General features: G+C 31.5%; 4 protein-coding genes and 3 long non-coding RNA genes across 10 annotated transcripts; 4 read left to right on the top strand and 3 right to left on the bottom strand.

The window, feature by feature from the left end:
• Positions 1–20,190: 20,190 nt before the first annotated feature.
• LOC100796820 (dof zinc finger protein DOF2.4) lies at positions 20,191–21,778 on the bottom strand. Its single transcript, XM_003532264.5, has 2 exons — positions 21,505–21,778; positions 20,191–21,327 (listed from the first exon to the last, which is right to left on the bottom strand). The coding sequence occupies exons 1-2, from the start codon at positions 21,556–21,558 to the stop codon at positions 20,278–20,280; spliced, it is 1,104 nt and encodes a 367-aa protein (XP_003532312.1). The 5' UTR covers positions 21,559–21,778; the 3' UTR covers positions 20,191–20,277.
• Positions 21,779–25,449: 3,671 nt separating this feature from the next.
• LOC100796286 (uncharacterized) lies at positions 25,450–26,296 on the top strand. Its single transcript, XR_415770.3, has 2 exons — positions 25,450–25,584; positions 25,991–26,296. It is a non-coding gene; the product is annotated as an uncharacterized lncRNA (long non-coding RNA).
• A 6,257-nt stretch (positions 26,297–32,553) lies between these two features.
• Positions 32,554–33,107, top strand: LOC106799680 (uncharacterized). Its single transcript, XR_001389374.3, has 2 exons — positions 32,554–32,665; positions 32,891–33,107. It is a non-coding gene; the product is annotated as an uncharacterized lncRNA (long non-coding RNA).
• A 986-nt stretch (positions 33,108–34,093) lies between these two features.
• LOC100795764 (uncharacterized) lies at positions 34,094–34,789 on the bottom strand. The gene is made up of 2 exons (XR_415769.4): positions 34,657–34,789; positions 34,094–34,320 (listed from the first exon to the last, which is right to left on the bottom strand). It is a non-coding gene; the product is annotated as an uncharacterized lncRNA (long non-coding RNA).
• Positions 34,790–37,172: 2,383 nt separating this feature from the next.
• Positions 37,173–41,750, top strand: ABI3-1 (B3 domain-containing transcription factor ABI3). Of its 3 annotated transcripts, XM_014779519.3 has the most exons (7): positions 37,417–37,554; positions 38,308–40,049; positions 40,282–40,374; positions 40,480–40,580; positions 40,687–40,739; positions 40,854–40,930; positions 41,369–41,750. In XM_014779519.3, the coding sequence occupies exons 2-7, from the start codon at positions 38,346–38,348 to the stop codon at positions 41,549–41,551; spliced, it is 2,211 nt and encodes a 736-aa protein (XP_014635005.1). In that variant the 5' UTR covers positions 37,417–37,554; positions 38,308–38,345; the 3' UTR covers positions 41,552–41,750. The 3 variants fall into 3 exon arrangements, with proteins under 3 accessions (XP_003532309.1, XP_006586272.1, XP_014635005.1); XM_003532261.5 differs by having other exon boundaries at positions 37,173–40,049; positions 40,693–40,739; XM_006586209.4 differs by having other exon boundaries at positions 37,173–40,049.
• A 6,374-nt stretch (positions 41,751–48,124) lies between these two features.
• On the bottom strand, positions 48,125–52,638 carry LOC100794698 (LRR receptor-like serine/threonine-protein kinase RGI2). The gene is made up of 2 exons (XM_003532260.5): positions 49,120–52,638; positions 48,125–48,704 (listed from the first exon to the last, which is right to left on the bottom strand). Exons 1-2 carry the CDS (start codon positions 52,106–52,108, stop codon positions 48,232–48,234), a joined length of 3,462 nt encoding a protein of 1,153 aa, XP_003532308.2. The 5' UTR covers positions 52,109–52,638; the 3' UTR covers positions 48,125–48,231.
• Positions 52,639–55,724: 3,086 nt separating this feature from the next.
• LOC100794171 (uncharacterized) lies at positions 55,725–59,585 on the top strand. 2 transcript variants are annotated; one of them, XM_006586208.4, is made up of 5 exons: positions 55,744–56,131; positions 57,172–57,233; positions 57,371–57,475; positions 59,034–59,186; positions 59,327–59,585. In XM_006586208.4, exons 1-4 carry the CDS (start codon positions 55,903–55,905, stop codon positions 59,169–59,171), a joined length of 534 nt encoding a protein of 177 aa, XP_006586271.1. In that variant the 5' UTR covers positions 55,744–55,902; the 3' UTR covers positions 59,172–59,186; positions 59,327–59,585. The 2 variants fall into 2 exon arrangements, with proteins under 2 accessions (XP_003532307.1, XP_006586271.1); XM_003532259.5 differs by lacking the exon at positions 59,327–59,585 and having other exon boundaries at positions 55,725–56,131; positions 59,034–59,325.
• Positions 59,586–60,501: the final 916 nt, after the last annotated feature.

Genomic DNA, 60,501 nt, shown 5'->3' with positions numbered 1-60,501 from the left:
TTGTTAGAAGCTTTGGTGACTTATAGAAGAAGATAAAGTTAACGAGCAGATTAATATATCAACAACCAGCAGGGGAATATGCTCGAACAGATGGTGGGCAGATAAGTTTGGAGCTACTATGTGCTTATTGCTTAATTTCCTTTTCTTGTCTCTTGCTATAATGGAAACCACTTTGCATTCTCGTAAAAAAAATGCAATTAGGGATTAAATAGAGATTCATTCTTAACAGAATGACCTCGGTGGTACACGACGGGGGTCAGTGTATGAATACTGAAATTTCAAATAATTAGTAAAAGGGCCTCGTGCATGAGCTAATAATGCCAGGAATACCCACAAGTGAATCTCTGATTGGGTTAAGCTCAACCAATTCCATAAATTTTTTTGAGAGGACCAGTTCCATAACTTGTTCAACAAACATCTGCATCACCAAACAAAAATAGAACAAAATCAAAATTAAAATTTACTTCATTCATAATGGCCAAGTTTGTCCCCTCGCACCATGCTGAAAATAGTAGTGATTCATATACAGTAACATGTGGAGAATGAAAAAAGATTATAAATTAATTAATTAATAAATGATAATTTGGCTGGGACACATGTCAACATTGTATGAAGTGATATGTGTAGTGGGTTCGGGAAAGATTCAATTTTTTTTGGAATCTCCTCCTTCTTTCTCTCATCCTTGAGCTTCCAATTCACAAATTGTTTTAAGATCGAGCATCGGAAGACTGTGTTCATCTCCTCCTTCGTCATTCTCATTTTCTCCAATTTCCTTATATACGTGTAATCTGTGAAAAGCTAAAACTTCTCAACGTGGATGACATCAAGCAAGAGTCACTTGCTCTTCAAAAGATGGTTGTAGACAATGGTGGCCATTCTCAGAAAATAACATACAGGATATGTCAATCCAAGATTTCTTGGTGATGGAATCTGGAAACAATATTGTGTCACCAACTGAGGATTTCTCTCGTCATACTCATGAGCCATATGCGAAACTATGTCCAGAATCACTGCATATACCTTATGAGTTTCGTTGTCCAATTTCTCTAGTGATAATGAAAGATCCTGTTATCATTTGCACAGGGCAGGTTTGTACTTAATATCACTTTTTTTAATTGTCTTTATTTATGATAAAAGTTTAGAAGTTATTATGATTTATGACTAACTGATATTTTTAGTTTATTGGTATGCAAAAACAGAAACCAAAGTTGCTCATTTTGAGTTCAATAATGTCGTATAATCCATATAACGGACCTCACCTAATAGAATAAGACTTTTGTGGTTGTTGTAATCAGTAACCAAGAATGATGCTCTGTACAAAACTGCTAGAAGGGCAGTGGAGAACATAGCTCATGGAAAAAAATGATGGGAAATTCAATCACTCTAGGTCAAGGAATAATGTACTCTGAGAACTGAATAAAATGAACTGCAAAGAAAAAAAGAAAGAAAAATTATTCACCTATATTTGAGGGTTATCTGCTATTAACCTTGTATTTTATAATTGTTGAAAAGGAGCCTTCATACAATCATACAAAGTTGTTTAGTTCTTGGCTTTATTCATTTATTGTTATATTATATACTCTGAGTCCTACTTAAAAATGATTTCTTCCCCAATGCCCCCCTCCCCCCCGTTTAGTTTGAGCCCTATGAATTCTGTGTAAACATTGCATTCAAAATTTCGACGGGAAGAATAAATAAATATTAAGTTTGGGTTCTCTGCAGTATTATACAGTTATATACCATTATTAAATTTAAATTTCATGGAGTTGTTACATGCTATATAATGTTGGATTCTTGAGAAAGTAATGCTAGTCAAGGTTTAAACTCATTTATGGCTCTGTAAGACATCAGATGCCTCTTCTGAATTAATAGATCCTGATATCTTAGTGAGCAAACTTTCTTCCAATGATATCGAGGAACTACAATGTGCAGTAGGTGAGCATTTTATCAAACACACTTCTTCACTTCCTTTCTCTCTCTCTGACACACACGCGCGCGCACGCACAAAACCAAATAATATTGTGGAAGACAGTTTAGAATTGTTACTGACGCCCATCAAATTTTGTTTGGTTGATTAGTGGTAGAAATAGGTATATGGAAAGGTTATTGTGTGTAGTTATTAAAAGCCTTAACAACAGGAGGCATTTGCAAACAATATATTGATTATTGTGGTAATACTGTGGTTTAAGGGGTAGTATTGCTAGCTGTTTGGGTGCTGGGAACAGAACTTATGACATTAGTAATTTTTAGATTGGTGGGTTTAGGGAAAATTTACAGGGTCAAGTCAACTAAAGATTTGAGGGGACACCTTTTTGATGATGCAAACCAATGAAATTTGATGAAAATGAAAATTTGAAGCAGAAGAAAATAAACCATGACATCAAAGCTAGAATCATAGGATTTGCATGCAGGATAAGAGTTTGGTTGAAATAAATAATCAATTGGATTGCATTATGCTGCTATTCATTCTCTGGGAAAAAAGTATTACTATGTCTTGAATAGACCTATATTTTATTCTGCCTTAAGTAGGAATAACTGAATAAGTCATAATCCTTTTAGGATTAAGATTCTACTACTATTAAAGGAAATATGGAAACTGGAATTGTAGAATTAAATAAAATATGGCTTACCACATACTAATACTTATTGGTACCAATTTACCATAAAATAATTATGATTGGTTATGGTCTTTGCAATATTACAACCACCCCTCACTCAAATCTAAACCAAAACATTAAGCTGATTTGATCTTAAGGCTCATGCTTTCCTGTGTTCAGTAATCCTTTTAGAACAGGACAAAACTTTGTACTGCGAAATTACTGCTGCTGTAAAGTGTAGTGTTAAAAATAATCCTCATATTTCAAAAGTTCTACTAAAATGGCAAAAAGTAAATGAAGGGTAAAGAAATACAGGGTTATAATACAAAACTTTGGTACTTTGGCTTTCATTTTCTTAGTCCTAGCTTCTCTATATTTTCCTGTGGTTTTAGTACTTCTACAAAGCACAATGTTTTCTTTTCTTTTTTCTTGTGTGTGTACGGGGATTATTTTATTTAAAAACAATTTATCATCTGCTTTTGTTCATAAACAAGATTTAATGCTATAATGTACTATTCTCAAAATTGCTAAGCTTTTCTCCATAGTTCCAAGTATGCATGACACCTACCCCTGGTGGCCTGGTGAACTCGATGGTGGGTTTAATGCAGAGACAGAATCTAGGTTATATAAATTATGAGAGCTAAGTGCACATATATATGTCATGAGCATTAGCAGCATTAAACTCAAGACCCTTTTGTCTATGCAGTTCAATCCTACAAATGAAGGGATCTTAAATTTGTTTTCAAAGAAATTTGGCTTTGCCTTTTGACATCTTTTTAAGTTCAGAACATTGCTTCTTTAGGGATCTCTAAAATAGCCACCCTTGTATTTCCTTATGATTATAGACGTTGATACATTTTACTGCAGGGGAGCTCCGACTTCTCACCAAGAAAAATGGTCAAAATCGAATGCTGATTGCTGAAGCGGGTGCTATCCCCTGCCTTGTTGATCTCCTCTATGCACTTGACACCCAAACAAGTGTGAGGTGAAGTCCCATATCGAGTAGAAGTGAAAAAGTTGAGCATCATATAAGTAAAGAGAATACTCAAACTTGAGTCTTAAGATTTTGGGTTAAAGTGTAGTGTCAAATTCCTTTAAAATTCCCCAACACCAAGAGCATGTAGCTACTGTATGGAAGCTTGTGAAAATGCAGCAGCCACCTTTTTCAGCCTCTCTGGGGTGGATGGGAACAGAATTGCAATTGGTGCATCTGGAGCAATCCCAGTATTAGTTGCTCTATTTTGGGAGGGAAGGTGGATGCGGCAAAAGCACTATTGAATCTGTGTTTATCTCAAGGGAACAAAGGACAGGCAATTACAGCCAGTATTGTGCCTAAGTTGATAGAAATGCTAACAGAACCTGATGGGGATATGAGGGATGAGGCATTCGCAGTAATGGCTGTAGTAGCTGCTGGCCATTCCGATGGACAAGCAACAATTGGATCTATGAATGTTGTATCCACTTTGGTGGAATTAGTCAGTAATGGACCTCCTAGGAACAAAGAGAATGCAACTTCAGTGTTGGTTATCCTATGAAATGGAGACCCTTTTTATTTGTCAATTGTCAGTTCACTAGGTGTGGTCAATCCTCTCTTGGACCTGGCAGGAAATGGTTCAGAAAGGGCCAAGCGAAAAGCTTCACAGCTTTTTGAGTTGATAGGAAACCATTGAGAATATACTTGGAAAGCTGCCAGCTAGATTTTAGGTGCATCTGTTGCCATTTTAATTTACAGCAGATGGCATAGATAGTGATTGTAGATGTGATTTATACAACAGGTTGCTATAGTATAGGATCCCCAATATTTCCTTTTCATGTTTTAGTTTAAAGGAAATTTCAATTTTACTCTGCCAATCAATCATTTTAGTTGAAATGAATCAATTGTGCTGTAAAGCTTGTAGGAAGTGTTAAGGTGGCTGTTAAACACATAGTTGAAATACAGATATTTGTTGTTATCAGAAGAAGAAAATTGTATACTTGGTTGTCATCTCAAACTCCTACTGGCATTTCTTGTTTGCAATGAAATGTCTTCAATAGTTGTTTAGCTAGCCTCATGTTTCAGTCTCACTTGTGATCAAGATTCTTGTCTTTCGGTGGTGAGTCTCAATCACATATCTTGGACCAAAAAAGGCTACAAACTAAAATATTCTTATATTATATATGTTCCCCTTTCTTTGTGGGAGTGGTAAGTTTTTTCATGCAGGTCATCTCAGGAAAGAGACAGGTCTCGATGTCGATTTCCACAAGGATTAGTAAAATCATTGTTGATAATGGCGGCATGGTTACATGATTCATTATTCCTGGTTAGGACTTGGGATACCCGAATAACACTACTCTTTCTTTTCTTGATTTGGCTGATGACATTATTATTCTTACAAAAATGTATTTAAGAAAAAAAAGAAAGAGCCACGATGTCGAAATTTCAAAAAGACAGTTATTGCGTAATGTCAATTAACACTTTCATATTTGCGATGCTTGGGACCGTGAAGGATCCTGCGTACTAAAACGTTATCACAAAAAACAGTTAACCAAGTACGTGAGATTTTTTTAGTAGAACACATGTATCTTAAAAGAAAAAAAAAAATCTTTTTTGAGTCGATAGAATCTATTGTAATGACAAAATTCTTCTTTGGAATATGTAATTCAACTGCATACTAAGGTTTTAAATTTGAGACTTTTGATTAAGTTAAAATAATGTTGTAGTTTGCGGGATTGTTAAAACTAGGTGAAGGGTGAACAAGGGTTGGCATGTTATAAAGGTAATTACGTAGTGTTGCAAAGGTGAATGAGCATCATGCAGAAAAAGACGCATTCCCATTACAGCGACCGAGAATCAGGAAGACAATAACTCGATAGGAACGGGTTCCAACATGATTAGTTTGCCAAATTTGTGGCTGCTATGTGCTATCCGACACTAATTTCATTTCCCACAATGCGTGCGCATGATCTCTCTAACAAAGCAAATTGCGCTACTATCTTCATGCTTTTGGATTATGACCAAAACCCACTTCAAGGAACGCGTGACAGGCACAAGCCTCCTAATAATGTTCTTTTATTGACTGAATCCTCTCATGCAAAATAATAGATAACACTTCCTTTCTGTACAAGTATTTAATTTAAAATACAGATATATATTGTATAAAAAAATAGATATGTGAATTTCATAAAAATATATCACATTTTTTTCATTCAATTTAATTGTTGGCTATCATTTATCATTTACATAATATCACTGTTTTAGATTAAAGCTTACATATCTTTTTGTTCTTTCGCAATAAGTGGCTTAGTTTTAATTCCTTTAGGTAGAGTTTTAAATTGTATTTCTTATCTTTGTAGAAAGTGTATCACTTTAGGTGTGTATATTATCATAGGTTTATTACATATTATGTCACATTGAGATGAAAAATTATTTAATATGAATTTTATGAATGCAATACATAAAAAATTAACAACCAAAAGAGGTGCTTTCTAATCTAACCATATGTCACTTTTTAATTTGGCTATAGAAAAGTAGAAATGAAACAAGAAGTAATTTAATTCATTAACGAAAACAACATAAAAAATAAAAAAAGAGTTTACAGCTTTTTGGATTTGTCCCTCCAGACTAGGCTAAGGGTTGGCGTTGAGCTCAATTTAGTTCTATAGAGGCCACAAGTTAAATGGGTCAGGATTTATTAACAATGGTTGGAATATAGAGTTCGAATTTTAATTGATCTTTATTTAAATGTGAAATAAATCATATTAGAAGTAAAGTATTTATAGTATGTACGCTTAAGGTCCTTAATAAATATTAGTCATCGCTTTTTATGGAGGTTATTTTATACCAATATCATTGTAAAACAAAAAGCCACTATTTGTATATTTTAAATATTTAAAATTAATTTTTTACCAATAAAAAAAAAGAATAATCTTGCATTTTCAAGACCTTAAATTCAAATTCCAGTTTTGCAATTGCTAGACATACCCTATTAATTTTATTAGGAAATAACTTCTTTTCCTTTATTTCTTGATCTCAGTTTAGACCTATACAAACTACAAGTTAAATGACCCACTATTTTTTTATATTTTGAGTATTTAAGATTAATTTTGTATTCATAAAAAAGAAAAAACTTTATTTTAAAGATCTTAAATTCAGATTCAAGTTTTGAAATCGTTAAACATACACTTTTATCACTAAATATACTTTTCTTGTTTTTGCTAATAATTTTACTTAACTATTCTTTTCTTTTTCTTTTTTTTCTTCGCTTCACCAATTCGAATATTCCTCCATCACCCCTTCCTTTTCACTTTTCCTCACTATTATCTTCTTTCTTTACTTATTCTATTGTCTCTTTCTCTTTTCCCCTCAGAAACTTTCTTGTTACCCCAACAACATATACCTCTTGCCTTGTAAAAAAATTTGAGTTGTTTTGTTGTCGATATATGGTCCTCATGCACCATAAGGAAGTCCATATATGCTCAAATTGAAACATGAGTCTCGTGTATGCATGTTTTACCTCATGCTCTATAATCTTGAATATTACAACTAGTGGTGGCGTGTGTAACTACTATATCGAGAAAGAATACCCATAATGGTGGGAGCCATTTGAATAATTTGTTGTGAAAAATAATCTTCCTACTCTGCAATTGGAAAGATATTTTGGAAAATAAAAAAAAATACAAAGAATATATAGAGGATAGTTCAACAATTAGAGCGGGTAAATTTAGCAATCAAACTTCAAGTTTTAAACTCATGTTCTGTTAATTTTACTCCAAACAAGTAAGATATAGTTGAGATAAATTGACAAGTCATACAATAATTTAAATCATTATAAAGAAAATCAGGCTAGGTGGAGTGTGCCAAAATCTAATTTCGATTTTCCAAACCCAATTTATATTTTTTAGTAGGCTGAATGGGTGAACTCGACTCAATTTTATAGTCTTAATGAATTTCTAGACACTTGGCCTAGTTTAAGATAGTATTTTGTCTAGTTTTTTTTATAAAAAAAATTAGATCAACACAAGGTAAAAAAAATCCTTAAGTCTTTTAATTATAAAGCCAAACAAATAGAGCTATTGCAAGAGTTAAGAAAAAGAAATGTCACTTTTTTTTTCCTACTGGCGGCCAAAACAAAGAGATGTCACTTTCAGGAAAGAGAAAAAAACGAAAAAAAATGCCAAATATTACCTTTAAAGTTTAATTTAGAACATAAAAAAAGGTTGAATTTAGAGGCGTATAACATTTTCTCATCTTTGGAGCTGATTGTCCAATAGCTCCCACTATTCTCTCTTCTTCTTTTTTCTCAACTTACTAAGTACGTTTTCTATGAAATAGTGGCCTAACTTTTAATATATATTTACATATACTTTATAATAAGGAAATAAAAGCAAGAAAAATTGAGAAGAATAAAATCTAATAATTTGTTTTTATCAATGTCTGCACTTACGGATAAATTTGATTCTCTTCCACATTTCTTTTCTAGATTATCTTTTTGTTTTCCACGTAAAGGTGTAACGTAAAAAAAAATTGAAAATACGAAAGGTGTAAAGTTCGTTGCATTTTCCGTTTTTTTATAATAGAAACGGTGTAAACTTATTACTTATATATTAACCCAGGCAGTTAGCTAGTAAAGCACCTATTTTCTTCAACTTTGAAAAAAATAACCCTGCTTGCTTCATAAATTTTACGAATTCAATTTAACTTTGATAAGATTTTAATTGAGAGAAGATCATTAAAATTCATTTTCAAAATTAATATATTTAAAAAATTAAGACAATAATTTTAAATTTTATATTATAAAAGAGCAATGAAGATTTGATGATTTTTCTTAATCCCCTTCAACTTTTTTTTTTGATAGGAAAATCCCCTTCAACTTAAGTATAAGGATTTATTACTTTTGAAAGTAATGGATAGATAGTTGTTTTGTTTTAATATATTTTTGCGACGTGTTTCCTTTTTTATCATTAAAAACATTATAATTTATTTAAACAACATTATATTTTTTAAAACTTTTTAATATTTGAATAGTTTTTTAATAATATTATTTTAAAACAAAAAGAAAATTATTTTTATATAATTTTAAAGTTTTATAAAGTTTTTGATAAGTGAGCAAATATTTAAATTAACATTATAATAAACAAAGCAATAAACTTACAAGAACAAAAAATAATGTAATAATTAATTAGTGAGGATACAAATAAAATAAAAAAGTTAGTAGTTTATAAGCTAAAGTACTTTATTATCAAATAAACTAATTTTGATCAAAATAACTTATAACCTAATCAAATTGAATTAAAATCGTCTAGTTCCAAACCAAATAATTAATCTATAATTATCGATAAAAGACAATTATTAATTTTGATATACACATTTTTTATTCTTAAATTACCCTTTAATATATATATGTATATATATATATATATATATATATATATATATATAGCATAAACTTTCAAAATGTAAATAATTGTTATTACTACTTTTTTTTAGCTATTTTTTCTTTCTTACTTTTTATTTTAAAAAATAGAGGCACGAGCACACCATCATTAATACTAATAACGCTCTTCTAAAGTTAATTTGTTTAAATATTTCAACTAATTTTTTTAATGAAGCCTTTAAATCCAATTAATATTCTTGTTATAAAAAAGTAAAAATGTTCGTTTTAAAAATTGACTTATAACCTTTATCCTTTTCTTTAAAAAACTCTATTCATTTAGACGAGCCAATTAAACGGCCCGAGGTTTTCTCAGGTCATTCTATTTGGGTACAACGTTACGTATGCCTAGTTCGTGTTCGATTCGGTAAAACCCACTTCCTACGCTAGCTAGCATGCTCTTTCAAATGGGAACAAAAATCATAAGAATGGGGATTATTTTTTAAGATCATATTTGATTGAAAAACTAGTGTAGTACCCACTATCCATCATACTCCTGCTGATAAATTCTTTTGCAGATCAAAAATAAAATTGGAAGTGGCGCACTACTGACATTTTCTTTAGCACATAAGATATATAATATTTGACAAAATATATTAATAATATTTATTTATTATTAGTGATATTTTTTAAATATTCCTAAAAAATTGTAGCAACGTTATTACTAAATGTTAATCTATGTCCATGCATGCACCAGAATTCTATTTCAACATATGGGGTGATTTCTGTTTTCTGTTTCAACATTTGTTTTTATAAGCAATTATAAAATTTTGTTAATTCAACAATATTCTAATGTTAATCTATGTCCATGCATGCACCAGAATCAATTAAAGGCATATATGAAAGGGTCCACCGAGCGTGGTGGAGTCTCCGCAAACCTATATAATCTGGCAATTGGTAAAGCAATTCCATGGTTCGTTAATTAGTAGTGTTTTGTTAGTCTTTAACCATATGCAAACAACTGCATGCGATTACTTTACAAAGAAAAATAACGCATGTACTATGTACTAGACAATTGGAGTGGGATATGATAGAAATAAAAGAAAGAAAAGTGTATATATGATAAGTCATACAATGTGACAAGAAATTAAGGATATCGAAATAAATAGAAATATGTCAATTAGATATACTGTCCAAGTGTCCATGCATATATCAGTATTTAATTATTTATTTATAAAATGATGTTAATATAACTGTCATACATATTATTTGCGATCTACATCGGGTATACTATCACATTCACAACACACAGCTATCCACACCCTCACGCACGCATTCACCTCCTAGTGTTTTTATAGATTTATCTCACAATAACAATTAACAAAATATTCCGATAAAAATAGTGCTAATTGAAAGTTCAAAATGAATTAATCAACAAAAAGTCTATCTCTTTAGTTATTCCTTGAATTATATATTGAATTTTGTGTTTATTATCACGAGGGTGGATCAACTGATACTTAATTCCTTGAGCTGTTGCATTCATAAATTTTTAAAAGCTTTTCTATCTGTATTTTAAAATTATTTTTGATATATTCTTATATATGTTGATGTTGTATGTATATATAGTTTTGACTCGGGAGTGAATGCATGAATGCAGCGCTGTCTCGGATATTTTATTTACCTTAAACAACAGAAACATATTACATAAATAATTCATCAACAAAAAATTTTATGAATTTATAAATTCAACCATAAAAAAATAATACACAAAACTCTTATATATTAAAAAGTTTATCAAAATAAAGTTAATTCAATTTTTTTTAAAATTATGAAATCTCTCAAAATGAGAATTATGAATCATTAATTACCTTGCACATGTGTCCCAGACATCACTACATGAATGATTGATATATACTTCATTATTGCAGTCTTTTTCTTAATGTACGGAATTGAATGGATAAATATTCCATGGGATAATATTCAGATCGAGTGCTTGCTCACGCAAGCATCCATTTCCATATTCCATGCAAAAGCATGTAAAATCAAACAAAAATTTAAATCCCCCAAATCCACATCAAGCACACTCAACTATTTCCCATTACCAGTCTTAGGTCATCCATATATAATTGAATGACTGACAGAGCCATAACAAAATAATGTTCACTGGCTTATTCTATTGAAAAAAAGAACGAAAATAATTGAGTGCTATGGATTTGTTTGCATGAGGAACACGACAGCGCACTTTGCAAAAGTAGGGTCACACGTATGCATGCAAATTGCCATCTCTTACATGAACCCTATTTTGTTATATGGTTTTAAAGTCGGTCAACACATTAATTTGAATCCATTACGGAACAATTTGATTTGGTTAGATGTATCCAATCTCTCTTTTTTGGACCATAACCATTGTGTCTAACTTGACTAGACGGTTGATTTACATAAAATAATTACGAAATGCTTTTTAAGCTCTTGTTTTGTTGATAATTTTTTTCATCTTTGTTTCTAGTTCTTTTTGTGCTCTTCTCTATCTGGTAACGACGAATTACAACCACGTACCCTTTTTTGACCCTTATAAAAGTGAGTGCGCAGAGTAAGATAATGCAGAATATTATTTTAAAACAACAACCACCTACTGTTCTTATGTTGATCAAGTAATTTGAATCCAAAACCAGTTTTTTATAAGACAACAAATTTATTAATTAGATGATGCTGGAGTACATGAGGTACCTCCGCTTTTTACACTTTTATATATGAAGATAAACTTAGTAAAAGTTGTACGTACCAATACTCATGAAATTCCATAAAAAATAAATTCAAATATATTTCTAATTAAAATTCGATTTCAATCATATGCTTATGCAGAGAATAAATGACTTTATTATGAATTCATTTTAAATAAGTGACGTTCTTACTTTTTCTACACTAATGCACGTGCATTTTGTGTGTTTCATTTGTTTTAAGTAAAGTATGCATACCAAAGTTAACCTAATCATCCATATGTTTGTAGAATGGTCATGAATTATTCACATGATTAATTAGAAAATATTAGCACATTATATTACTTTTAGTGCGTACGTAATGTTTTTTCAGTTTTGAAGAAGGAATATTGAAATGAAGCCGTTAGATCGATGCTTCATTGGATGCCTTATACTATATCCTCGCATAAAAAGGAGAAACGTGACAAAGAATCTCTTTGGTCAATAATTTCTCCCCCTTTTTAGTCTATGCATCTGTTTCTCTATCATACAGTACCTAAGGATCATTCAACAATATTATGCAATTGGACACAGTTGATTATAAAAAAATGTGCTTATTAATTACTAAGAAATATACTCATTACAAAATTGGTTTTGTTTTGAATAATTATAAGATCTAAGTAACTTCTTTTTCTATGTAACATTAATTATCTCAAATATATAAAAGATGACTACGTGGATATGTTTTCTTTATCCTATCTTATAGTTTCTTTTTACACGTTTCATCATTTGGTGTTGGGTTGGTCTAGGAAAGTAATAAGAAGTAGTATAAGGGACCTCATGCATTGATCAATTATGGAAAGAAGCTATAACTAAAAGAAGGTTGTGGCATATGTTATAGTTCCCATTGGATATGTGGGGTCATCTTATCAATTATTTTCTTGGGTGTAAGATAAGTGCATTCAATTAATTAACTAATGATAATAAGGTCCAGGGAATCAAAATTTTCGGTTCATGGTTTATGATTGAGAACATGTGGGGGAACGTGATGACTCTCAGAACAGCTAGGAATCTCAGTGCCTTTCCTTCTTTTGCCACGATCTGTTCATGAAGATCACTACTACACTGATCTTCCATACACACACAAGGAGAGAGAGAGAGAAGAGTAATATTTATAACAAGGACGTTATAAAAGTGAAAGCTGCAATACATATTTAGAGCAAACGAAAGAGAAAGAAGCGCCATATATCTAGATACCCAAACTTGTGCATGTGGGTATCACCTATCAACAAGTTGAGTGAAATATTGCCCACGCAGACACACAAGCATACATAGAGAGAGAGTACAATGATGGATTTATGGATTGGAATTCCGAGCCCTAGAACTCTTTTTTAAAAGAAAATAAATTCTTGATGTTCCTATTATTTTTTTATAACCTTCCTATTAGTATTTTTAATTTATAAATAAAAATATTAAATACATTTTTATATTACTAATTTATTTTAAGTTAACTGATGTTTTAACATTTGAATAGAAAAATTCAAATTGATTGATATTTTCAGTTTCATTGAGATATTAAAATATCTATTTTAATTTTGTTTTCTGATCAATATTATTGTCTTGAAATACTTAATAATATATTTATTAAAATTAAGAAACAAAATAAAAATATTTTAGAAAAGTTGACTTCTAACAATACAATATAAATACTATTGTATCGGAGTACTTATTTTTCTGAATCTGTATAAAATAACCTTAACCATCTATCAAAATGGAATGGAGGGGAGCATTAAATAATTTAATTTACATTCAGCATTTTTCCATTAGATAATAAAAATTATTAAAAAAATTACTAAAATACTGCAAATGTATACTGGCAATTTTCTAATATTCTTTGATTTGGTACTAGATTTCATACTTCATTTCAGTTGGTCCATAGAATTTTCAGTACAATAGAATATTGAAATTTGATAGCTAGAAGAGAATGATACCACGAATTTCAAAGTCAAAAATTTCGGGATCAACTTGTCCAAGTTCTAGTCCCACAAGTCCACACACTCAACAGTGAGGAACTGCACTGGATATATATCACTGTTATAAAAAACAAACAAAAAAATATATATACTTAACATATAAGCTACTACGTTACTGACTCAGGGACCGAACAACCGTGGGTGAGTGAGAGTGAGATTTTTTTTATGTCTTTCCCTGGTTTTGAATGTGCTTTATTCCTTCTTGGTAAGACCCTCCTTGGTCCTATCGAAAGCGAATCCAAACACCCTAACAAAGATTCCTTTCTTTCAGCGTGGCCAATCCCATTTTCAAATTTCATATGCACATAAAGTTCACTACATTTCTTTTACATAAATATACACATACACAGTACTAGACAGTAGTATTATGCTAAGAATATCCTAAGCCCGTTAATTAATTACAATATACATTATGGATGTTTCAAAGAAGTTTCTACGAGATTGATCTGCACCCTGCAGCCACCATTTTTATATTCCATACATTCCATTGTTTTCAAGGATTAATTTATTAATATTAAAAGATAATATTAAAATAATCTAACTTAATATCTTATAGTTGTTCCTACATTTTTGTTATAGCTAGTTATAACAAAAAAAAACCGAAAAAGCAAAGTATAAGCTGGTTTGATGCTTCAGCATACATCAAATAAAGTATAAAATCCAGAAACCAGCCCACCAGGCCACCACCATATATTCTGTATGAGATTTTGCTATATATAGAAAACCAGCATGGGAAGAACTCAGCTCAACAAAAAGCACAAATATTTATATATAATAAAGGCTTTGTTAAATATTATAAAGTAGTTGTTAAATATATATTATATTAATTTGATATTTATATATTATGGTTTGTATACACTCGGGCCTATCTTTGGTAGTTTAGTTATTTCGTAATTGAGTACATTCTTTACCAGCTGTGGATGTTTATACTTATGTAGCTTCAATAAAAATTTGCTTTCAAAAAACAATCATTTGTACATACTTATCACATAATTAGTAGTAGTAAAAAGTGTCACATAATTATTTATACTATAAATTTCCTTCATGAAATATTTTACTATTCAACTTGACTTTAAGCTCAATTAAAGCTATAAGTTTTACACTTATAAATAATTCATATGTGCATCTGATTACTTGTGTAAGGATTTGTTAGTGCTCCCACAGTCCCACTTGTGAATCTTAAACTTGTATTTAAATACATGAGCTAAGTTTAAGCATTTTTTTTCATAAATAAAACTTAATGTGGATACTTTAAGCACTCAATGTAGATTACAGTCATAGTAATAGAAAAAGTTACCTTTATTTTATTATTAAAAATGAATACTTATTTTTATGAGTATATTGAAATCATATATTGTTGACTTATATAGAAAATGTATGTCAATAACAAATATAATTTACTAATGGTTTGATGTTGGATCAGTTAGTTTTTGTTAGTATAATAATGGAAATTAATTATTATTAATTCTGAATGTAATAAATGAAAACTTAATTGTCTAAATTTGGAAGCAGATGAAAAAAGGAAAAGCAGTGAGATCCGCAGAAGAATGAAGAAGAGGTGGTGTTGGATCAGGAACAGGAACAGGTGATGAGAAACATTAAAACAAAACAAAAGAAGAGAGGAGCAGGCTCGCATGCAATATGAATCTATCTATCCTCGTTAAGAATGTCATGTTGAAAGCCACAAATATCCATGCTATGCTATTGCTTTGTTTTGCTTTGCTGCATGGAAGGGCGTGCAAGCAGATCCAGTAACTGCCGCTGAGGTCCCTTCCCTCTCTCTCTCTCTTCTCTCCATGCGGTCCAACTTACAGACTGACAAACAGTCCTTTGTCCTCTTCTTTAAGGAAATATAGTAATTAGGTACTGCATTGTGTTTTTTCTAAGCATGAGATTAGTGTGATATCAAATTTATTAATGATTAATCTTACTTTAAAAATTAATTATTTTTAGTTGGATTTTACTTTTCAATTATAATTTTTATTTACATAATTTGAATTTAAGATTTTGTTTCAGGAGATTAAACCGAATACTACTTAAATTAACAACTTATTAATTAATTTGTTTTTGGGATCTTTGCTTTTAAAATGTTACTATAAATAATTAGTATTAAATAATCAAAAGTAGTTGACTTACCTAATTTAATACTTGATCTTTTAACTAAGATTTGTTTGAAGATATTATTTTATCTCAAAATGTGTCTATTTCTTAAGAGAGAGATTAGTAGTATATTTAATAAGAAATCTTATATATTTCTTAATTAAATAAAAGGAATGATTAAATAAGTCTCTTTTGCTAAAATTATAATGGGATGTGTTAATAACATTTTTTTAATAAATTTTCTAATTATTATTTATTTATTTTTGTTAAAAGATCACAAACATTTTTTACAGGATAATTTTACTCTAGCAGAATTGAATCGTTATGATTAACAATATTTTCTCCTCAAACATGAAATACCTAGAATTTAAACTTAACACCAAGTTAAAAAAGATTAATTTCATATGTCAATTAATTCACTCATTTGATAATATTTTTATTCATATTCAATATTATGAGGATACTTATTACTCCTAAAAATTATCTTTTCTCAATGTTGTACCATTAAATATTCAATTATGATTAGTTTATATACTTTTAAAATATCTACTACCTTCTTCTTTTTATTTGATTTTAATTTAATATTTTAGAAAATTAGTTAACAATTTGTATAAAATCCAAAATTTTAAGTAACTAAGAACATTACTTACATATAATTAATTTTTTGGTTTTCATAAATATTATTAACTGATCTTACAATTTATTTATCTCTCGTATAAGTTAAATTCTCTCATTCATTAAAAAAAACATACACGAAATAATTATTAAGAGTAAAATTAGAAAAAAGAAATATTCATTGATATATAATAATTAATCAGAATAAAACAAAATAAAGCTACAAAAGATGTCAAATAAAAAATAGAGTGTTATGTCTATTGATTGAAAAATCTCTATATTGAATGTGATCAAATGATGAGTTGTTATATAATTAAAAATTATTAAATTTTTAATAAATGATTTAAATTTTATATGCTGGAAAATTTCTAATTGCTTGATAATAAAAATATTTACACTAATGTATCAAAATGAACTCTTATTTTTATTGATTTTATTTAAAGCAACTCTTAAACTCATTTTAAGTGAATAAAATATAATGATTTTACTAAAAAAAGTATTTAACTAATAAAATTATGTGAATGTACTCTTTTTAAAGCAACACAGAAATTTATCAAATAAAAAAATATAATTATTAGATCAGTAATAGTATTCTCTTAAAACTATAATTTTTAATCCTTGTTTTTCGTTAAACCTCATGTACCACGCGTTTAGCGCGTAAGAATCTGCGAATTGGTCAGAATCTCCAGACATTCTATTACCATGTAGCAGCTTGTGTCGCTGAGTTTGTGACTTTGTGGTAATAACAACGCATCAAATTAGAGATTGCTAAAATCTTTGCGCTTTTTGACTCTGCTAATTCGTGGGACAGAGACAGACATTCTTTTACAACGTTATGCTATGTTGCTTACTACTGCTCTATATTTTGGGTTACTACATATATGTGGGAAGTGATGCATTTAGAATTCATTTTCCAAATAACGTTTCACGATTGTATATATTTTTTGTCAACAGGATTGCAGTTGATTATATGTTCCCTCCCAACTTAAACAAAGAAAAAAAATGTACTACTTTGGTCAAATTATGTGTTGCATAATTATATTGTATTATATACGGTCATTTTATTTATAAATATTGATATGAAGTAGTGAGTATGAAATGTTGATTAATATTTATTGGATATAATGAGTGTACACAAAATTAAAATTAATATTTTTTTAATAAAATTTATTACATATCCAAGTATTAATTTGATTTTTTAACCACTTAATTAAAAAATATAAATTATTATATAACTGTTTTTATTATATACGACAATTTGTTTGATCAAATTAGTGGGAATATATTTGGGTTGAACGTATGAAGGGTGAAATTTAACAGTACTCTTACGTTTAACGAAGTTCAACATTTTCCGCACACCTAAAATACCATCAATGGCCATCATAAGCATGGTGATCGATGATGCTGATCTCGAAGATTACTATGATGTTAAGGTTTCAATGTTTGTGGTTCGGGGTGGCCATTTTGTCGTCTTTTGATGCTCTTTCTCCGCGTCTCTGCCACCAAAACCGCAAAATAATTAGGCAAAGTTTACAACTTTACACAGTCCCATTCTCATAATATTAAGTACATTCTAACATATTATCACAAAATCATTTTCTCTCTCTCTCTCTCACCTGACCCAACGTTTGTCGTTGGTGAAATCAATTAGTACCATTTAGAAAAGGACACTCTTGCTCACATGCAAAAATATGATCATTTTTTAATGATAGAACAACTAACAGATTCTCTGTGGAGAGTTGGAAGTCACTAAACTCAAGGAGGATTTGTTTAAGTATAGTATTCAAAATTTTATATATAAATTTTGGAAGCTATGAGATTTGAATTATATATTAATCATGCATGAATTATATATATATAACTGCTGCAATTTCTTGAAGTACTAAATTTGTTCAGTGAAGCTATCTCTAGCTAGCTTTGGCTGCGCAAGATGAAACATCAAAATCATTTTTTCTTTAAAGAAAAAAAACAAAAACTAAAACCCTCGTCTTTGATCAGTGAATCTATTTCTTGGTTTGGCTGCGAAAGATGAGACATCACAATCATATTTTCTATTAAAAAAAAAAGAACTTAGAACAATTTTGTCTGGGTTTTGGAGAATTGGAACTGCCCTAGAATAATTATCCTGTTCATGAGTGGAATAGAAAATTCCAAATTGGAATCACTCATGTCAAACAATATGACAAGCATCACCTTTTGAGTTTTAGGAGGTCGTTAGAGTTTGTCCCAAACTGGGGTCTGTGAATAGTTCTGAAAATAGTTGGTCAAATAATTGCATGAGTATAATTAGCTTTGAAGTAATCTTAAAACCAAGCAACGCCTAATTGAAATTGTTTCTATGGTTGTTGAGCAAAGTAAATATATAGGTTTGCTATTCAAATCTTAGATTTACTATTTTAAATCCTTAGTTCACACTCCAAATATGGTAAAGAAAAGATACATGCAATTTGTCATATGCATGCCATGTACATTGTCAACAAATCCAGTGCTTTACTTTGTGAAGTTCTTGCTTGTCTCACATCAAGTAAAATAAAAAGTCCAATGTAATACTTAATTTATAGATTCTCCCACCTAATAAACTAATATTTTGGATTGGATTCTTTTCATCTTTTCATCTGCTTAAGTCACAATAAATACTGATAGGTACTGATAATCTAAAAGGGGTAATAATGTTACAAATCTCTCATTAACTAGAATAAAAAGTTTAATTATAGTACTTAAACATTACACTTTCCCTGTGTGTTTAGAGAAGCTTAATACTATAGTAGTACTTAAGCATTATATAAACTTTCCTTTCAATGTAGGATTTAAACATTAAGCTCTCCCTTGTGTGTTTAGAGAAGCTTATTTTCTCCTTTTATCTAAGGTTTTAGCTGTTTGAGAAAGTATGCATTGTCCATAGTCCATGAAACAAAATAAAGCTTTCAAATTAAAGTTGCTATAATCTTGGATGATGAGAAAAGCGTTTGAAGAGTAAAAAATTAAACCAAACAAAACGAGAGAGAGAGAAAGGTGGTTTTACACTATGAATAAAATAACTACACTAAGTTGCAAGATAAATCTTTTTAGAGAATTATATTAAAAGGCATAATGGTATTAACATCAAGGAAAAGTTCCTGTAGTCGTTAGAAGAACTTTCTAAAAGGAAAAAAAAAACGGAAAATCTATTTTTTAAAGGAAGACAACCTATGTTTATTAATTCTTCTTTGACCACCACTCTTGCTTTACTATTCATTCGCAAGGAAATTCCAGAATCTCTTAAAGAACAGTACAAATGAGCTCAATTTAATTATGTAACCAAATGATTCATGATTTTGATTAATTAAACTGACTGGCCAAATTTTATTCATATAAAACGCACTGAGATCAATCATTCAGAATTAATCTACCATTTGGGGAATTTTCTATTATCATTGCAGCACATTTTCCTCCAAATCGTTAACTGAATGAAGATGAAACCTTAGTTAAATCAGCACTCTTCATCATTAGAAAAAGGATCATATTTTCCATAGATATATATGTGGCAATCAAGTGACACTGGAAACCAATGATACAGACATCGTTGATAAGCTACTGCAATAATATCCATTCTTTTGAAAACTCATAATTTCACTATAGTAAACCTTCCCATACAAAGCAACCTAAACCTAATAATAAAAGGAAAGAGAAAAAAGAAGAAGAAATAACAACAATATAAAGATTAAACATAGAAGAAGATCTAACATCCCTAGGGTTTTCATATTTGATCTTAAAATGAAACCAAAGTACTTAACCATCCTCGAAGCTTCTTCACGTGGGGTTAATTATAACCAAGTTGGTTGAAACTTTGTGAAAGGAAACAGAAGAACCAAAAGCCAGAAACTTCACAAAGAGATAGCAGAAAATTCTATAGTGCGTTATTACTAGTAGTGGAAGAAGAGCTGAAAGCAGAAAGATCAGTCCAAGCAGAAGTGGCACCACCACCACCACTCCAATATTGCTCATTTGTGCTAGGGTTATTATTGACCCCCAAGAACTGTCTAGGCAAACCAAGTTCCTGATGATGATGATGATGATTGTCTTCCATTTTCACAGAAGCAAGCTGAGACATAACCCCAGAAGTTGAAACCTTAATGGGAGTGCTACCGTAGCCATCACTACCACTAGCACCCTCAAAAGGGTACAACCCATGTGATGAAGTAGCTTCCAAGCCAGACAAGAAGGGAAATTGGTGAGTTTGTGGAACCCTCCATTGTTCCAAACCAGACAACATAGAACAACCACCACCACTCAAACTGCCTCCTATATGGAAATTCAAGTCTCCTATTCCTCCCATTGGACCCGAAATTGCGCCATAGTTCAAGCCATAGCTTAACCCTATTTCTCCTCCACCACCACCAAGGTGGTGGTGGTGGTCACCAAGTTGATGCAATGGAGCCATGAATCTAAGCGACGGTGGCACTCCGGTGCCACCGCCGAGGCCGGCCACCAAGTCAGCAGAGGAGGAGCCACTGGTGGTGGAAGCCGAACCGGCACTCGCGGTTTGGCGATCGGAGTTTGCCGGAGACCTGGTGTTGTTGCCGGAGCTTCCTCTGCTCCTCTTGTTCCTCCGGCAGCCGCCGCCAACAGGGACGTTCCTCAAGGCCCCGCCACGTGTCCAGTACCTTCTGCAGGCCTTGCAGAAGTGGCGGGGCTGAGAGAGGCTGTAGTTGTTGAAGTAGCAAAACTTTGTGTTGGTGGATTCACATCTTGGACACTTTTGTTGAGCTTCCTGCATAGGTATGTTGGCCATCCTTGCCCTATCCGCCATCGAACCGGGCCTGATGGACCCGGCGGTAGTGCTACCACCGAGTCCATGAGGCTGCGATGGCGGAGGCTGTGGTGGTTGTATTGGTTGTGGAAGAATAAGGTGAGAGCTGGCAGCAGTGTTGTTTCCTTGCTGCTGGTGATTTGGTTGCTGCAGTAACATAAAGTTGAAGTAACAAATTAAATCAAATATGTGGTATATTCAGGAGAAGGGTATAAACAAAAGTGTTGGAAGAATATCTATCTTTTGAATTTTGCCTTTTGGACAAAGAAATTAAATGAGAAAGAACCAAATTGAAGAACCCTTCAATTTTTATTTATTTTTTACCTGTTGCTGCCAGTTGGCTGGATCAATATATGCTGGGATGGAAGTATAAACCATGGTTCCTCTTGGAGCTTTCTCTTTAGTAAAGGTTGATGGTTTAATTTTTGGGGAGCTAATAGTGGAGAGAATCACATCAAACAGTTAGAGAGTGTGTGTGTGTGTGGTTGAGCTGAGCTGAGCATAGAAGAGAGAAAGAAAAAGAGAGAAAGCACAAAAGAAAGAAAGAAAGAAAGAAGAGAGGGAAGAAGGGTTTGGAGAGAGGAGGGCAATGAGAAGCAAAAATAAAGGAGGTGCTTTTGAGTATTTATATATAAATTTTTAGTTTCTTGTTCATTTCCCCCGATAGTACTCTTTTTGTTTTATTGCTTTTCAGGATTTTGAGAAGGCGATGTTTCTTAACCCATAAGCTTCTTTTTGATGCCCTGTAAGTACTGTGCTTAGAAAAAAGAGATATTGTATTAGTGCCTCTCTCTCTCTCCTCCTTCTGCATGAAAAAAGCTAAGTATTGAGTCTGATATGTCATGTAACAAATAGAGAGAGAAAGGGAATGTGTGCTGACCAGCCTAGCTATTCATGCTACCAATTTAGTGTAGCTAGAATGGCCAAAGCTAACTTTAATTATGATTTTATTATAAAATATCACATTAGTTTATTTGGTGATTGGTGAATTAATGATAGATTATGGTAAAGAATACTGTGGTTCATAAGTTCATCTTTTTTATATTGGGTTGAAGAAAAAAAAAAAAAAAAAGGTGTCTATTTGTAGTGCTTTAGTGTGTCCCGACCGAGTGAACCTTTTCTTGGTCAGGTCTGTTCCCTTCCCCACTCCTCTCTTTCTTTTTGCATGGAAACATTCATCCTTGCATCTCACGCGCCACAGCATGGGCACGAGTCAAACTCATATGTGGAAGATATATGGCAGAAGTTGGGTTATACATAGTTACTTAGAGGGAAGAGAAGGGAAGGGACCCCCCAAAGTAACTATTTACAAAGTGTTTCTCTAATGGATAATATATAATGATTGATCGAATGTTGTCCAAAGAAAAGAAAACACGTATGGTTAATTTGTTACAAGATTTGGGAAATGAATTGTGCAATATATGGATATGGATTATATGTAATGGAAATGTGTCAGCTCATCATGTTGCAAAAATATGTGACTTTTGCTTAGGTATTAAGGGTCTCTGAAGGGCGTTTGAAGCCCCCTTAGCCCCTGCCTGGGATATTTTCGTGAAACCAAAACCTGGATATATATGGTCACATCATATTCGGCTGCTATATACATGAAATTAAGAAAATAAGAATTGAGATTTTTAGCCATGAAAAATATCTCATTCACTCAATTCAGTGTTAGAAACTCAGTTTGCAAAGCTTGTGCTGCAATTAATTTGGAAAAGAAATATGTTATAATATATATTATTAGAAATTTAATCCTTAGTGAAAATAATTTTATGTTAGATTTTACTTATCTCAGTCAAATTTCAAAGTAGTTAGAATTTATTTCCCCTGAAGAACTAATGGATATATATATGTGGATGGAAGTGTATGATGATAACACAAGTCTCATGTCTTTATTTATTTTTTGAATTAGGGATTTATATGCATTAATATATTAGTGTTGTTATAATTGTTATCTTAATCAGTGATAATTGTAAAATTTGAGTTAATTTGATAATTAATTTTGGTTAAGAATGATTGTAATTTTTTTTACTTTACTATTGTTTTTAATCACTGATAAGTGTCATTTGGTTCTTATAGTTTCACAATTCTTATTTTTTTAGTTCATATAGTTTAAAAATGATTTTTTTAGTTTCTATGTTTATATTTTAATTCTCTTTTAGTCCCTATAGTTTAAAAGTGTTCTTTTTAGTTCTTATAGTTTGTATTTTAATTCTCTTTTAGTCCCTATAGTTTGAAAGTGATATTTTTAATTCTTGTAATTTGTATTTTAATTACATTTTAGTTCTTATTATAAAAAAATATATAAAAATAATTAACTACAAATTAGTTATAAATTATCAACTATTCTTTTATTACAAATTATCTTGCAATAAATTAGTTACGAATTACTTGCTAATATTTTTGTAATTAATTATAATTAATATTATTGATCATATTTTGATGGTAAGGACTAAAAGAAAATTAAAATATAAAGTATATGGACTAAAAAGATCACTTTCAAACTATAGGGATTAAAAAAAATTAAAATACAAATTATAAGAATTACAAAAATTACTTTCAAACTATACGAACTAAAAAAATTAAAATGTAAACTATATGAAGTAAAAAAAACCACTTCTAAACTATAGGAAGTAAAAAAATAAGAATCGTGAAACTATAAGAAACAAATGAATAATTTAACTTAAAATTAATTATGATTTTATCACATATTTAAAAATAATAATAGAATATTGGTTATCTTGTGTTATAAATTATACCAACTAGAATAACATAAAGACTCAAACAAAGAAAAATAATTGGATAGAAAAGACTAGAAGGTCAAATAATTTTATAACTTTCCACTTTTCCAACGTGAAAGGTTGTTTATAACTATTTCCTCCTCCTTTCATGCCTCGATATTTCTTACCGTTTTCTAGATAGGTAATATTTTCTTAAAAGTTTTTTCTTAACAGGTTTTATGTGGATAGTTGTAAGTGGGCAAACCCTTATTTTTGAAAGGCCCATGCGTGTTATACTACACCAGCCTAGACTAAGGGAAATGCTAGGTGCACCCAACAACATTGCTCGAGAAGAAGGTTCTTCCGAAAAAACAAATTGTTCTACCGGAAGAAGGTTATTCCGGATGAACAAATTGTTCTACCGGAAGAATCTTCTTCCGGAAAGCTTTCTGAAAGAAGGTTCTTCCGATAACACAAATTGTTCTTCCGAAAGAAGGTTCTTCCGGTAGAACACAAATTGTTCTTTTGGAAGAAGGTTCTTCCGGAAAGCAAGAATTATTTTTTTAACGCAAGAGCAATTTTGTCCATTCACTTAATTGTTGAGTGCACCAGCTGGGTGCACCTAGCATGTCCCCTAGACTAAGGGGCTTTGTTTAATATTTTGCGATCTTAGTTGTTCAATTGGCTTATGTCTGTTTTTTCAATTTCCCTAAAGTGACCCACCGTTGCTTCCTGCACCCTACAATTTCTACCTGCACCTCCATGATTTTGAATATCCCAAAACTGCCCCTCTCTTTTTATAAGTTCCTCTCCGACTTCTTTCCTGATGCAGCTTCTTCTCTGACACATTCAATTTCCATCTTCACTATCAACTGGTGCAATATTCAAAGGTGATTTTTGTTTTTATCTCACTACTAGGCCACTAGCTTCAGGAATGGTCTTCAAAGGTGATTTCACCGCATGAATAATAGGGATGAACTAAAAAATGGGGCTATGGAAGAGTGGTGCGGTGGTGGCCATCGCAGCGGTTTGCACAAAGGAAATGAGATTAGGGTTAGGTATGCTGTATGCAAATAAGAAGAAAGAGGGACACGGGGTATTTTTGGGATTTTTGGTTTTCTTTAAAATTATATAGGGTGCTGGAAGCGTGGGCCGAAGTGACCTAGCCATAGTTAGTTGCGATACTAAGGTCCAATACGTTCAGTATTAATATATGTTTTAACCACTGATCAACCATTTGAAAATTAAAAAAAAAAAGTATTTTTCACCAATATAAAAACATGAAAAAGTTGTAAATATTCAATGTATTAAATGTTATAATTTTAAGAATTCATTGTATTTAATTTTAAGAGTTATATGTGTCTTTAGAACAGTTAGTCAACACTTAATATTAATTCACGTCAATCTTCTGACATCCATTAAACTGAAATATAACCGCTAGTCAACGATTTAAAAACATTAAAACATTTTAAATATTCGATATATTAAATGTTTTTTGTCTTATATATATATATATATATATATATATATATATATATCTTAGAACAGTAAGTGAACACTTAATATTCACATTAATCTTCTTACAAAGTAAGCACAGGAGGTGAAAATCATTACTAAATGGCTTTTCGGACCAATCAAACTCTCCTTTTGGGCCTGCTATGCATTGTTTTGCTTTTGGGTTCAGGTAAAGAAATATAGTCAATTTTATCTCCAAATTTGCATTCTAATAGAAATAATTAATGTGAAAACTGAAAAGTGATGTTGTTTGTTTTGTTAGAGTTCCGAGTCTAATTTCTAATGTTGATTGGGGAAAAAAGGCTTGAGTTGTTAGATACGATTCGACAAGTTGCTTTAGTTTTTGTCCCATGAATTATAACCTTTTTTTAAAAATAAAAAAATTATGGGCAGATAACAATCCGATCCACAGATCTCACTATTAATTCATTTTGTTGGAGTCAAATTGGTTGGATTAATATATAAAAATCCGAAGAATCATGTGCTAAATTTTTTGGAAAGACATGCAAATTAAGGAACCAATATATATGTATATATAAAGTTTGAAACTTTTGTGGTGATGAATAATAATGCAGGACAAGCGAATGTGGATTTTAATCCTCCGGGACTAATCTGCCTAAGAGGAGCATGCGGAGGTAATACACAGTGCGTTCAAAGATGTGTTAGCAGTGGCCATGGGAAAGGGGGCTCATGCGTAGGATTCATTCCTGGGGTTATCTTGTGCTGCTGTTACAAATGACTTATGATGTCTTGTCGATCCTTTTCAATGTATCAAAATTAAATAAACATACCCTAATTTATCTTTGAATCTTCGACATAGGATTAATTTTGTGTAAAAGGATCGAACTTGATTATCAATGAATGCATTACTTTAATTGAAATAGTCTTTCACATTGTCTCCTGTTTCTTTCAAAATAAAAAAGTTGAAATTAATTCAAGAGTTTGCTTGACCAAGATATGAAGATTGCGATAGTTAATTAGTAAACTAAACACAGTGCATTCACATAATTAGATCCCTTGTTCAAAAGTCACGTTTCAAAGAATAGTCTTGCGAAAATGGTAGTTTTTAATTGTCCAAACTTGAAGTTGTATCAAATATTAAAACAAAATATATTAAAAAGTATATGGAAATTTTATTAATTTGGAGTTGTAATAATTAGTAACAAATAATGATTTTAAAAATTAGATTAGTAGTTGAGTTATTAAAAATAGAAAAATACTAGCAACACTCTTTAATACTCTCTTTCTAATATTATGTTCTGTTAGAATTGATTGATAATCACAAATTTTGATAAATTTATTTAATATAAATCAAGAAAAGAGAAATATTAATTAAGAAATCAAACCTATAAAAATAGGTGATTTTAATGAATTTTAATCAATCATTCACAAAATATTTAAGAGAGTCTCACTAGTATTTCTCAAAAAACTATTAGTTTATATTCTAATTTTTTTTAGAGAAATTTTGATTATTTAATAACTGTGTGAATACGATCAAATTAGCAATGATATATATTTTTATTATAATGAAAATATTAAGGTTTTTATTTTTAATTTTCATGTAAAATATGAATTGTCTTTTAAATTAAATTTTTTTACCAACAAGTCATTGATTCAAGTAGTATTAGATTCATGGAAAATATTAATCACACACATTAAAAATTAAAAACGATAAGTTTTTAAAAATTATTATTTTAAAGTCGTAATGTATGTATTTAATATATTTCAATTATTAAATGATTTATTTATTATCATTTAATATTTTAATAATATAATGTAGCATATTGATCATGTTAATTAACTTGTAAAATCTATATTAATGGTTAGATTTTTATTAAATAAAATTATATCAATGATTATTCTTTTAACACCAAATTGTTAATATATGTGTCTCCCCAAATTAAGTAATTGCACGGTTTGATAGGGGGCATTTTTTAGTTTCTCAGGAATCTTGCGTTAGAGTTTTCTATATTTGGTATCCATTAAAAAAAAAAATTGGCAAATAATAAGATTGTTTTTTAACAAGTTGTTTTTGAAAATTTTCTCATGGAGGATGTGAAAATCTTACTTTTTTAATTTAATTTTTTTACCACAGTAAAATAATTAAATTAATGAAAAAAAATATTATTTAACTCTTTATTTTCTAAAAAACTTATCTAAATATTTTATGGTAAATCAGATATATTTTACTTTTTTTTAGGATTCATGATTCAAAGGTATAAAAAACTTCTCCTCTAACTAATGCCCTTGAGTTCTAGGTTCTGACTTCATTGCTATAATTCTATACCCAAAAATTGTCAATAGATGTTTTTTAAACAGAACTTATTTATTAAATACTTAATATATTTAAATATATTCATTTAATGGATATTTAAATGCATAGAATATATTTAATGCTAAAATCACCTTTTATCTTTTTTTAAAAGAAAATCATGTGACTATATCAGCATTAATATGAATTCATTGAATGTATTTAAGTTTAATTATTAATTTGGTTTCCAAATCAAATTTTTAAAAGATTCAATTTGGTTTAATTTGGTCTTCATATTTTAAAAGGTTTAATTTGTTTATCAAATTTTTAAAAATGATTAATTTGGTCTTCAAATTTTTAAGGTTTTAAAGATCAAATTGAATTATTTCAAATAATTTTGGGATCAAATTAATTCATTTTTAAAAACTTCAATATCAAATTGAAACTTTTAAAAATTTAGGAACCAAATTGATTAATTAAATTTTAATAACTTGAAGAACAAGTTGAATTTTTAAAAAAATAAAGAACAAATTAAACTATTTAGAATAATTCGCACACCAAATTGATAATGAAAACCATATATGTAATGTCAAAATATCATTTCAATACATCAAATGCATAGCATAAATAATCATTAATATGAACTTATTGAATTAATGTATTGTAACGACAAAATATAGTGTGATTTTTTATTTTGATAAAAAAAAAAGATATACTTTTAATTTAATATCTGCTCAATAAGGTATAAACATGTCGTTTCATTTCGTCAACTAATTAAAAAGATATGTTTCCTAATATGTTTCTACAAAAATAATTCTCATAGTAAAAGATACTCGCCAGTAGTCAATATATATATATATATAATGAGTACGATATACGATATACATCTCACAAGAAAGAAAGATCAGAATTCAAAAGTAAAATCTTCTCGAAATGGCTTTTGGTGTCAATCATTCTTTTCTCTTTGGAATTTTATTTGCTGCTTTGGTTCTAACACCAGGTAATTGTTGAAAGAAAGACATTACTTTCATTTCTCTAATTTATTTTCTAATAATAATTTGCATGAGAAAGTGATATTTGTATTAGTTTGAAAGTTTGTGGTGATGAACAATAATGCAGGACAAGCGAATGTGGATGTTGATCCTCCGGGACTAATCTGCCTAAGAGGATCATGCGTAGGTAATACACAGTGCGCTCTACTATGTGTTGGCAATGGCCATGTCAAAGGGGGCTCATGCGTAGGATTGATTCCTGGGCTTATCTTGTGCTGCTGTAACAACTGAGTTATGATGTCATGTCGATCCTTTTCAATGTATGCAAATAAAATAAACATATGTACCCTAATTTAGCTTTGAATCTTTCATGTAGGAAGAATTTTGTGTAAGAGGATGGAACTTGATTATCAATGAATGCAATATTTGAATTGAAATAGTCTTTCACATTGTCTCCTGATATGAAGATTGCGATAGTTAATTACTAAATTAAATACAGTGTATTAACATAATTAAATTCCTTGTTCAAAAGTTACTTTTCAAAGAATAGTCTTGGCAAAATTGTAGTTTATAGTTGTCCGAACTTGAAGTTGTATCAAATATTAAAAAGTATATGGAAATGTTATTAATTTTGAGTTGTAATAATTAGTAGCAAATAATGATTTTAAAAATTAGATTAGTAGTTGAGTTAATAAAAATAGAGGAATGTTGTCAATATTCTCTTTAGCACTTTCTTTTGAATATTTTTTCCTGTTAGAATTTATTAAAAATCACAAATTTTATTCACTTTTCATTTAATATAAATCAAGTATTAAGAAATATTAATTGAGAAATCAAACCTGGATAATTTTTAATTAATTTTAATCAATCATAAAGAAAATATCTGAAGGAGAGTATGACTACTATTCCTAAAAAAATATTGGTTTATATTTTATTTTTTTCTAGAGAAAATTTAATTATTTAATAACCATATCTTAATATGATCAAATTAGCAATCATATATATTTTTATTATAATGAAAATATTAAGGTTTTTACTTTTATTTTTTCTATAAAATATGAATTGTCTTTTAAATTAGATTTTTTTTTATCAACAAGTCATTGATTCAAGTAGTATTAGACTCATGTGAAATATTAATAACACACATTAAAAATTGAAAAGGACAAGTTTTTAAAAAATAATATTTTAAAGTCTTAACGTATGTATTTAATGAATTTCAATTATTAAATAATTTATTATTATCATTTAATATCTTAATAATATAATGTAGCATACTGTTGATGTTAATTAACTTGTAAAATCTATATTAATGGTTGAATTTTTATTTAAAAAATCATGTCAATGATTATTCTTTTAACAGCAAATTGTTAATATATGTGCCTCCCCAAAGTAAGTAGTTGCATGGTTTGATTGGGGGCATTTGGTGTGTTTCTCAGCAATCTTGAGTTAGAGTTTTTTTTTAATATTTTGTATCTATTTTTTTAAAAAAAAAATTGGGAAATAATAAGAATGTTTTTTAACAAGTTTTTCAAGAAAACTTTTTCACATAGGATGTGAAAATCTTACTTTTTTGAATTTAATTTTTCTTTTATTATAGTAAAAATATCATATTATTCTTAATAATATAATAAATGATTAAAATAATGACAAAAATATCATATAACTCTTCAATGTTCAAAAAACTTATCTAAATATTTGATGGTTAACCAAACTGGTCTTACTCTTCAATTTTCAAGAAATTTATTTAAATATTTCATGATTCACAAGTATGAAAGTTCTCCCCTAACAAATGCTCCTTGAGTTCTAGGTTCTAACTTCATTATTGTAATTCTATATCAAAAAATTTGTTAATAGATGTTTTTTTTAATAGAAATTATTTATTAAAATACTTAATATATTCATTTAATGCATATTAAAATACAGAATATATTTAATGCTAAAATCACCTTTTATCTTTTTTAAAAGAAAATATTGTGAATATATAAGCATTAATATGAATTCACTGAATGTATTTAGGTTTAATTATCAATTTAATTTCCAAATTTTTAAAAGATTCAATTTGGTTCTTTAAGTTCTTAAAATGAATCAATTTAATCTTCATATTTTTAAAAGGTTCAATTTGTTTATCATAATTTTAAAAATAATCAATTTGTTCTCCATATTTTTAAGAACTTACAAATGAAATTGAATTATTTAAAATAATTTAGGAACCAAATTAATTCATTTAAAAAATTGAGGATCAAATTGAACCTTTTCAAAATTTAGAAACCAAATTGATTAATTAAAATTTAAGAACTTGCAGATCAAATTGATTTTTTTAAAAAAAAATTAAGGACCAAATTAAACTATTTAAAATAATTGGCTTAATTACAAAAATAGTTCCCTTATTTTTCACAACTTACTAAATTATTTTCCCTATATTTTAATTTACTATTAGAGTCCCTTTTTTTCTTTCAAATTAATTATTTGAGTCTCATAACAAAAATTAGACGTCGGTATTAAAAAAAACGTTAATTATCATATGTTATTATGTAATTGGTCATTAAATTAACTGTGTGGCTATCAACAATAGCCAATTTGAAAAAAAAAAACTCTAAGAGTAAACTAAAAAAGTGGCATAGTTTATTGTACTTTGTTGTGGCCTGTTTGAAATCAAATTATATATAATTTAGAATCATATTAAAATGTCAACTGACATGATTTTAAGTCAATGTCTACATATTTAATTTAATTTTAAATTAATTTGGAGTTAAAGTTCATCTAACTTCAAAATTAATTTTTTAAGTTCAGCAAAAAGATCACTCAATGACAACACAAGCAAGCAAACAAGTTACCTTGTGAGCAAGAGAGTAAGCCATTGCTCTTTCTCTTTTGAAAGCTCCTTCTTGCCTCATTTGTATCTTTGTCTTAACATCTTCCAACGTTTCTCTACTGTCACACCATCCTTCCTACAGATTCCATTAGATACAATACCACACCATAGGTAAATGATGAAACACAAGCTTGTATGGGTGAGTTATAAATTATAATACATCAGCTTGCTTCAAAAGATCAAGTTTACTCCGTCGCTCGTTGAGCAAGTTCTGCAAAGCTTGCCCCTCTATGGACATCCTCACACGACTAGCTCTTACTCTGGCCTGAACTCGAACCAAGGCCTGCATGCACCTCAATGTCACCACTGCCTGCTTCCTCGCCTGTCTCCCCCCGAACAAGTGCTTGAATCCTCACCACTGCCTTCAATGCCCTCAAAGCCCTTCTTGCCTTCGACGCACTGTGTGTAACCTTCGACGCTGCTGGTGACGTCGAGGAGGCGGTGGCCGCCCTCGAGGATGAAGGCGTCAGCGTAGAAGGAGAGCCCGCGGAGAGCGCAACGCTGACAGGGAACAACCGGGGGAGCGCCGCGAGAAGGAGGGAGAGGAGGGTGGAGAGTTGGGAGAGCGAGGCGGAGACGGAGAGGCATTTGGCCTTTGGAGCGAGGAGCGAGACGCGGGCAGAGTCTCTAGAGGGATTGGGGGTTAGGGTTCCTTTGCTGACTGCGCTGTGCATGGACCACTCACACATATATATCTAGGACTTTTATTTTAATTGAGATAACGCCGGTCTTTTATTAAGACTCGTCGTTATTGTTATCATCAACACACATTCTAAGACGGTTTTTTAATAACCGTCGTAGATCCGCTGTCGTAAAATCCCACATTTTTATTAGTGGGATACGAAAACTATTTTTACAATTAAGCTAAAATAGTTTGCACACCAAATTAATAATTAAGCCATATATTTAATGTCAAAATATCATTTCAATACATTAAATGAATAGCTTAAATAGTTATTAATATGAATTTATTGATATATATATATATATATATAATGAGTATGATATACAATATACATCTCACAAGAAAGAAAGATCAGAATTCAAAAGTAAAATCTTCTTGAAATGGCTTTTGGTGTCAATCATCCATTTCTCTTGGGAATTTTATTTGTTGCTACTTTTGTACTAACACCAGGTAATTGTCGGAAGAAAGAGATTACTTTCATTACTCTAATTTATTTTTTAACATATAATTTGCATGAGAAAGTGATATTTGTATTATTATTATTATTTTTGTGGCATTTTTATTTGAAAAAGAAGGCAAATTGACAAAAGCTCATAGATACATGCCGTTTTTATGCTGAAATTTCATATAACAAAAGCAAGAAATTTTGTTAATATATATTTGTTCTCACTGCAGGGCCAGCTACAGGATTTATAGATCCAGGCCTTAATTGCATCGGGCAATGCCCTATACCGTGCGATCAAAAATGCACTCATGACTGCAACGACGGTTGCACTGGCAGGGGGTTTAAGAGTGGATTTTGTATTACACAAGCTTCTCTTAGTCTATGTTGTTGTAAGTGATTGAGTTATGTTTTACCCAGCAGTGGTTATTTTATAAAACTTCAATGAAATGTGTGCTTGAACTAAGATTTTATTTGAAGATGGTAGGAGTTTGCATTATCAACTATCATTGGATCATTAGTAATTTTGAATTAAATAGTCATCTGTGTTTTCTTTACAATACATGTTTAATTTAAAGCTTCACAAATTAGTTTCCAGCATGAGAATCTCCATATTTATATAGTTTAAGTTAAAATAAAAATGTTTAATTAGGTAAAAGAAAAGTTCAAATGAAAACCTGTCGTTTTTGTTTGTTTTTAAATATACCCATAAAAATATGTATATGTGTTACACTTTTTTAAGTGAGAATAGGACAAGAGATTTAATTATTCTGAAGATTTGAAAGTATAAGAGAAAATAAGATGATTATGGATGATGGTAACTTCATTGAATCGTCATGGTCATTAATTTCCCAATGGTTGAACCTTAAATGATGATGGAGATTTTAAGGTTTCTAAAGAGAATATTGAGGCTCACAGAATTAAAAATAAACTCAGTCATCAACGACATGTTGTCCTACACTTTTCACATTTATATAGGTGGCCGAAGGGAAGGGTCTTATCATAGTGAAGTTGAAAGATGGATAAGAAACCTTTTATGGTTGGGCGCATGCCATATTTATTAGGAAAATGGTAATCAGAAGCGATTCAGAGGTTTAAATGTATAACCTCTATCTGCTGTTAATCTCATAATTTCTGGTGTCAATCTTGCGACAATTCTAAAGGAAGCATGGCTAACTCAATATAGGGATGAATTTCAGATGGGTAAATTATTATAAATAATGTCTGATTCTGTCTTTGATTGATAAAAAATTTCTCAAAATCTTCAAAGTCAACATTTTTCTGCCCTAACAGCAAATCATCAAGCAGGTTGACTGGCTGCCCCCACCCTTATTAGATTATAATTTGTGGCCTCATTAATTATATTTACAGAAAGTTTTCGTAACATAAATATCGTAACTGCAAGTAGCGAAACAACGAGTCACATCGCACATGTATTGATAAATCAAGTACAAGAAGTTCTTACTAACTCCAATAGTTTTATTCTATTTTTCACACATGGAGATTACTCATTTCATACAGCAACACAGAAAATATAGAATGATTGGCTTACAAGATCCCCCTTTGACAAAACCCTTTTTATGGCAGATAAAGTCGCACGTTGGATCATCTATGCATCGCTCCTGGCAGCTTAGTAGTGGAGACTCAAAACAAGTTACTACTCCTGCAATATCAGCACAAATTTTAAAAAATTATTCACACGGAGTTCCTTGTCCTTTTTAAAAAGCCATTTTTTTATAAAAACAAAATCAAAATTTTAAGAATTAGAACATAATTAACTAAATTAAAAATTCCAAAGAAAAACTACTTGTTGAGTCATCCTCATCAAAATATTACTCGTTTTTTTTATCTTTTAATTAATAATCTTTTTTTTTTACAGATTTGAATCAATAATCTAAGATCAGACATAAGGGAAAGACACTATCATTTTGATTTTAATTAGATGTATGTTGAAAATTAATATGCTACTTAATTAAGAGATAGAACTTTTTCCCCTTACCTGCAGCGAAAATCATAGCAATGCATATGACGCTCAAAACATAAGGTCGTTGATAAATATGAAAAGCCATTGTAAGGATTTGACCTTATGTTCTCTTTCTATTGTAAGATTGAGGGCTAACTTGAAGTTCATTATATATTATCTTTCTGTTGAGGGAAATAAAATTGAGAAGACATGAAAAGTATATCGTAACCATTTCTGTATTAAATGCAATTAAATTCATGGGCAGTTTTTTACCAAATATTCAATGTATTTCATTAATATATTTCTCTGTGTGTTGAAAATAATCTATATTAATGAAATAACAATCACCACTAATAAATGTGTGTTTTAATAAAAATTTATATTAATGAAATAATAATGAATTACTAATAAATGAACATGGTTTTGTTAAGCCTTAATTGTATTTTTTATCCTTATTTTTTTTTATTTTTGACGAATTTTACCTTCAATAAATTAATTTATTTTTTTTAAGAAATTTGCAAATTTTATCATTTTCCATTTATCCATTAATAAGCATAAAAATTAGGGATATAATTTTCCAAAAAATAAAAAAATTAGAGATAAAATTTGCCAAAAAAATAAAAAAAATGGATCTAAAATTTGCCAAAAAAAAAAAGTTGAGAGTAAAAGGTATGATTATGTTATGAGTAAATTGATGGAGAGTGAAATTAGTAAATTTCTTAAAAATTAAAGATAAAATACATTAAATTAATTTTTTTGGGATAAAATTTGCTAAAAAAATAAAAATTTAAGGTAAAAAGTGCAATTAAACCTTTTATAAATTACAAACTCAAGGATTCTAATTAAATAATATTAAATATATTTTATATAATATATAATTTTATTACTTTCTAGTACGATTATAATTAATAAAAACTCACGAATATAGAAATAATAACTCATGTAAATATTTTGTAAATATGTTCTATGTCCCTAAAAATATGGTTTTGCCTGATTTTAGTTTTTGTAGAAAACATTACTTTTAAATCCTGCATTTTTCAAGTGTTATTTTGTAGTCTTTATCATTAACTTTAGTTAGTTTAGTCTAATACGATGAATAAAATTAAGAATATTAATTAAGATCATTAAGGTAACAAAATAATATTTTAAATTAAGATAATTAAATTATTTTTAATTGTATAATTCAGTTTTTTGGGTAACTCTGACTTTGATATACAAAATATTCGCTAATTCTTTCAGTTAATTTTCTTGCTACAATTAATTATTTGGACCAATTATAGGGTGCATCACTTTTATTCACCATCTGATTTATTTATTATAACGACTCTTATCATGCATCTTCCGTACCAGATTCCTAGCTCCTTCTTCCCAAAACCAATTCCACCAGTCGCTATGAGCCACCACTGACGGCGATTTCCGACAGCGGCACCGCCACCACCCACAACTATCATTCTCCTCATATTACAATTTTCCACCACCAACTGCCGTGAGCCGCCGCCAGAATAGGCAATTTTTGGCGGCGATTTTTGTCTCTCTGAAACCTGAAATTGACAACTTTTGGATTTACATTGGACAAGAAACACAACTATGAACATGAAAGGGTTGACAACAACCAACCACACATAATAACCCAACTTCAAAAGACAATTAAAACCACGTACACATCCAAAAACTAGATGTCATTATGTTAATCGACATAAAAATCTAACAAGAAAGAAAAGGTAAACTTTTAAGAATTAATTAATTGAAATTAAAAAAAAAACTAGAATCAAAAACTATTTAAGCATGTCCAAATTCAAAAGCTGAAATTTCTCACCTTCCAATAATCAATAGAAGAAAAAAAGAAAAAAAAATGAAGATCACTTCTAATTTACATTGGCAACAACCCCTTTTCACTTTAATTTTTTCTAGTTCCAAAACAATAATTCCCTTTTTTTATTAACTCAACAAGTACAAGTCGATTTCAAATGGAGCCCTAAACCTGAATCAATTACCAGCTACTAATTGAAAGCAACAAAACTCATGGTACCGGTCGATACATAATACGAAAGACTGAAAAACAAAATTCTTGATAGTATATATAAAAATAATAACAAATTTTATTTACAAGACAGTTTTTAAAATTTTTAATATATATTTTATAGCTTAGTCTTTGTTAAGGTCCAATAAATCTCAATCTGTATCCACATTTAATTTATAGTGCCGTTGCTTTGTTAATTTAATCAATTTTACTGTATAATAATTGGAACACAATAAAACACATATTATCTTTGAATTTATTTCAAATAAGCTAATATAAAAAACTCTTTCTATATATATTATATTTATATTTACTCCCATTTTAATACATTTCAACTACTTAGTATGTCACAATTATTTTTTTTCGTTTCCTATCGATCTGAGCAGCTGGTAATTAAATAAATTTTTGTATGTAAATTTATATATCTCCCTAAATTTCTATTGGAGCTGCATTGTTTTTAATTATCTTGAACACAGTAAGGACTTGCTTTCTCATAAAGACTGTGTCACCGTTTAGTTGCACCACTCAGGTTAGAACGAATGGTTGTAGGCACAAAATCCGGAGGTGAGGCTGAGAAACAAGCGGCACGAGGTTTTGTTTTATTGATGCGTTCACTTTCTTACCAAAACTGCCTTTCTCTCGCTCTACAAACCCACCAACTTCTCTCTCTCTCTCTCTTACTTAATTGTTTGTTTTTGCCGTGCGAAACCACCCAATACCCGTTTGAACTTATCTATTACTAGTAGAAAGAGAGAAATAAAAAATATTAGAAAATAAAAAGATTTAAAGCCTAAGAAAATCTATCTTCCCAGAACAAACCAAGGGTGTCTCTGAAATTGTCATGTCCACGTTAAGGTCTTGATTGGCTTTCTGGGTTTGGAGAAGAATCTCTGCTTCACTCTCTTCACTGCTGTGTAATATTCATACATAGCCTTTCTCTCTGTAGAATTTAATTAGTGTTTTGATCATTCAAGTTTAGTACTTTGATTCTCTTCTTCTTGTACTTCTTCCTCTTCCATGTAAATTTTGCAGTAGTGGTGTGTTGTTGCTACTCCTTGTGTTGTATGATTGTCATTGTTGTATAGAATTTTTTAGTTGGTGTGATAATGACCCAATTGGGAATAAAAAAATTAAATAAACCTCTCATGAACAGTGCGAGTCGCTTTCTTTCTAGGTAAGAGAGGGCTTTTTTGCCTTTTTTTTTTTTTTATATGGTTTAAGATATCCAACTTGTTGATCCTCTTGTGTGTGTATGTTGTTGATAACCTAGAACCAGATGTTTTATGTTGCATCCCTTCGTAGGATTTGAGATACCCTTATCCCTTTGCTTCCTTAATTGGAAACACACACACAATAGCAGATCTTTCCCCCTTTTTCACTTCCGAAACTTCACATACCTAAAAAAATTTAAAAAATCATACCCTATCTTTCTCTCACCCTGTACCTCTATCTGTACGTCTTTATCTACTTTCTCTCTCCTCTCTCTCACTCCAAACACCCCATACCTATACCATACCTGAAGCCAACAGAATTCTCAAAAGGTTTTTCAAAGTTTCAACCTTGAGGGTGGTTTTGATTCCTTTTTTTTTCCTCTACTCTTTGAAAGATCTTGAGTTTTGTTGAGATGGAGTGTGAAGTTGAATTACAAGGGGGAGATCTGCATGCAGGGGAGGTAACTGACCCAAACCCTATTGGTTTTGGCAACATGGAAGATGAACACACTTTGGCGGTTGCTGAGAGAGAGATGTGGCTGAACAGTGACCAAGACGAGTTCCTAGGTGTCAATGATGCTTCCATGTTCTACGCTGATTTCCCTCCTCTCCCTGATTTCCCTTGCATGTCATCATCATCATCTTCATCTTCAGCAACACCACTTCCCGTGAAGACCATGACATGTTCCACCACCACCACCACTTCCTCTTCTTCCTCTTCCTCTTCTTGGGCCATGTTGAAGTCAGATGCTGAGGAAGATGCAGAGAAAAACCATTGCAACCGATACATGCATGACCAACTTGATGCAACTTTGTCTTCCACCGCTTCCATGGAGATTTCTCAACAGCAAAACCCTGATCCTGGCCTTGGTGGCACTGTTGGAGAGTGCATGGATGATGTTATGGACACTTTTGGTTACATGGAGCTTTTGGAGGCCAATGATTTCTTTGACCCTGCCTCTATCTTTCAGAACGAGGGTAACGAAAACCCTTTAGAGGAGTTTGGCACACTGGAGGAGCATGTGCCGTTTCATGAAGAGCAACATGCAATGGTGCATCATCAGCAAGGGCAAGCAGAAGAGGAAGATCATCAGGTTCCTTTTTGTGAAGAGATCCAAGGAGATGAAGAAGGTGGTGATGGTGTTGGAGTAGATGATGAGATGAGTAATGTGTTCTTGGAGTGGCTTAAGTCTAACAAGGATAGTGTCTCAGCTAATGACTTGAGGAATGTGAAGCTCAAGAAGGCGACACTCGAAAGCGCGGCGAGGCGGCTAGGGGGAGGAAAAGAAGCCATGAAGCAGTTGCTGAAGCTGATTCTTGAGTGGGTTCAAACCAGCCATCTTCAGAATAAGCGCCGAAAGGAGAATAATGGTAGTAGTATTAGCAGTGTACTTCAGGCACAGTTTCAGGATCCTAGTGGCCAGAACAACAACCAGAATACACAAAGTGGTTCATTTGCACCTGAATCAAACACTTGTTTCAACAACCAAACACCATGGTTGAGTTCTCAAACTTTTGCAACAGATCAGGCTCCTCTCATGGTGCCTCCACAGCAATTTCCACAACCCATGGTTGGGTATGTGGGTGACCCTTACACTAGTGGTGCTGCTTCAAATAACATATCAGCCACTCATAACCATAACAACAGCAACCCTTATCAACCTGGTGCAGAACAATACCACATGTTGGAGTCAGCACATTCATGGCCACATTCTCTGTTCAATGTTGCTTCTAACTATAGTCAGTCTTTTGGGGACAATAATGGTCTTAACCCACATGGGGGTTTCGGTGGTGGAGGCTATGGCAATAACCAGTACCCTTATCAGTTTTTTCATGGCCCTGGTGATAGGTTGATGAGGTTGGGGCCCTCCGCGACGAAGGAAGCGAGGAAGAAGAGAATGGCAAGGCAAAGAAGGTTTCTGTCTCATCACAGGCATCATAGTGGTAATCACCAGAATCAAGGGTCTGACCCTCATGCAAGAATGGGGGGTGATAATTGCAACACTGCTTTGGCTGCACCTCATCACGCAAATCCTTCAGCCAATTGGATGTACTGGCAGGCTATGATTGGCGGCGCGGCAGGTCCTTTGGCTCCGGTGATTCCGGCCGAGCCGCCGGTGGTACAACCGGTCGTGGACCGGTCGGCCATGCAGACACAGAATTGTCATCAGAATCGAGTTGCATCAGATAGGAGACAGGTTGGTGGACCTTAATTTGATCAGATATCAATGTTGTATGATTTGTATTGTTTAATGTGTATAATATATGGTATATGATGTGTGATTAGTAGAATGTATATATGCTGCATTTGATCATTATGAAGATTATCTTGAATTTGTTGAGAGAGACATAGAGTTATAGTTTTCATGTTTTATGATGAATAATGTGTGCATGACTTGTTTTGTGATAATGTGTTTGATTGATATATAGGGTTGGAAGCCTGAGAAGAACTTGAGGTTCCTTCTGCAGAAGGTGTTGAAACAAAGCGATGTTGGAAGTTTGGGGAGAATAGTTTTGCCAAAAGTAATTTTTCTAGTGATTTTTTTTATCAACTACTTGTTGCTATAGTATATAAGTTTATAATTTCTGTTAATTTGGATTGTAATTTGGATGAAATTTTTTGTTCAGAAAGAGGCAGAAACCCATTTGCCAGAGCTGGAGGCAAGAGATGGAATTTCCATAACAATGGAAGACATTGGAACTTCACGTGTTTGGAACATGCGCTATAGGTATTCGGAGTTTCATTGACAAATTTTCTGCTTTGTCTTTTGATTATTACCTTTGTGATACGTTGAGACTAAAATGTTTCTCTTTTGAACCAATTTTTTCTTGGAGCATCAGATACTGGCCGAACAACAAAAGCAGAATGTATTTGCTCGAGAACACTGGTGAGCTTCTTTGCTTTGAATTTGGCTCCCCATAATAATGACCTTTCGTTTTTCCATCACTTTCATTTTCAAGGAACATGGTTTTCATGCACATATCCATATTTCGTTATGCAGGTGACTTTGTGAGAGCCAATGGACTCCAAGAGGGAGATTTCATAGTGATATACTCAGATGTGAAGTGTGGCAAATATGTATGAGCCTTTTCTTATTTTCTACTCCCTTCGTTCCAATATAATTATGGGCTTAGATAATTTTTTAACACTAACCAAGAAAAATTAGTAAGAAGATAAGAGTAACAATTTTGTTAAATTAACCTTACTACTGTTAGTCTATGCAACACTGTATTTTTTATAACTAAAATGGCAATTATTTTATAACTTATTTTTTCTTTTTATGCAACTTATTTTTGAGACCAAGGAATAAACTTTTTACTCTTTTCATTTTCTTAACATGTTTTGAGGTATACTAATTTTTTACAATTCTTTTTACTCTCACACGTTTCTGTCTTTATACAAATTTTTGTAATATATATATATATATATATATATATATATATATATATATAATTTCCGTTTTTCTTCACTTAAAAAATTGAGAACTAATTGGTTGAATTTTATTTTTTGAAACAGATGATAAGAGGAGTGAAAGTGAGGCAACAAGGTGTGAAACCAGAGACCAAGAAAGCAGGAAAATCGCAGAAAAACCAGCATGGGACAGGGACTAATGCATCAAGTACAGCTGGTACTGCTGCTAATAATGGCACGTCATCGTCACCGAAAACCAAATCTGAAAAAAGTAGTAAATTAATATAATATATAGTATATGTATGTACAATATATATTATGGCATATATAATAAAATAAGAGACTCTCAAGTCTGAACACGGTGCTCACATATAATGTTGTGAAGTTTGAGCATGCCCTGCAATGGAGGCTGTCAAGGATTTGTATAACAGTATTTTGGGTAATATTTCTTTTAGTAGTTTATTTTGCGATTGTTATTATGTGAAAATGTTGTTTGTGTTTGATGTCCGTTTTTGACTTGAATTTCACATTGAAGTTCATAGAAATCTAATCATGATTTCTATTAATGCGCTGCCTAAACGATAGTCGACTTGTATTATACTCTTAACTTTAGATAAACTTTGATAATTTTTCTATTATATGAATCTAGGATTAAATAATAAGAAGAAATTAGATTATCATTGTGTTTTAATTAAATTAAATTCGGAATTGAGAATATTTGTTAAATATTTTGCTTAATATAATAATTTGAAATAAGGAGTGTTGGTTTCGTTAAAAAATATTTTCCACTTAATATAATAATTTGTTGGATTATTATTTTCTTGTGTTGCAGCTAAGCAGAAAATAATTTATAAGTGTACCTAGATATTAAAAAAGAAAGAGGTGAAACTCATGTATGTATGTGACGTAGAGAAATAGTAGATATTGTTTGACTTCTTTTGGGTTTAAGGATGAAGGAGCCGTGTACGGACTCTTGGGTGATAGATGGCATCCTTTATCTAGCTTTCAATAAAGGAAAATGATGAACTCATGTCAGGAATAGATTCTTTGCCATGCATATATAGCAGAGTCATTTTCAGAGTTTCTTTGTTTTTACTTTATTTCTCTCTCAAAATCTTATCTGATGTATTTAACGAGAGAAATAGATGTAGAATGTTTGATTATGATGTTAAAATTAACGAAAATACAGAAATTGTACAGGAGAACTTTCAGAGTAAACCATAATCTCAAATTCCCAGTAGCACCAATGATTTCCATCAATTACTTGTATTTTCTAATTTATATTTTTTAACCAATAAAAAATTTTCGCATTGTCTTTTATTTTTAATTTAGGATGAAACTTAATCCTTTATTTTTTAAAAGTTATAAAATCTCTTATATATTTATTAAAAGTAATTAATAGATGGTACCTAGCTTAAGTAATTTTTTTAAAAGCATGTTTATCTAAAAAACTAAAAAAGATATTACTTCAACGATGAGATGCTATAAAAAAATTGCTCAAAGGGATATTTTAAAAATTTTAATAAATAAGGATCCATTTTTCAAATGTTAAAAAAAAAAAATACTGAATTACAACTTAAAATAAAGATAAGAGACCAACGATTACACTTTTTTACAATTACAATTGACAGTAGATACTAAAATTAAATATAAAAAATTTCAAACAACCATATAAAAAATAAATTTTATATAGTAAAATCAAAATGAAATATATTAATTATACCGTAATAGTCATTTTCTTTTCATACATATATAAAAATACTTATTTGATTTGCCTACCAAAAAAATAAAACTATATTACAGCCATGAAATTATTATTCATTTATAGTTTATAAAATACATAATTTACTCATCTATATTAATTTATAATTTTTTTAATCTTAATTTATTAAATTTTATTACTTAAAATATTATATAATATTAAAAAATAGAAATTTAATTATTATTATTCGATCACAATTTATTTACAATTAAAGTATTAAACCTTAAACCAATATTTTCAACTTTGAATCACGTTCCAATTTTAAAATCATATCATGTTCATATGTTTACATGTCAATTCAAAATAATTATTGATGCGATATGGTTATAATTATTTCACGTCACCACTAGTTAATGACATGGATTATTTTAAAAATAATAAAATTATAAAGACTAAAATTAATAAAATATAACAAGAAGACTAAAATTAATTACAGTTCATCGTATTTATAGATATTAAAATTATACTAGTCAGCTAGTTGACGTTCCAAAATTTTGAACAATAGCAAAACATTGACCAGTAGAAACTACGTTTATTTTGAGACAAAAAATCCAAGGTTAGAAAATTAAATGTACGGACCAATTGAACCATTGGAATAAAGAAGATTTAAATATAATTTAAATTCTATTATTTTATTTATTAGTTATGCATGTAAAAAAATTATATTTTCATCTAATTATAAATCAAAACTAAAACAAAATTTTCAAAACTAAAAAGTGATTGTTATTTTTAAATTTTGAAACTCAACTAAGAATCACTCAAAATGAAACCTTATTTACTTAACGAGTTTATTTTTTTGGAACTCGCATCCGCCTTTATAGTTTACATGCTTAACGGGTTGGCCTACATTTAAAAAAAATTAAAAAAAGAAATAAAAAATTAAATCTTAAAATATAAAATTTTATCCATTTTAAAACTAACTACGAATTGTTTAATAAAAAAATATGTTTTCAAAATAATAACATAATTTACATCTTAAACTACCTAAAAAATATTTGTTTACATCATATTTACTTAATCTATAATTTTATACTAAATCAAAATATTATATCACCATTCACCCACCACTAAATCATATAGAAAATATTTAAATTTTATACTTTTATTTATTTATTTTTATTATATTTACACCCCTTATTTATTAATATTTTATATATATATATATATATATATATATATATATATTAAAATGTAAAAAACTCTTAGGTACCTACAATTTAATCACAAGGTTAAGTAAGTCAGACTAAAAACCCACAATTTAATCGAGCTAAAAATATTAAAGTATGAGATTCCGGATTTTGTGGATGGCCTCAATGTGTCATTTTAAACATTTGTACAACATTAAAAAAACATTGTGACATTATTAACCACTTCTGGTACAAAATTAATCACTATGTTACATATTTCAACAACCTCCTGATACAATTAACTAAATGATGACGATAATGGTATAATTTGCATTTATCTATGTTTGACCATTTTAAAATAAAATTATCATATTTATATATTAGTTAAGTGTGTGGATTGGGTGTACAAACCTTGGACGTACGTTACACTTTTTCCTAAAAGTAAAGGGTCACCCCTCAAAATTCAAGAAATCGTTACGTGAGATAATTTGGTGGCAACCCAAATTCACTGAACGATTCTTCTGGAGTTTTTACCATATCTGAAGATGGCAATCTTGTGGCAGAAACAGATGATTTGATCATCAAATGTGTCAAATATTGTTGGATCAAACCCTACTACTTCCAAACTTTTAGATTCTGGGAACCTTGTACTACAAGAAAGCACCACAGGAAGCAACATATGGAAAGTTTCCAGCATCCTTCAAATGCAATATTAGCCAATATGAAGCTTTTAGAACTAACAAAGTAACTGGTGAGAAAGTGAAACTAACTTCATGGAAAAGCTCTTCTGATCCGCACCGGTCAGTGTAATGGTAAAGCCTTTACTGGGCTTCCGTACATGAAAACATTTTATCTTAGAGGGATACATCATACGTGTTGGAGATGACAAGCAAGGAAATGTCGAACACTTTTTTCGGGAAGTAGAAGAGATTGGCTTGGTAGTCTATATTCTGAATTCAACAGGGAATTGTGAAGAGAGGTTGTGGAATGGGGAGAAGAAAGAATGGGCAGTCACATGGAACAGTCATCAATTGCATATTCATATCATGCTGATATTGGTTCTATGTCTTGGGGTGGCAATCTAATTGACATACAACAATTCTCAAACGGAGGACTTGATCTCTATGTTCTTGTAGCCCACACAGAACTTGGTATAGATTATGTAATTAATAATGCTAGTTGTTATCCAGGGTTAGCTTTTTTTGAGATAACACTATTTTATTTGACCCTTTATCCATGATTAGGACTGAAAATTTTCATTTTTTTTCATTTTACCTAAATTGCAGATGAAAAGAGAAACAGGACAGTCATCATTGCTATTACAGTGGCAATAGGAACTACCTTAATTGTCATTTGTGCATATATCCTGTGGAGAACAATTTCAAACCACCACGGCAATATATATCATCACTATGCGTTCAAATTTACTCAAACGAGTTCTCTATATAATGGTAGAGTATATGCAAACTTACAAAGGCATGCTCAGAATTTACATAACAATAAATTCTTTCTGTTTACAAGTGTGTCCTTCTTCCTGCTAACTTATATTTATTTATGTATGTTGTTTTGCTCCCTCTTCCTAATTTGTGGCACTGTGACAAATCAGTGAGAGAGATTATCAAAGGATTCATTCAATTGAATGGAGGTGGAGCACCTGTAGAATATACAAGTGACAATGTATTTGGAGATCTTTCACAAGTCAAACTTCAGGAGCTATTAATATTTAATTTTGAAAAGATTGTAACTGCCACAAACAACTTTCACCATTCTAACAAACTTGGGCAGGGTGGTTTTGGTCCAGTATACAAGGTACTTAAAAAATTTAGCTAAGTTATTCTTATCTGAAATAATTTTCAATTGTTTCATTTTCTGCATGTTATATTATATTATAGGGGCAATTGCAAGATGGTCAGGAAATTGCAGTTCAAGGTCTAGAAGAATTCATGAGTGAAGTGGTGGTAATTTCCAAGCTTCAACACCGTAATCTTGTAAGACTTCTTGGCTGCTGAGGAAGAGATGTTGATTTATGAATACATGCCAAATAAAAGTTTGGACGCATATGCCTTTGGTAGTTCTTTGATGCCCCTGGCATCCAATTCATCTATATTGAATTTTCCTCGTGTCTGATATATGGAATGTTACACAAAAAAGAATAATTTCATTACAGCTAGCAAGTTTTCCTGAAGGCTGAAGCATACTAATATCAGTTTTTCTTGAAATTCTGCTAAATTATGAAATTTGATTCTTTAGATCCGTAAAAAAAAATAATGTCCTTGATTGGAGAAAACGCTTTAGCGTAATAGAAGGAGTGGCTTGAGGAATGCTTTATCTTCATAGAGATTCCAGGCTAAAAATCATTCACAGGGACTTGAAGGCGAGTAATAATCTTGCTAGATGTGCAGCAAAATCCAAAAATATCCGAATTTTGTATGGCTAGAATCTTTGGAGGGAATGAGGATCAGGCTAATACTAGAAGAATTGTTGGAACATAGTAAGTACACCCTCTTTGTTCAGGACTATATCATAATACTTGGATAATAAATTGTGATACATTTCAATGCAGTGGCTATATGTCTCCTGAATATGCAATGCAAGGACTGTTCTCTGAAAAATCAGATGTCTTTAGCTTTGGGTTTTTGCTACGATGAGAATTCTCTTACCCTTCTAGGATTTGCATGTCTCAAAATTCTTGTGTCTCTCATGTCACATTCTTACTTGAATCCTCTCATGTGTAAATTCTTTGTTTGCCGACAAAAAAAATAAACCAAACACGATATTGCATTGTGCAAATCGAATATATAATTTGGCATTCCAGACTGCTATAAAAATCACTCTCCGACTCAAGATCAGATACATTTTCATTTCTTGGAAAACAATAAAAGGTTTGCAAGGTGCGTTTCTATAGGACATGTTAAGGAGGACAAGTTCCAAGAATCAGTTTCAGAGGACCGCGCGTAATAACGGACCCAAAAACATTAATAGTAATGTATAAGCTTTTTTATTCAAAGAATGGAGTTGAACTATGATATTATGAAGTTTATAACAATTCTCTTGATAGAATAATGCATAAGCTCATCATTATTCTGATTTTCTTCTGTACATATTTAATAGTAATTAATACTGTATAATACGAAAATCCTTAAAATATCTTTCTCCAATGTTAAAATTTAAAACTTCAAATTAAGAACATTTTTTAGTTTTTGAGCACGCGAAAGACAGATCACTGTAACGACCGCGACGGCTGACACCAAAACACAAAGGATGGTATTAATTTCTAGATGTTAAAATTTATATCCAAGTTGGTTAGTGTAAAATATATGTATAAAACATAATATAAGAGGATAAACATTTTATATAAGAGTACATTAGCATATTATTATAAAATTGATACGTTATTATAATTTGAACTTCAAACAATATTTTTTGATAGAACTTCAAACATTTGTTTCATTATTAAATACAACATCAAATTGCTTTTAAGTGTAGTTTCAATTTATTTTCTCATGTTAACAAAAAATACATCATTAATTTACTCATCAGTAAACTATTTACATTTCCATGTTGCACGGATATTAAATCTAGTTTATGGATAGATGAGTTTTTGGGCATGTGACAGACCACTGTAGCGACCGCAATGACTGCGACACCAAAACACAAATCATTAATTTACTCAGCAGAAAATATTCATCCTCAATCTTCTCTATGAGATTTCACTTCTATGTTTTGTTGATTATTGATTGATTTTGGATTAAATACTTGAACATTATTTTATAGCTAGGTTTTTTCTTTAGCTAACCACACTCTTACAAAGAAAATGCCTCATTAATTAAGTGTGAAGCAGATTATAATGGTTTGTTTATATGACCTTTAGTACAGAAAAAAAAGAAAAATGGTAATATAATAAACAAACTAAGATTACTTGATTTACTTCATTGCTCGTACTTATTAGAACTTTCTCCTTATACACAAAGAAACCAAAAATATGAAACTGAATTAATTAATGATAACAGGATAGAAACCATTCTTGCTAAGGAAATCTTAGTTGCCTAGACACATTGCTAATATTGACTATTTGAAAGTTACTTTGGTGTTTGAGGGCGATGGGGAGAGTAATGCAGATGCAGATTTGTGCTGCTGGTGCTTATCATTGACATTGGTTCTTCAATGGAATGATTTCTTTCTTGTTGATCATTTGCAGAAGATGCATCAAGAAGCATGTCAACTTTCACACATTCCTCTCTCTCCTGCCTAATTTCCTTCATCATTGCTACCACATCTTTCATGGTTGGTCTGTCATCTGGGCTTGAATTCACACACAGCAAAGCCACACCTAAGGTCTGCAGCATCTCCTCAATTTCGGATTCCGGCCGAGCTCGCAAGCTTTCGTCTAGCACTTCAACTCCACCTCTTTTCTGTCTTACCCAATCAACAATGTGGAGTCCATCAGGTATTGTTGGATCAATCGGTTGCTTCCCGGTTAGTACTTCTAATACAACAATACCATAGCTATAAACATCACTTTTCTCTGTTATCTTCATCATGTATCCATACTCTTCAAACCCCAACATGCAGAAAAGGTAGTAAGGAGTAGATGTTAGTATGTAATTGTGAAAGCAAGCATATTCAGAAAAAAGAATGTCATATAAAAGTTTAATTAGGCATGCACTATTTACACTATAAATTATTTTTTTTTATAACTTTTAAGATAGTTATTATAAAAGTCAGTAAACTTATCTTATATATCAGTTTGTAATTGAGTGACAATGTAAAAATCCTTCACAGCATCAATACATGTATTATTTATTCTATATAACATGAAATAAAGAATGTGAAACATTTATTTAAATATACATATACTTGGTTTTGTTCTCTTTGATTGTGGAGACAGACTCTCCTAATGATATGAGTGATAAAAGTAACAGTAAATATTAAAATCTGAAGTATTAGGGTAGTAGTACTATACTAACCAGGAGCAATGTAACCATAGGAACCAGCTAGTGTGCTAGAAGATCGAGCAAAATCTCTATCATCAACAAGTTTTGCGAGCCCGAAATCAGCAATGTATGGTTCAAATTCAGTGCCTATGAGGATGTTGTTGGCTTTAATGTCCCTGTGAACAATTGGAGGAGCACAGTCATGGTGCAAATAAGCCACACCTTGAGCTGCTCCTAGTATTATCCGAAACCTGATATCCCATTCCAAGCAGTTGCCACTTCTTTCATGAAGCAGACCTCCTAGACTCCCATTCGGCATGTAATCATACATAAGCAATCTGGTGTTTCTGTTCCAACAGCACCCCAAGAATCTGACTATGTTCTTGTGGCGAATAGAACCAAGAGTTTTTACCTCGGCCGAAAAGGAATCGCGTACCCCTCCATTAACTGCTAACTTGTCACTTTTACTATCATATCTTGCCGCCAATGTTGTTGGCCATAGCCTTTTCACAGCAATGACATCCCCATTTTCCATTTCGGCACGATAAACAATCCCTGAACACCCCTTTCCAATCACATTGGAATCCACCAAACACTTCAAGACTTGCTCCACAGAAAAACTCACCTTTTGGAATGGGGTGAACTGCCAAGGCCATGAATCCCCTCCCACCTCAGAATCATTGTCTGCTTGAATCATTTTCCTTGCTCTAAAGACCGTAACAACTCCAAAGATTGCCATTGCAACAACCAAAGCACTGAGCAATCCAATGGCCAGTTTGATTATCTCTGACCTCTTAGAATTATTAGTGCCATTCAGCATTTTTGTCATTGCAGCATTGCTAACAAAACATGAATCATGACCATCAGGACACAAACCTTGGTTTCCAGCCAAATCTGTTGCTGATAGTTGATGGAATAACTTGCTGTCTGGCAGATAACCAGTGAACTTGTTGTAGGAAATGTTTAGAGAAACAAGATTTTCGAGCCCTGAAAATGCCATCAAGTCACCTTCAAGGTTGTTGTGTGAAAGGTCTAGAACTGACAGCTTGTTCAGAGAAGAAATCTCTGGTGGGACCACTCCAGATAATGCATTATGACTCAAATTTAGAGAAATATCAAGTGCTCCAATTTGAAGCAGTTCTGGTGGGATGCTCCCTGAGAAGTTGTTGCTGCTAAGGTCTAGCAGTTGAAGACCTGAACATTGCCCAAGAGAGGAGGGAATTGGACCAGAGAAAGAGTTTTTGCTCAGGATGACTCTAAGAAGTGAAATGAGTTGGCCAATACTCATTGGAACCTCACCAGAAAACTTATTCATAGAAACATCCAACACCTCTAGCCTTGTGAGAGAAGACAAATAACTAGGCAAAGCACCAGAAAGGGAGTTATTACTTAGATTCAGCATTTGCAATTCTTTACAGTTTCCAATCTCAAGTGGTACTGATCCAGTAAGGTGATTCTCAGACAGATCAAGGAAATTGAGGCTATTGAGGAAGCCGATTTCTTTCGGTATCTCCCCACTGATTCTGTTGTCTACGAGCCTGAGGCGAATGAGGGAACTGCAGTTGCCAATCTCAGGAGGGATGGGGCCAGAAATATCATTAGAGATTAGCAGAAGCTTTGTCAAATTTTGAAGCTTAAACAGACCTGGGGGTAAGCTATCAGTGAGTGCATTGTATGACAAATCCAAAGCCTCTAGGCATTTACAACCTCCCAATGTTGATGGAATGCCACCTTCAAGTTTGTTCTGCCAAGCAAAAAACACTGTTAGCTTTGTCAAGCTTCCAAGCTCAGGTGGAATTGAACCTGATAGCTGATTTGTATCCAACTGCAACTGTATGAGGTTTGTGAGATTGGAGAGAGCTTTTGGAATTGAACCAGATATGTTATTGTTACTCAGCATAAGCTCCTCAAGATTTGAGAGCTGCCCCAAACTCTGAGGTATTCCACCAGAGAGAGAATTCAAGGAGACATCAAGAATCTTCAAGCTTCTACAGTTGCCAATTTCCTCAGGAATGCCCCCACCAAAACTGTTTTGCCACAGAAGCATCTTTTCAAGCTTCTGAAGCTTACCAATCTCTCTTGGCAGGAAGCCAGAGAGACCATTCTCATACAAAAACAAGTTCACAAGCTCTGAACAGTTTCCTATTTCAGGAGGAATCTCACCAGAGAGCATAGTACTATAAATAGACAAGGTCTGAAGCATGCTTAACTTACCCAGTGAAGCAGGCAATGAACCAGAAATTTTAGTGTCAGCAAGACCTAACACTGACAAATTCCTGCAATCTCCAAGTTCATCTGGAATCTTCCCCACAATGCCACTGTTCCCTCCTGCTCTTATAACCTCCAGATTTGTCAGCTTTCCTAGTTCCACAGGAAGACCCCCACTAAGGTTGTTATCAAAGATATCAAGGGTCTTGAGATTGACACAATCACCAATCTCACTTGGGATTGGTCCAGTAAGATGGTTAGAGTTCAAGCTCAAGTTTTGAAGATATTTTAGCCTACCAATACTTGAAGGAATTCCCCCCACAAGACTATTTGAGCTAAGGTCAAGGACTATAAGCTCAGGGCAGTTTCCAATGTCAGGTGAGATAGCCCCAGTGAGGTTAGCCCCAGAAATCACTAGCCTTTGAAGGAAAGGAAAGGATGAGATTTTTGAAGGGAAATGAAGCGCTAACTCAACATTTTGAATGGCTATCTCAGTGACAAGGCTTGCTGAGGAGCATTTGATGTAGGACCAATTGCAAGGATTTGAGTCCAAAGGGTTCCAGCTAGAAAAAGCTGAAGGAACTGTATTGGAGGAGCTATGCATCCATGAAACCAATGCACTAACTTCATCATTTGCAGCAAAAGAAAGAGGAACAAGGAGTGTAAAGAGAAGAATATGGAGAAGGTGATGGTGGTCGTGATGGTGATGGTTTGTGATGAAAGCTTGCCTCGACATATGGTTGTGGTTTTGGTTGCTCAAGACTTGCCTCGGCATTGACATTGGCAATTCCCTCAAAAACTTAACCACAAGCATATCATATCAAGTTATCAAATATCAAACTCTTGGTTTTGCATTGGGTCTCTCTCTTTGTTTTTTACTACTCTCTCTCTCTCTCTCTCTCTCACTTGCTACTCTTGCTTGAACTCACTACTATTATGGTGTGTCACCATAGTTGCTACTACTAGTATTATACTTGCTTTGTAGTAAAGCAAGAAAAGGAGACAAGATATTTTTTATACGATTTTGGAGTGAACAAGCACCACCCCCTCTGCCTCGGGGTTCTGTTCCTTTGCTAATATTTTCTGCCGCATTGAATTGATGCAATGACTTGTTTGGCACTAAACTAGCTCACACCCACGTGTTGTTGCATTGTTTTCCTCAACTTAGTCACTAATATGGGCTGCACCACTTATATATTGTGTTGATTAACGAGCTTCTTCTTTAATTTGAAAGACTTGTTGCACTACTTTCTGGCATTTTGCTCCTTGTTTTCAAAGTTTCATTCAAAGCAGATTCCCCTCGCAGTTTGATGACTAGTATAGTATAAGAATTGCTTTGCAAGCATCTTAGCCAACATAAAAAAATTGTACTAGTACGTGAAAACATGTCTATTAGTGGTTCAATTTAATAACCATTAAGATTTTGTTAGTGTTATGGTAGGATCATTTTCCTTTGTCATCCAATGTATTTTTTTTTCTGCCATTTAAGTTATTTTGTAAGAAGCCCATTCATCGTTACCCAACTTGTATCAGACTGTTACTCTGTTCTTTGGGGTTTGATCCCCTTCGGAATATTTAAGATGTTCACCTATTATAAAATTTAATGTACTTGGGATATGCTAAGCCAATAAAATATTGACATATTATTATTTTTTATTAAATAAATATTACGTTTAGCGATAAATTAATTATGTTGATACTTCATTAGCTACATAAAGTCAAATTAGGTAGATTACATTTATACCAAAAAAAATGTCAATAAATATCTTCAAATCATAACACAGTTTGTACCACAAAAATTTACACAAATTAAATGACAACAAAATCCTAATGATGGATAATGACAGTTCAATTTGGCTATTTTCACAACCATTATTACACTATTTGTATTTGTGTGTGTGTGATGACATTATTTGTATAATGACACCATGTTTATTTGTATACTTTTTAATTCAGGAATAACAATATTTTCAACCTCAGTACATTTCTTTTCTATAAAAGATAAATAATATGCTAAAAGTTGGACATTTTAAATTACTTTTATAAGTTACTAAAACGAACTCTCATACATTGGCTATCCTTTATTTTTGTTTCCCCAATAATTACAACCATATGAATAAAATTGAATGATAGCATCTCACCGCAACTGCATTTTTTATTATTTTTTATTGGTAAATCCTTCTCAAAAAGATGCAACAAATGCCCTTCCTCAAGTAGTCAAAGATCTGCTAGAGGAATTACACCATAGCCACTTTAACTCTTGAACACACAAGCAAGAATCAATCCTACTTATGATTCTGTTGATTAATAGCAGTGGTATTTGTAAGGGAATCCACTTTTCTTGGTGACATGTTTAAGGTAGATATGAATATGTATTGCCCTCACCTCCTCCCCTTTTAACTTATTCATCAACTGTGACTGTGTGATTCTGAAACAAGCCGCAATGGCCGAAATTATTAAGAAGCAGAAGGCAATGCCTGTGAACACAGTCTACAAGATGTGAATCCATTTTTTTTCTTTCTAAAAGCAGTTCTAATTATTATAGGCAATAGTAACCATATGACTATACTTTTTTTTAAAGAGGACACACATATTTTTTATAAAATATAATCTTACTCAAATCAAATAAGAATTTTTTTTTATAACAAATAATAAGATGGACGCAAAAATTTTCTTTTAAATAATATAATTATATATCTAAGACTTAACTTAAAACCATCCATGTTTAACAATCTTGTGTCAATTAACTAACTCTAACTTATATTCTTTTAACCAAGAGAGGATTTCACTTGATGGCTAGATGGTAAAAAAGCCAGAGAACCAGTGACTACGTTAATTACCCATTTTGTTCCAACATGCCAAGCTTCATCCTGGCCCAGCCCCAAGAGAAAAAGACTCTGATGTAAGGACATTAAGAACTGTCTTTTCAATTACCCTTTCACACTTTGATTTGAGAAGCAATTGCCCAACATCCACTGTTCATTCCACCCTTCCAATTAACACCGGATGTTGACCCGACCTCTTCAACTTCAAATTATCAGTATATCGTATAGAACCGTAGGGTGGTTGTGTCTGTCCTACAATACTCTTGTGTAACGCCACTGACACATCATGATTAATGAATATACTATTTGTACATGTCAGAAAAAATGTCGTTATGCTACACCAAAAAATTTCACATCACTTAAGAATTAAACTAGTATTTCTTAATCCTCCAAAAACATCTTTTAAAGATAAGATCATAAGAATATAAACATGTTATTAGTAAACATAAAAAATATACTATGAAACATGTTACAAAATAATTAACAATTAAATAATGACATTTTATCATCTATTTTTTAATACATTTTGTTTATTATATTTAGATATCTTTTTTTTTTATAATTAAGTCATGTAAATTATATAGATGTAAGGACATATACGATGTCATCTTGAATAGATAGATGTAGCTATTAATTAGCCAACCCTTACGTTACGGAGATCGAATTTTTTTCACTATTTTTTCTTTGATGTTAATGTTTAGGAAATAAAACAACTTAACTGGTTAGTTTTCAATAAAAGTCGGTGCTAATTAACAAAACCATTGATATTTCTGGGGCATGTTACTTCGCATGTGCACGTACCATTTACCAGTAGAAGCCTACAAAAAATAGCCATGAAATATAAAAAGACAAAAACAGCCATAATGCATGACTTCTTTTTTTTTTTGACGAAAATGGATTATTTGAAAAAACTATACACAAATGTGTTTGCATGAAAACTAATCATCGGACATGGATGATTTTGTTCACCTAGGATTTAGGAGGCGTCGACGCAACTTGTTCCGGTGAAATGTCAGCACTCTGGTTGATTTCGGTAAAGCCAACTCTAACAAAGAAGAGTCAACTTTAAATTATTTAATTGTTAAAAAAATCAAATATATAAACAAATACTTTGGGACGGTAAAAATATATTTTGGCTTTTTCATCAATCATGTTTTTCCAACCACTTGGCATCATAACTTCATCATAAATAAATATATTGTAATTCATGTATACTCTACAAAGAACCATTTGGTAAATTCAAAAATTAGGCAACAATCAAATATTATCAGCCAAAAAAATAAACGGAATCATCCGTTGTGTGTCAAAATTTGGACAACAACGAATCATGATTCCACTTACAAATGCTAAAAAAACTCACCAAGTCTTGGAAATGTGCATCAAAAGAAAAAAGAGGAAATAGTGTTAGAGTGTTTGGGTGTAGGAAATCCAGGGGGTAGGAAGGTCATTTTATTAATGTTGGTAGTGTCAATAGTAACTTCCCATTTCCAATGTGGGCAGATATTTAATAACCGGATACAAATGTTTGGGCTACAAGACCAACTTATGGGCCCAGCTTTGTGAGGCTGAGAACAAAGGGACTAAAATGCTACTATGTTCTTTTCTGTCTTCAGTTTCCACACTCTGCTTTGTTGCAAAATCTCACTTCCATTTCTTTCTATTAACATTGCACTTCTTCAACAATGTGTACCTGAAACCGAAACCAACCAGAACCTCTTTGATTGAAAGCAATCCAAGTTGTTTGTTTTTGTCACAGTTAATATATTTGTGAGAGAAAAAGAAAATGTCTGCTTCAACTGTTGTTCACAATTTTTGTTCTGTCGCTTCTTGCATTTCAAATTGCCGCCAAAAACGAACATTGGTTCCCACCCATCATGCGTTTCATTCACCCAATTCCCTTTTGAGGTTAAAGAAGCAATCTTTCCTCTTAAATACTCACTTCAAGAGTTCCAGAACCCAGAAACCTCCCTCCAGTTTTGTGGTTTCCGCAGCACAATCGAATTTTGTTAAAGGTTAGCCTCAATTTTTTTTATTGAATTATTTTGGATGTGTTTAGAAAAAATGAAGGGATGGTAATTTCAAGTTTGGTTAAGGGGTTTTGTTGTTAGCAGAAAGTTTTATGGAGAGAGTGGATGACTTTGGATATTAGTGAAGAAACTATGAGTATTGAAGTAAGATATATTAAAAATTAAATAGTAGTCTTAGTTAAATGTCATGCATACCAATTGATTTTGTTAATGCATATGCTTTATCTTCTTTGCCAAATTATGGTTAAAATTTAAGTGACACCCATTTGGATTTTCTCAAGTGACTGACCCATACCACATTACATCAATATAATCTTCAGATTATTTTCTTGATTGCAGCTATTTTAACAACAAACTAGACCTTTTTCTTGAATCAACACCTTTCATGAGGAAGCTTGTAGTTCACAGAAAACCATTAAAGTAGGCAGTACCTTCCATCAATTGTTTGGTGTCTCACTGTTGGATTAAATAATGTTTAGGATGTTATGAAATATTTTTCCTATGCCAAGCATATGCATAACAATGACAGTATGCCAAGGATTATTGGGGATTGATGGCGCCAAACTATCAAGTCTCGAGAAATTGTTGATTTGGGGATATAGAATGTTGGTCACCTTATACAGCATTGGTGTTTCTTTAATGGATGCATTTGCTCCATGCCTTGTGTATGGCATGATACCAACTGTATTTGATTAAACCTGGTAATTGCATGCCATTTTTAATTCCGTAAGGGGTCAACAGTGACTGAACATGATGCTGGCAAATGGTCTTAAGTTGATGCCCTCCTGATGAGCCATCCTTATTGAAAGGAAAACACCATTTGATTAAGATTTGTTGCATGTTGAGAGTATCTTGTTATTTTGCCCTTTGGAATTGGGAACATTGACTTTTTACCGGGTTGTTCTGTTCCATGTCAACCCTGGGCATATTATTTTGCCTAGTTCCTTTTGCCATTTTTTTTTTGGTTGCCCAAGAAACCTGACTGATGCTCTTTTGTCTCAACTGTCGCGGTGATTATGAAATAGTTCTGCAGAATGCATGGAAAGTTGGTAGGGATGGAATTGAGGCAGGCACTAATCTTGCTCCTGTAAGTCAGAATTTCCCTTCAAAGTTTAAATTACTGTTTGATCTATTCTAGCCATTATCTTCAAATTTGTTACAAATACTAGAATACCCTCTTTTCAGTTTTTCATGTTTCTCTTTTCTTTTCTTCCCTGATGCAAGAATTCTGTACCAAGGCCAATAGCAAGGATTTCAGTAACAATTGTGGCTTTGAGTGTTACGCTTTTTGTACTCAAGGCATTCCTCTCTACAGCTTTCTTTATATTGGTAAGTCATTCAATTTATTTTTGTCATCAAATTATGATTTCAGGATTACTATTTTATAGATTTTTATTACAAATTCTTAGTATGTAATCAGTTGTCATAGCTCATGCATCATGGTGAAGGCAATTTTTGCTTACTACCCCCACTTGAGTATTAAGAGAAAGTGAGAAACACTGAGACAGGCAGACAGACTGCGAGCGAGAGGTCATAAAGAGTGTTGGCAAGAAATCAACAAATCTAGGTCTCAATATCAAGTCCATGGTCCAACAATGCCAAAACCGTGTTTAATAGTCTAATCATATAGGGTGAGGCTATTGCTATCATTCCCATCCATTAAGATGAGATGTTTGCATCTTTTATGGCTATTTTCTAACTGACAAATTGCACTAGTAGCTGTATATAATTATTGAAAATAAAGTTTAAATAGTAACCAATCGAACTCATACAGTTGCTTGTGCAATTTTATAGTGCTATATATATTTCCTGTTAAAATGATGGGCATCAACTTGTGCAGCTTACATATTCAGCCATTGGCATATTGCCTTGTAGGATTTGGATATATCCCAATCTTTTTTTTACGTGTAATTGGGTATCATAGCCATCACCAGAGTTTTGAATGAAGATATGACAAAAAAAATGTTGCTATATCTTAAATAAATGCCTAACTAATTGAGTTTGTTTTTGTGTTGATCCCCATTGCATAGTGTTCTCTCATGCTGTTTAAATAGTAACCAGTCGAACTCATACAGTTGCTTGTGCAATTTTATAGTGCTATATATATTTCCTGGGCATCAACTTGTGCAGCTTATGTATTCAGCCATTGGCATATTGCCTTGTAGGATTTGGATATATCCCAATCTTTTTTTTTACGTGTAATTGAGTATCATAGCCATCACTAGAGTTTTGAATGAAGATATGACAAAAAAATGTTGTTATATCTTAAATAAATGCCTAACTAATTGAGCTTGTTTTTGTGTTGGTCGCCATTGCATAGTGTTCTCTCATGCTGTTTGCCACCCTTCTCTTTTTCTCTTTTGATGCTTTAGGGTTGAATTGCATCTTTTAGGCTTAGTTTGTCTTCCAAGAAAAACAGACTCCAGTTATTAGAATGTAGCTTTGCCAAATCTGAAGCACTTTTACATGTCTTCAAGAATAAAACTTGAAAACTATGAGTCCTTGGGAACAGTGCATACAACTGGCAATTTGTGTCTTTATTTTTCTTGTCTTGTCTTCCATTAAAAAAATGTTATTGTCAGTACACCATCATTCACATTTTGGTCAAGTACATAATTCTCTTCTGATGATTTCAAAATTATATATTATCTTTCTAATTCTATAGTAGCGGTTTTGACAGTCACATAGTAGCCATACCAAGTTATTTGAAGGGAACTTGCACAAAGAAAAAGGGATGTTTGTTCCCCTTGAAATTGTTTCTCAAGTTGAATGTGTTTTCACCAAAATAAAAAATCTGAATGTATCCCAAATCCTAATGACGATGGTTCTAAGCTTTAAACTTTTGTGCTATCTGCTATGATTAATACAAGTGAGTTACTTTTGATAGGCCACTATAGGACTTGCATACTTTGCATACCTAGCATTCAATAAAGATCAAGGACCTAGTGGGAATGGAGGAACTGCCTCTACACCAATGGATGATCCAGTGGAAGAAGCCAGAAAGATAATGGAAAAATACAAGTAGCAGCATCAGAGTAAGGTATTCTGAACCACTCAAATTCTGCACTATACTTTTGTTCAATGTAAAGTTGTGATCCTGTGAGTAATAGCTTATTTAGTTGGGAAATTTGATGGAATGGAATTGTCACCATTTATGTGAATGCCATTTTTTCTTTCTAGATCATATTATAGCCTTTAACATGGCTAACAAAATCCATGTCTGCCATGGATGAAAGAAAACTTGTAGAGGAAGCTAAGAAAGAAGAAATATGGAAGAAATAGAAATTAGCATAGAATGAGAATTAGCTTACAAAAGAGTTGGTTATTACAGTTTATATAGTTGGTTACAAAAGTAACTAACTTGTAACTAACTAAACTAACTCTAGTTACAATGTGATCAATCTGAATTAACCATGATGAAAAATTGTATTTATGCTAAGAATACCCTCAATGCAAACATTTTCCATTGCATAGATGATAGTTTTGTTTTTTTTTTTTTTGTGTGTGTTTGTGTGAATTTGCATAGATGTTGGTTAAAGCATGTTTGGATTTGCTTAATTTTTAGGAAAAAATTGTTTTTCTTTCAACAGTTATCTTAGAAAAATGTTAGTTATGAACAGTTTTGAACATAAAGTAAGCTCATTGAAAAGGCGCATTTGGGGAAATAATTCAATTAAGCGCATAATTTAACCCGTTTGAATTAATTTTTCTGTTAATACTTATTGGAGAAAATAAATGAAAAAGTAAAATTAACTTGGCTTCTCCCATAAAGTCAACTTATACACCTTAGCTTTTTGGGAGTTTGGAAAAATTCTTACAAATCGAAATTTCCGTACCCTGAAAATTTGACGTGATTTAGGTAATTAGATTTGTGTTCACTCTTACAAAATTTATCATTAAATCAATAGATGCTATATTTAATTTGTCAACACGTGTTGATTTAGCACATAGGATTGAAGCCCCAAAATAAAATGAGTAAACTCTAAAAAGTACAATCGTCGATCTCAAATCTACATTCATGCCCCCATAATAATTATCCTGTCAAATCTTCCACATATTTTTCGGTAGCTAATCAACAGCTTGTTTGGAAATGGTCCATGGAAGCAAGAATTTCCAACAACATTTAGACTATTTTATTGTTAAGCAGAATAGTCATTTTTAAGTACGATTGGATCAAATACTTTTAGAAATAATTCAAGTTTTATATCGGTTAAAAATAATTTCACATTATATAAGTAAGAGATAACTCTCACCCTCTGAATTAACTTTTGGGATTAAATTAGGTTTTTTATATTATACACTCTAAAAATTACATTCTAAAAATTACATGTTAATTAATATTTAATTGATTGGTG

Source organism: Glycine max, chromosome 8, assembly GCF_000004515.6.
Source record: "Glycine max cultivar Williams 82 chromosome 8, Glycine_max_v4.0, whole genome shotgun sequence".
NCBI classification, from domain to species: domain Eukaryota; kingdom Viridiplantae; phylum Streptophyta; class Magnoliopsida; order Fabales; family Fabaceae; genus Glycine; species Glycine max.
This window is presented reverse-complemented; position numbering and strand designations above follow the sequence as displayed.

Coding starts and splice junctions, on each gene's coding strand:
- LOC100794698 (XM_003532260.5), bottom strand. CDS start 52,108: ATGCTTGTGGTTAAGTTTTTGAGGGAATTGCCAATGTCAATGCCGAGG. Junction 48,705..49,119: donor CTATGGTTACATTGCTCCTG/GTTAGTATAGTA, acceptor TGGGGTTTGAAG/AGTATGGATACATGATGAAG.
- LOC100796820 (XM_003532264.5), bottom strand. CDS start 21,558: ATGGTTTATACTTCCATCCCAGCATATATTGATCCAGCCAACTGGCAG. Junction 21,328..21,504: donor CAGCCAACTGGCAGCAACAG/GTAAAAAATAAA, acceptor ATGTTACTGCAG/CAACCAAATCACCAGCAGCA.
- LOC100794171 (XM_006586208.4), top strand. CDS start 55,903: ATGTCTGCTTCAACTGTTGTTCACAATTTTTGTTCTGTCGCTTCTTGC. Junction 57,234..57,370: donor CAGGCACTAATCTTGCTCCT/GTAAGTCAGAAT, acceptor CCCTGATGCAAG/AATTCTGTACCAAGGCCAAT. Junction 57,476..59,033: donor CTACAGCTTTCTTTATATTG/GTAAGTCATTCA, acceptor TACTTTTGATAG/GCCACTATAGGACTTGCATA.
- ABI3-1 (XM_006586209.4), top strand. CDS start 38,265: ATGGAGTGTGAAGTTGAATTACAAGGGGGAGATCTGCATGCAGGGGAG. Junction 40,050..40,281: donor TTGCATCAGATAGGAGACAG/GTTGGTGGACCT, acceptor ATTGATATATAG/GGTTGGAAGCCTGAGAAGAA. Junction 40,931..41,368: donor ATGTGAAGTGTGGCAAATAT/GTATGAGCCTTT, acceptor TTTTTGAAACAG/ATGATAAGAGGAGTGAAAGT.